Raw genomic sequence first — 71,309 nt, forward strand, 5'->3', positions numbered from 1 at the left:
CTCGGTGGCAAAAACTTGCGGGTGTCACTGAAGCAACATACACAGGCAACAGACAGTAGGCAGTATATGATTCAGACCATTACCATGTAATCTGAAGGTCCCTGGGTTAAATTCTACTGCAGAACCCTTGAACAAAGTACTTACCATGAATTTTTCCATTAAGAGGGCGACATGGTGCTGCAACCAATGCCACAGTTGCCTCACAGAGCCTGGACTGTGTTCTCAGGTGTGGGTTTGAATCCATTCAGAATTTGTATGTTCCCATGTTCACATGGGTTTCCTCTGTGTGCTCTAATTTCTGCACACTGCCAATAGGCATGTTTTTTCAGCTAACTGGACACTCTAAAGCACCTGTAGTGTGTGATTATGTGAGTGAATGAGTGTGATTGCCCTGTGATTGTCTGGTGTTCCATTCAGGGTGTACCTTGCCTCATATCCTATGTTTCTGGGAAAGACTCTGGAACACCCTGGCTCTACATTGAATGAGTGGACGAATGATAACGATAATAATCTGGACAGTGTGTGTGTTACCCCTGTCTCAGACAAGGGCCGCCTGAGTTGGAGTGAACTGCAAAGTGATAAGGAGACTAGACATGAATTAGTGTGTAAACGGTTCTGGCAGTGACTTTTCTTTAACTTTTTATAGTTTCAATATAAACAATGTAAATTTAACAAAATAGTAATAAATTCAATAATCAACCCCACAATTTCATTTAAAACAACCAACCTTACTCCTTTAACACTCATATATAGCATTTTCATGTGTTACGCCACACCTTTAGTTACACACACACACATTTTCAGAACCGCTCGTCCCTTACGGGGTCACGGGGAACCGGAGCCTACCCGGCAACACAGGGCGGAAGGCCGGAGGGGGAAGGGGACGCACCCAGGACGGGACCCCAGTCCGTCACAAGGCACCCCAAGCGGGACTCGAACCCCAGACCCACCGGAGAGTAGGACTGCGGTCCAACCCACTGCGCCACCGCACCCCCACCTTTAGTTACTTCATATGTAATTGGAGTTCACTTATATTCCCACGATCATCCACTTAATCCACATTTGCCTCATCTCTGCACATTTCTTATAATACATTTGATTTTGCCATCTTTCTTCAATGTGCAGTTGCGCAGATTAATATTTCCAGAATTTACTTTAATCAGCACATCTTTACCCACTAATGCATCTATACAAGCTTTAAAATAATGTGTAGTTTTTGGTACAACTCAGACATAACAGCACACTTCTTAGAATTTAGCACCTTTTACTTTCCATGCAGGGGGGTGCGGTGGCACAGTGGGTTGGACCGGGTCCTGCTCTCCAGTGGGTCTGGGGTTCGAGTCTCGCTTGGGGTGCCTTGCGATGGACTGGCATCCCATCCTGGGTGTTTCCCCTCCAGCCTTGCGCCCTGTGTTGCCGGGTTAGGCTCCGGTTCCCTGCAGCCCCGTAGGGGACAAGTGGTTCGGAAAGTGTGTGTGTGTACTTTCCATGCCTCTCATGAAGACAGACAATACTATTACCAGGTTACTGTGATTATTGTAAAGCAAATGTTAGCTAACTTTACCAATCAGTGTTAAATCTTAGTGTTTGTGTTTTGATGTCAGACTGATTTGCTACTGCCATTTTTAGTGTTTGTTACATGAGGAAAAACCACACACACACACGTCCTATATGGGGGTTGCAGGGAGCCGGAGCCTAACCCAGCAACACAGAGCACAAGGCTGGAGGGGGAGGGGACACACCCAGGACAGGATGCCAGTCCATCAGAAGGCACTCCAAGCAGGACTCAAACCCCAGACCCACCAGAGAGCAGGACCCACTCCAACTCACTGTGCTACCATGCTCCCCCATGAGGATAGCATTTCAACAATAAATCTTTGAATCAAATCCTAGTCTCCTCATTATTCTATATCTTCTCAACATCTTCCAGAACTGTATGCATCATTCCTTTTTATTACCAGAGTAATAAGAGGAACGAAGGCCACAAGAAAACTTTAAACCTTTATAAAATTACCTTAATTTACATATATAGTACTGTGCAAAAGTCTTAGGCACTTAGATGTTTCACAAAAGTATTTGTTTCAGATGGTTATTTAATGTCTTCTGCATTAATGTCAATGGGAAAGAGCATATTTTACATTTCCAAAAATTCCTTTTGCAAAAAAAGGAACAGTATTAGAGTAAGGATTTTGTATGTCGTTACAGTACACACACACACACACACACACACACACACACACACACACACACACACACACACCACTTGTCCCGAGCAGGGTCACAGCCAACCAGAGCCTAACCCACTAACACAGGGCTCTGGGTGAGGGGGCAAACCCACTGGGGGACACCCGTCCATCACAAGGCACCCCAAGCAGGCGTCAAACTTCAGACCCGCCCGAGAGCAGGACCTAGTCAAGCCCACTGCGACCCTGTTCGGGACAAGCAATTGATAATGGATGGTTACTAAGCTTTGTAGGAAGTTTATTAATTATGAGCATTATTTTTGGAAGCATTCTCACTTTACAGCTTCCCCCCCCCCCCAAGCAAGTGCCTAAAATTTCACAGTACTGTACATCCAATTTCACCTTTAGTTATACGTTGTACTTCAGAAAAATAGAAAACTCCAAAACAAGCCATACAGTGCATTTAAAAATATTTATTAACATACAGATGACTTTCAATTAAAGCAGTGTCTAAATGGGAACAGATTCTAGTGATCCACTCAATCGTTAATCAGGCTGAACAAGAACAAAAACCAGGCACAAAGTGATTTTTGATAAAATGCTTAAAGATAGCTCATTAGTGGCCTCAGTTATAAAATTACTGGTACAAATTTAAAGAATACTGGTGACTCATACAGATACCACATCCTACCCATGTAAAATTCTATATTTGCTGTTTTTAAAATCCCCAAAAAGGTTATACTGCAAAAGCAGGTTGTGTCTGTCATTTTTCCAATTATACAAATAGACTTAAATCATTAAAAAAAAAACTGAGCATTTAGGTGCTAGTCATGTTTTCATACTTAAAGTACTTTGCACTTTAAAACATTTTATCACTGTCATCTAATATCTTTGTAGTTTCAACAACTTCTATAGTCTCTTTTGGTGCAACAGGCAACAAATCTGTGGTCACAAACAGTTTCCTGACTCAAACAATTTCCTTTAAATCTTCAAAGTGATGGAGAACAATGGGGAATGAGACAAACAAGTACATTGTCACAGTCACTTCAGGAATGTGGTGGTTCAATTTGTGGTGTTTTGCTCACAGATCACCCAGAGCCCTTCCATACATAAAATCTGATCATATTCTTTAGAACTCTGATTACACAATTTAACTGGACACAGATAAAATATGTGTTAAGGAATAAACATTGTAAAACATTTTTAATTAATACTATTCATCAGTATATTAAGTGTAATGGCATGACAATAGCATTATACAAAACCACACACACACACACACACACACACACTCTCTCTCTCTCTACAACTGCCTGTCCCAGGACCATTTCACCCTGGACAGGATGCCAGTCCATTCTATACATGCTCAAAGTATTTATATATATATTAAAAAAAAAAAAAAAAAGTTGCATTAAGTTAAAACAGTAATCATCATGAAAGGATGAAGCCTGTCCCCACAACTGAGTTCCATAAAATTGCTCTCTATATGACAGTTGAGAGTTAACTATGAAATGGAAAAGCAGAAGAGTTAGAGTAAAACCTTTAGCTATTATACAGTATAATTGTGTATTTTCAACAGACTGTAGTAAAAATAAAAAGGTAACATTAGTAAATAGTATAAATGTTGCACTATTCAACACACCTAAGAACAACTGCAACCTACCTAAACTTAACTTGTTGGTACCAGGATTCTCCCTGTAAAACAAGAAAAATATCAAATATGCGCAATAATAGAATAAACTAAAAATGTATATTCTGGATTACATCTCAGTATTTACTAGAATACATAATTAACATGCTGAATGACTTTTCAGTGACTGCTTTCAAGGAAGTCATCTGTTCTACAGTCAGTGAGAAGCATAAGTACTGTGACATTGAAGTAAAATTTTTATTGATGAAAAGACGAATACAGGGGGGCATGGTGGTGTGGCGGGTTCTGCAGGTGGCCGCTGTGTGCTGGGTCTGGGGCTTGAGCCCTGTCTGGGGTACTAGCAACAGACTGGCATCCCGACTGCGGTGTGTCCCCCCCCGTGCCCTGTGCTGCCAGGTTAGACTCCAGCTTGCCACAGCCCCATGCAGAACAAAGTGGTTGTTGACGATGGATGGAAGATGTATAAGATGATGCAGTACAGAATTTCAGCTTTATGTTTTTCCATGTAGGTTAACTGATGTTAGAACAATGCCATTGTGTTTAGACTCCCCAATTCCAGCTAACCAAAAATATTAGAACTAACTTGTACAGCATCAGTATTTGGTTGCACACACCCTACATCACTAGACTCTTGACATCTTCCTTTGAGGTGCACTGCCAAGCCTTAGTGGCAGACTGAGGTGTTGGGACAGCTGGTAGCATAGTGGTTAGAGCTACTGCCTCTGGGTTCAAAAGTCACAGGCTTGATCCTTACCTCTGGTACCCTTGAGCAAGGTACTTTCCCTCTGTTGCTCCACTAGAATTACCCAGCTGTGTAAATGGCTAAATAACTGTAACCTTAACATTGTAAGTTGCTTTGGGGGAAAAAAAAAAAAAAGCATCAGATAAATGTATGAATTAAGTGTGTTGTGTATTTTGGGGGGAGGTTTCTGAATTCCCTTCACTCTCACCTCACTTCAGGAAGTGAAATTCATGTTAAGGGGGGGGGTTTAAATCAGAAAACTGTCTTGACCCATTTAAAACTTTGCATTTCTTTTTAATGAACTCCCAGAATAAAAGTGTAGTATGTTCTAGACTGTTGTCTTGCTACATTATGAACTTCTAAACCGAGTTTGGGGGAATTTTTTGTACAAGGGAAGACCTGTTTCTGTACACTTCAGAGTTCATTCTTTTGCTACCATCGCTGGCGGTGAGCCAGTTGCAGATGGAGCCATGCATGCTCAAGCTATGACACTGCCTCCTCTATGTTTCACAGACAAGCTGGTAAGCTTAGTATTACTTGCAGTCCCTCTCTTTCTCCAGACTTTCCTTTTCATCTTTTGTGATAACAGATAATCATCACCTCCACTGTCCATAAAACTGTTTCATAATTATTTTCACTCATCTTTGCATCCCAAATTCCAGTCTGACCCTTCTGTTCATGGTTCTGATGAAGGGATTGCATCTTGCAGTGTAGCTTCTGTATCACTCCTCTCAAAGCCTTCTGTGAATACTGCACACACCCTGCAGTCTGGGATTTCCTTCAATGCTCAAATGATTTTTCTGGCACCAATTACTGCAGTCTTCCTTGGACAACCTGGTCACCACAAATAGCTTTTCTGCCAGTAGTTTCAAGATATTCAATCCTTCTGATTTTGTGATGCTTAGCTGCTACAAAGGTTCTAACTGTCCTTTTCCTTAACGTCCTCTATAAAATTGCTTGTTTTTCCATCAGTCAATTCTCTAGTTTTCATCTTGGTTCAGTTTTTACCTCAAAACTAGAAACAAATAAAAATCACTAAAACCAAAACCACACAAACTCCAGTGGCTACAACCAGTCCTACACATTCACAGCTCTTTTAATATGTGGGCAATTAAGGGAACATGACATGTGAGCACTTAGAAACACCAGTCACCCACAGGTTGCAACACTTATGCTCAGCTGAAACTGGGGGCCTATACACAAGAGACATTGTTCCAACATGGTTTAACCTGAATGAAAAAAGCACTACCATGAAATAATGGCTAACAATCTGTACTTTAGCATTATATTCATATTCTGATTTAAAATAAAAATTTCTTGAATATGCAACAAAAAATAGCCAGTGTTACTTCACTCTCCAAATGCTTATGCTTCGTACTATATATTCATTCTTATGTTTATACAATAACCCTAACAGTTATTGGAATCCTAATGCAATATTTATTTAAAGACAGCACAACAAAATCTCACCTGTGGACTTCTTCTTGTAGTAAATCACTCCAGCAAGCGAGAGGATCAGTCCCAAAACCAGTCCAGATGCCCCAATGATCACCTTGTTTCTCTCCCCATCTGACATTGAGGGATCTGAAAATTAAATTGAGTAATTGTTACATTAGGACTAATTTGCATCATGTAATGAATTATCCCCCTAATTAAAATGACATGAAGGTTAATTTTAAACAAAACACATGGTTGTACATTCAATACAGTCTAATCTTGAATTGGTTTGACCATTCAATGATATGTAGTACTTTGAAAAAGCTCAGTTTTTGTGGGTTGCACACATATATTGCTTTAAAGACATAGGAACATCATTGAATTTGGTCTGGCAGCTAAATTTATATTTTAACCAGGATGTATTCACCATTACCTGCAAAAAAAAAATTCATAACATTTCAACATGAACTGCAGGCATGATTTTTACATGGAAAAATTGAGCCATTGATGACTATGTTTAGTGCATACATAACAGTTTCCCCTACCACACCCAAAGATCACCAATTCACAGTTAAAACTGGCAACAACTGACAATACTTCTTGTCACTTTGTAAAACCTGTATATTTCCATTGGATATACTCAAACTTTACTGCAAGTTTTATGGTTGTCAAAGTAAAGAGCTGTATTTAAGCAGCAATAATAAATTTCTGTACATATATTTAGTCCTCAGAGACAAATTAGTGATTGTGTTGCTAACATTCCATCCACTAATATCAACTGCCTGTTCAGTAACAGCTGAGATGATAGACAAACCTGGTAAGCACAGAGCTCAAGATGCAACAGAGCACGTCTGTCACAGAAACATACATATCACAAGTTCGTAGAGTTGCACAAGGGTTTAGAGTCGTATATTCAACTTATCAGCACAGCTCCAAAATCTGTTACAAAACCCATTAATGAAGGGAGAACTTACAAACTGCAGAATGACAATAGGTGACGAGAGAATAGGTACTGCAAGTATCTTTCTGTACAGCTGTATAGATAGATAGATGTATAGATATTTATTGTCAATGCATAGTATGGGTACACAGCAACAAAATGCAGTTTAGCATCTACCAGAAGTGCAAATGAACAAGCGCAGTTAAATATAAGAAATATATGTACAACAAGTAAATAAATAGAATATGGCAGAGTATGTACAGAAATTGTTGAGCAGGTAGCAGTAGTAACACACACACACACACACACACACACACACACACAGATTACAACAGTAGCAAGGATAATGCACCATGTATAGATATACATATCTATATTATACATATACATTTATCCATATTATATACACATATACATACACACAAAGATAACTAGAAAATGCTATGAATTATCCATTCACATAATTATATAGAAATAATGAGTTAAAAAATGGTGTCAGTGAGATGTGGGATATGTGAATTGCATTTTAAATTATGAGTCCATTATCATTGTAATCAATAATTGTCAGAGCTATAAAGATGACTCACAAAATGGCTTAATGCTGAATTCTGTGCTATTTTTCACTCGTATTAATGAACATCTTTACTAGTGGAACAGTTATGATGCCACACAAAAAACAAACTTACACAGGCTCTTCTATGCTTCACTATGTTTGGGTCATTGATTTTTCCACAGTTTGCGCTAAGCTGTCAGCAGTAGAGCAGGCACAGAAGTGTTAAAAACTGAAGAAATTGATTCATATAACAAAACCAAATTAAAGTCTTTTCCATTTGTTCAATTGTGTGGTGAGTATGGATAATGAAGAAACAAATGCATGTAGCCCCCCCACCCAAGAATCTTAAGCTCAATATCAGACAACTGATATTGCAGACATGTCACTACTATTTGCATAATAAAATCTTTATCATACAAAATAAACTATACTGAACAAAAGTTATTACCCCAATTGTAGATCTTGGGCTTTGGAAGGCTGCTGTGTTCTACCTGGCAGGCTATGGTCTCTCCAGATGTGGGTGTGAGCTCCAGGTAAGAGTGTATCTGATAGTACCAGTCTCCATCATAGAGCTCTTCAGTGGAAGTCACATCAGTCTTCACCTCCTTCCCATCTCTCAGCCAAGTCAGTTTGATTCCCCCCGGGTAGAAGTCATACGCACTGCACACCAACATGGTGGAGTGTCTCTGACTGCCAGATCTCACAGATTTAACTTTTACCAAAGGTTCAACTGAAACAAAACAGAAAAGAATTCACATTTATTTATTCTTCTGATGCTTTTCTCCAAAGCAACTTAAATCATTGTAAGTAGTTTAAGATTTTACCATTTTATACAGCTGGGCAATTTTTATTTGACCAGTTTAGGGTAAGTACCTTGATCAAAGATGCTAAACAAGGGATTCAAGCCACACCTATGGCAATTTAGCATCACCAACTCACATGAAATGCATATCTTTGGACTGTAGGAGGAAGCCCACACAAATACAGAACATGCAAATGCCACAGACTAAGCAGGGAGTGAACCCATGCTCTGTCGCACCACTCAGGTGCTGTGAGGCTGCAGTGCCACCTGCTGCATCACTGTGCCACACCCTGCTCTTTTATCTGTATTGAGTTTCCATTTCTACAGCTCAAACACCAAAACAGTATGTAGATCCATGACAAAATGATTTAGAAATCTTTAACTTTTTATGATCAAAACAGAAGTAAATATTTATAGAGCACATATAAATGATTAAGTGAGAAACATTTAGGAGAAGTTCATGTCTGCTTTTTACACAGTACAGAACTACTCACCTGTATGTGAAAGTATGTTCTGTATCTCATACTCAGCATTGGGCCTGCAGTAGGCATCCAGGTCGCCATAGGTTTGATCTGCTAATCCATCCTGATTCCATCTCTCTGCATCTTTCACTCCGGATTCCGTGTATCCAATAAACCTTTTCTCAGTGCTGTTGAATCTCGCATACTCTACTTTGTTAAATATGTACCTGCTAATATACTCAAGGTCTTTCAGGTCCCCGGAGGTGAAGCGACATTCAGCTTGGTTATGGTGAAAATAGCCATCTGTTTAACAAAAAAAGTAATTTATTTTAAAGTAATTTTGCAACACAATGTATAATTTCAACTACAAAATGGAATTGTTTTGTCTACATTTTGCTCTTTTGCCCCCACACTCACAATATTTATAATATTACGTGAATATATTAACAGATATATGAAGTAGTACTGAATGTTCGTTCAGTATTCGGGTGTCCCGAGTGATTTCTGGATTTCATTCACACTGCTGCTGCCAATGAAAGCGGGTAGTACTCAGAAAGTTACATTACAATTGCTTTCCATCCCTTTATTTTCGTCTGTAATTTCTTCCGCCAACGTTTCTGCACATCAGGTTTGTCTTCTTTTAAAAAACTGTTGCTTGTATTTTTACTTCGTATATTTCTTCTTATGCAGGAACTGAATGTAAACGACCCTGACTGGTCACTAACCTTTATTTGGAATCACACTGCTTACCCTCCGTGGGTTTCTCTACAGTTTATTTGGGTTTCCTTTAAGTGCAGTCGCATAATGAAGTGATTATTGGAACAAAGGGTAAAGAAAAGTAAAATAAAACTTGTTTTCCTTTAATTGTTAACAAATGGCAAATACAGAAAACATAACCACAGCCCACATTTGACACGTCAATAAAAACCTTAGATCTAAAATAAAAGTAATGGACTAATCCAATGGTTAAGATTTACATACCATTTCGACCTTCCGTTCAATTGCATATTATTTACTTAAAATATTCTTCCTATTCAAAGCGTTACATATGAAAACTGTACGAACGATGTGAAAGTTCCATTACGATTTTAGGAAATATAAAACCATAATACAGCCATATAAAAGGCCATCAAGTACAAAAGTTTGCTAATATAAACGGTTACAATATTCTTCTCCCAAATCAAAAGAACACTTGAGTTGCGATACTTTTGATACTAAAATAAAACATTAAAATCAGTACATTGATTTCCAATGATTACTTCTTGTTTTAAATCTTGAATTGGACACAAAATTAATGAATCAATCACTGACGAAACTAACTGCAGAAAAAACCTTTATGACCTTTCACAATAGCATTACTCCGCTATTTTGAGGACCGATAGCGATAATATTCCCATAAGTCTATAGTGAACCTTTAACTTGTATCAAATTTTCTGCTTCTCAAGTGGTGTGAAATAAAATATTTTTTAGAAAAATGTGTCTGATAGCTTTCTGAAATAATATTCTATAAAACCCTGGAAACTGGGTGAAAAAGAGTAATGAACTAAATTTAAAAAGAAAACGTACAATTAGCTATTAAAGCGCAAAAAGTTTTACAGTATATTAATCATTTTGACAACCAGAACAAGAAGATTCCCCATGAACGCAAAAAATAAAGTATTGCATTTACCCATTCATAAGAAAACTTCAACTTGGGTTCAGTGAGAAAGTAAAGTCGGTGATCTGAGTGTCTCAACCGTGTGCTCAGTACCGTACCCGAGTTAAATCATAACCTTGCTTTCTCAACGAACGAGATCTAGACTAATGTAACTACGCATCAGCATTACTCATCAGTAAAGTTGGTGTGTAGACACATGATGATTACTTGTTACGCTACCTTACTTGCGCAAACAGATACAGGCACCAATTCAAATTTACAAGGATTTAGTTTTGACTGCGCTTCCTGGCAGCTGGCTGAGCAGCGGGACACACAATTAACCAAATTATCATTATAACACACCAGCGAATCCCGCTAGAAACAGCATTTTTTAATCCTATTTCGGTTATTTGACCTAAAAACCTAAAACTTAAAAACTATCGAACTGGTGTATGACAAAATTATTTACAAAAATTCAAAGTACTGCACTTAAAATATTATATAACCTGTACGAATATTAGCCTATACATTTTGGATAACAAAAATCTGCATATTACATAAGTTACTCACCAAATCCAGGCAAACATGGCAATACAATCAGCGCAAAAGAATATAACAGTAACATGTTCCGCTTTTTAACTCGGCACCAGACTGCAATGACTGTCTTCTGGGAGTGAGAAGAAAATCGGGTTGCGCCCTATATGACGATCGAAATTGTAAAACGGACCAATCCTCGCTGAAAAAAACTTGACGTCATCTATTACTAGGTCAGTTTTATCACTAGAGGAATGTAGTGTTTCAAATGTTTAATTATGGCTACAAAAAGTAGTGCAGGATTGTGTTCTTGATGTTTTAAGTGATCAGATCTCGTAGATGTCGGGGAGCATATTCGTTAATAGTCTTGAAGGACAAAACCAGAATCTTGAACTTGAACTGGCAGTTACAGGAACAGAGTTGAGGAAGGGGGATACATAGAAATGCTTTGAATGTCAAACACAACACATCATCATGCAGCAGCATTCTGAGGATGACAGACCAGCTGGGAGGCAAAGGGTCTCTGTTTTTGGAGAGGCTGAGTTTTAGGTGGTGATCGCACATCCAGACAGAGGTGCTCCAAAGACAAGCAGTGAGACATGAGGGAGCATTTGTAGCTTCTGTTCTGGGAGAAAAGAGAGAAACAGCTGGGTATCATCAATACAGCAGTGGTAGCAGAATCTGTGGGAGGCAATGACAGAGCCTCAGGAAGAGGTATAGATACAGAAGAGTAGGAGGCCCAGCACCAAGCCCTGTGGAGCACCAGTTGAGAGAGACTGAGGGGATGACTAGGCACTATGGTAGAGTGCATGGTAAGATCTATCTGATAGGTAGGACTCAGCCCATTTCAGTGTCATTCCTTTGATGCCAAGCTCTCAAAGAGACAGGAGTAGAATTTGGTGGTTAGCAGTGTCAAATGCTACAGATGAGCTGAGAAGCATGAGGACTGAAGAGAGGGAGGCTGCTCTAGCTAACTGCAAAGCATCCAATACTGCAAGGAGGACATTTTTGTTCAAATGGCCACTTTGAATCTCGACTAATAATCACCCAGGAGATAATTCTGGGCTTGGGATAGAAATAGCTGGATAGGTTGCCTGTGCCAGAGTTTTAGACAGGAAAGGGAGAAGTGAAACTGAAATGGCTGGAATCAGTCAGTAGTCACACTGGGGAGGAGTGCATGAAGATGAGGAGCTGGAAATGCCTAGAATTCAGCTACTTTACTATGGTCTGCACAAGGCCCTCGCCAATGCCATATCTGTGGTAGCAAGGATCACCTGGCCCACACTTGCTGCCAGTAAAAGCTCTCATACACCAGTGGTCTGTCAGGAAACACTTACAGTGGAGGAGGACCTAAGAGTGTTGGTACAATGCGGTGCCAGAATGAGGTGAAGTAAGTCCCTCCAGACAAATGCTGACACCAGTACCCACCTTAAGTGCAAACCTCTCCAAAGGGCTTTGTTGGCAGAAAGTGGAATACGGGCATTGGTAGGTCTAGAGCTGGGCATCTGGATTTCAAATCCAGCTAAAATGGCATGACATCTGGACGCAAGGCCTCCTTGACTGGCAGTGCCTCAGGTGCACAGTGATAAAGATCCTCATTACTAAGCAAGACCCATAGACTCACAGACCAACCTTGTGAATAAGAGAGTAGACTTGTGAGCCTGGGGAGTACTGTATATTTAAAAATAAAAGCAGATATGAAATTTAGGACAGAGCAGGATATAATCTAGTGGGGCTACTGGAAGGCAAAGGAGAGATGTAAGGGTTCTCTAGGGTTTTAGCCTTAACACTTATATTTTATTCTTTCACAAGAACATTAAAAACAGACTCTTGTTTGTACACACTACTTGTCAATTCATGACTCATAACTTATAAAATTTATGCTACACCCCACTACACAGCTATAAAGCCTTGAAGTCATAACACCATCTTTACAGAATGAATTGTCTATTTATAGTTCTATTTACTGCTTTATTTCATGAGCCTGTTATTTATTTCCTGTTTACTAACTGTAAAATTTTATTATGCATGCATATATGCATTCATGGAGTTTTGTTTATTTTATTTGATAGCATTGTATGATTGCATGTTTTATTGAGCTGTGTGTATTAATTGTAGGGGGGCGCAGTAGCACAGTGGTGCAGTGGGTTGGACCGGGTCCTGCTCTCTGGTGGGTCTGGGAGTTTGAATCCCGCTTGGGGTGCCTTGCCACAGACTGGCATCCTTTCCTGGGTGTGTCCCCTCCCCCGCCAGCCTTATGCCCTGAGTTGCCGGGTTAGGCTCCGCTTCCCTGCAACCCCGTATGGGACAAGCGGTTCAGAAAATGTGTGTGTATTAATTGTACATTTTATGGTAATGTAATATTTTACACAAGGATCCCAATAAGGTTAACATATTTCCAAGTAGCATTATACATTGTGAATCAAGAATTTCAATATTTGTTAGTAAAATAATCTTTCTAAACTTGAAAGTCCATTCCAGAACATCAGGCAATACCCAACTGTCTTTACTGGAAAACTGAAAATATTTTTGCTCAATTTCCAGCTGATTCCCAGCGCACTTCAAGACATGTCAAAATGCCTCTCCTTAAGAGGTCAGCAAAAGAGACTGTCTTAAATTTCTCTGAAGTTTACATTCTCCTCTTCAGATAAAGAGTATTTTTCTTTGTCTGAGTTTTGTGCTGCATGTGCTCTGTAATAGAAAATGCATAAAACTTTTTTTCTGTGCTGTATTTGACGCATTTGCTAACTTCCTCCGTTACCTTAGGTTTGGATTGAAGACCATGTACAAATAAATACCTGCTGAGATAACATATTCTGATTTAACCCTGTTAGCTAGCAGTATAGCTCATTCAAGATTAAGGCTGACAAACTGCATATGAAACCATATATGAATGTTGTGCTTCACCACTAGAGCTACATCTCAAGCATGCAGAAGACACTAACACATTCTTTTACCAGTTAACTAAAAATCTGTGCAGGAGGTGGGTTCTCTAGCAGCTTGAATAGCAGTAAGTTTGTATTCATCACTGCTGACAGAGGAGCAGGTCAGTTAATCAGAAAATATGTATGTGAGGGCCCTTCAAAAATGGCATGAAATTGTTCTATTCCAGTCGTGAATGAAATCGGATCATCTTCAGGGGTGTGATTGAATAAATAAGCCGCAGTTAGTCCTTGCTACTGCTAGAAACAGTAAGAGGTTTTGACTTTGTTAAAAGGTCAAACTAGCTCAGATTTTGGTTAAAGTTTGTGGCGATCATTAACACACATACACACACAATGTACACAACTGTTTGTCCCAAGCAGGGTTGCAGTGAACTGGAGCTTAACTTGGCAACACAGGACACAGGGCTAGAGATGAAGGGGACACACCCCGGATGGGACGCCAATCCGTGGCAAGGCACTGCAAGCAGGATTTGTACCCCAGACCCACCACAGAGTAGGCCCCTGCCAAGCTTGCTGCGCTGCGTCACACCCCCCCCAAAGGCCATGCTAACCCCTGGTCTCCACCCATCTCTTCACCATTACACTGCTTTTCTAGAATCTCTCTATAAACTTACCTGGCCTTCCTACTGAACACCCCCAACCGTATCAATGATGCAGGTGTTCTTCAAGTCCCTGACCTAGAGTGTGTCCCAAACTTCAACACAGCTGCTTCTCTCCTAGTAATCATCCCTGCTGCTGCCAAGTAACCTGACCTTAACCTTGAGTTTGCCCTGCTGGCGAGTACCCTGAATGGCCTGACCTGGTGACTAGCCTTGCTTTTCAGACTGCTCCAGCTAATTGCTGTTCAGACCAGACACACCATGGCATGCCACAATGCTGAGTGCAGATTATGTGTGAACTTCAGAAAATCTGAGCAATCAAGAATATTATAGTACAAGTTAACTTCACAACCACAGAAAATTTTGAACAGTGGATGCATTTTCACCTTTATTTTTTTCTCATGTACATATACATTAAAATTAAACTTGTAATGCACTTTTCATCTGTCAATCAATTATAGTCAACTATGCAGATTTTTATTTTACATGCATATATTTTTACCTGACTGCTACCAAAAATGAATGAAACAAGGAAGAAGAAAGTTTTTAGTGGTAAGATGTGATGCATATTTAATACATGCAGAATATATCTATAGTTTTCATGACTTTTTGGTCTTTTCTTATGCTTCATCCTGAGGTTATTATGAGCTTCAAGGAAACTGTACTTCAAACAATGATTTTAACAATTAAACTTGTCAGTCATCTTGATTTAAATTGGTACAGCAGCGTAAATACTTTTTAAAAAGGGCTCATTCACCTGATGCTTTCTCCAATGCAACTTACAATTATTTACCCATTTATACAGACCGGTAACTTTACAGGAGCAATTAAGGGTAAGTACCTTCCTCAAGAGTATACACAGTACAGGAGTAAGATTTGAATCAGCAACTTTCAAAACCACAGGCATCAGCGTAACTGTGTGTGATCATAAACTGATTCCTGAACAAGGTACATCTACCAGTGTACACGTACACACGTACACACACACACACACACACACACACACATTCAGAACCGCTTGTCCCATACGGGGAACCGGAACCTACCTGGTAACACAGGGCGTAGGGCTGGAAGGGGAGGGGACACACCCAGGACAGGACGCCAGTCCATCACAAGGCACCCCAGGCAGGACTCGAACCCCAGACCCACTGGAGAGCAGGACTGTGGTCCAACCCACTGCGCCACCACACCCCCCTTCTACCAGCACATCTTAAAAATAAAAAAAAAAAAACTCAGCTTGACATCCCCTTGATTAGTCAAGACAAAACCTTGCATTTTTATGAAGTACTGTATATATTGCTGAAGTTAATGCAATTTCTCAGTTTGCCTTAATAAAACTGACACAAAATCATTATATTTTGCATATATTCAGGTTCCAATGCACAAATGTTCAAATATTCATTATACTAATATGAATCTTATGAAAAATTTCAGTTTTGTTTGGATTTCAGATGTCATAGGATGCCATGAATTACAATATCTTATGGAAATAAAAATTCTTAAACTCTACATATCTTCAAAATTAAAACAAATTTTGACACAGAAGTAATGTTAGGCACATCCCCATTCCTGGTCTTGGTGTTCAGTCTTCATGGAAAACTATACGAAAACAATTTAAAAAAAGTATTAAAACTGTTCAGAATTCAAACAGAGCAAGAAGATAAATATCTATCTATCTATCTATCTATCTATCTATCTATCTATCTATCTTTTACGGAGCAGGTAGCAGTAGGAATGTATATATACAAATATTTGTAGAGAATGTACAACAGTAGCAGGGATAATGCACCATGTATGTACAGATATACATATTATATATATGAATAAATAAATATAAATATATACATTTATCCATATTATATGCACATATATACACATATGTACATATACATACATATAACTAGAACATGCTATGAATTCAGCTATTTACAATTAGAATTAATACTATTATATAGAGATAACACTTGAAGTACAAGGTGGAGCAAAACCGCAAAATGATACAAGCAATTAAAAAACAGTAAAATGTCAGTGAGACATCAGTGACCTAACAGTGAAGTGTAGAGTTCAGTAGGGTGATGACTGTGGGGAAGAAACTGGCGCTGAACTGGCTGGTTCTGGTGCGAATAGCAAAGAAACATGCATGACCTGTCTTCCTTTGAATTGCATGTTGTCTCTACCACTGCCCCAGTCACTCTTGTTGTGTTTGTTCTGTACCGCCCTCCTGGTTCTCCAGGCTGCTTCCTGGATGACCTCAACATCTTGTTGAGCTCTCTCCCAGGGGACAATACTCCGTTGATTTTCCTGGGTGACTTCAAGCAACTGGCATTTTGCTGCTTCTGCAGTCCTTTGACCTCTCCCTGTCCCAGTCCCCTGCTACTCACAAAGCTGGCAATCACCTTGACCTTGTCTTCTCCTGTAACTGTGGCTGTCCTGTCCTATCTGTTACTCTGCAGCATCTCTCCAATCATTTTTTCATCTCTTTCCAGCCAGGCCTCACCGCTAATCCCTCTCCTTGTGCACCCATTGTCACCTTCTGCTGTAACTTAAACCCTCCTAATATCACACAGAGCTACCACCTGCTCACTTGATCCGATCCCACCCTCACTCCGACAGACCATCTCCCCACAACTCTCCACCTTTATCTCTAAGATCATCAACTCCTCACTCTCCTCTGGCTGCTTACCATCTGTCTTCAAAACTGTTCTAATTTCACCTCTGGTAAAGAAACCCTCTCTGGATCCTAACTCAGTCCAAAACTATATGCCAGCATCCCTTCTGTCCTTTTTGTCTAAAGCTTTAGAATGAACAGCCTGTGATCAACTATCTGCATTCCTCACCTGGAACCATCTCCTCAATGGATATCAGTCTGGATTCAAAGTTGATCACTCCACAGAGATGGCGCTGCTGGCAGCGTCCGATGCTCTCCAGTCGGCTAAAGCAGTCTTCCTCTCCTCGGTCCTCATCCTCCTCAACCCGTCTACAACACTGTCAATCACCAGATTCTACTCTTCTCTCAGTCAGCTTGGATCAAAGGAGCGGCACCAAGATGGTTTGTGTCCTACATATCTGACAGATCCTATCAAGTGGTCTGGGGGGGCTCCCGTTCTTCTCTCTGCCTCTCTCAACTGGTGTCCCGCAGGGCTTGGTATTGTGTCCTCTGCTCTTCTTGATCTACACCTCCTCCCTCGGCCTGGTTATAGCCTCCCATGGATTCAAATACCATTGCTATGCTGATGATACCCAGCTCTTCTCCTTTCCACCTGGAGCATCAGACATTTCTGCACACATCGTTGCCTGCCTGTCAGACATCTCTCTACATGGACTCTCCATAACAGAGATCCTACACCTCCCAGCTGGCCTGTGTTCCTGTCATGATCCCTTGATCAAACTGGACAACTCACTCATTTTGCATACCTCCTCAGCTAAGAGTCTAGGAGGGATGATTGACTCAAGTCTTTCTCTCAGCACATCGAAGCCACAACCCGGACCTGCAGATACACCCTGCATAACATCCGCAGGATCCCTCCTTACCTCACAACTGACTCTGCCCAACTACTTGTCCAGGCCATGGTGACATCCCGTTTGGACTACTGCAACTCTCCTCTGTCTGGCCTTCCCGCTACTGCCATAAAACCTCTATAGCTGATACAGAATGCTGCTGCATGAGTTGTGTTTGACTTGCAAAAGCATTCGCATGTATCTCCTGTACTCTTTTTCCTTCTCTGCACTGGCTTCCCATAACTGCCTGGATCAAATTTAAGATCCTGGTTATTGCCTAGAAATGCATCAACAGAACTGCTCCCAGCTACCTACAAGACTTGATCATTCGCTACACCCCACCCAGACTGCTACGCTCTTACACATCTGCCCATCTGGTGGTCCCACGCACAGAAGGTAAAGCACGGAGGTTCTCGATTCTGGCTCCACTGTGGTGGAACGACCTCCCCCTCTCACTCAGAACTGCTGAATCTTCGTCCACATTTTAAAAGGGTCCTAAAAGTCACCTCTTCCAGATTCACTTCGCCCATGATCTGTTAAGTTCATGTACAGTATAAACGTTCATGCTCTATAACTAAGATCATGCCTGGATCAATGCTTTACGCAGCTACTCCGGTAATGTAACGTAAATGTTTACATGTATTTCAAAAAAAAAAAAAAAAAAAAAAAAAAAAAAAAAAATTACTAGGAAGGTGATTAGGAATCAGATATACTGATAAAGTTTTATGCAGCTATTCACATGATGAACACTGGTGCATATGGTGAAAGAAACTAACTGTACTTAAGAATCATGCATCCGCATCTAAATCTCTCTTTCTCCTAACGTAATGCACAAATTGCATTTTCTATGAGATGTACGTTGCTTTGGAGAAAGGCATCTGCTAAATGAATAAATGTCTGCTTACACACACTCGCACTGTCTGAACCGCTTGTCCCATACAGGGTCGTGGGGAGCTGGAGCCTAACCCAGCAACACAGGGCGTAAGGCTAGAGGGGGAGGAGACACACCCAGGAGGGGACGCCAGTCCGTCACAAGGCACCCCAAGCAGGACTCGAACCCCAGACCCACCGGAGAGCAGGACACGGTTCAACCCACTGTGCCACCATGCCCCCCGTATGAATAAATGTAAATATATCAAAATTTACATTTACTCATTTCTCCAAAGTGAGGTACATCTCAGAGAACAATACAAACAGTGCATTACATCAATAGAAGGAGAGATTTAAATGCAGACATGTGATTCCAGAGAACAGTCAATTTCTCACATTTCACCATATGAAACAGCGTACATCACACAAGTAGCTACGTTAAGGATTTCGATCTCAGCTTGCACATTGGAGTACGATTAATGTTTGTCCACACATTAAATTACATAATTACTGCAACACAAAATAACTGCATTAAAATGTAATACTTTCAATAAAATTTCAGTTCCTGATATTTGTTTCTCCTATCTGTATATCATTTGAATTTTTGTTCACGGCTGCAGTGGTCTAGAACCTATTCTAGAGTCATGTAGTGTGAAGCAGAACACATCCTGAATGGTCCCTTGCAGCAAAATCCCCCCACACACAGTTTTTCACACTAAAGGAAATACAGAGTAACCAGTTCAGTCAGAAGCATGTCTTTAGACTGTGGAAAGGAACTCCCACTAATGCAGGGAGATCCAGATTTAAACTCATGTCCACACTCACAGTTCAAGAGCAGTAAGGCACCAGTGCTACTTAACTGTGCCACCATACCGATCATAATGCTACAAACCTTTTTAATTGCAGTTGTTCCCCTTTATGAGAAAGAAGGTTCCAACTCCGACTCCCAACAAACCAAGGGTCAGTCCTATTCCACAAAAGATGGTCTTCCTGATGTCCAACACTTCCTGAATTTCTGGTTCTGTAAGGACAAACAAAAAAAAAAGCATGGGGACACTTTAAAAATTTGTCTTTACTTTTTAGGATATAAAGGAAGCTACAGTGAAACACACAGTTACTGCCGTTTAAACCATGCCTAATAAAGAATTAGCTACTGCAGCTGACAAGCTGTGTAGATGTTGAAAAATGTTAAACATGGTGACTGCTACATATTTTCTTCTTACATCCACAAACGCTGTGTGCTATTTTGTCTGAAGCATATTTAACCTACAAAATGTTTTCCTGACACAAAAGAACAGGTAACCTGGTGTACGATTTAAATAAGGATAGAGTAAAGGATTTAAAGATGGCTGTTTTTCTAAACTCTTGTGAATGAGGCTGTAATGTCTCAAGACCCATCTCTTTCAGGCCCATTTCCATCCTGATCTCCAAATGAGTCCAGCACCACACACATTTTCTGAACCACTTGTCCCATACAGGGTCACGGGGGAACCAGAGCCTACCCAGTAACACAGGGCATAAGGCTGGAGGGGGAGGGGACACACCCAGGATGGGACGCCAATCCATCGCAAGGCACCCCAAGTGGGACTTGAACCCCAGACCCACCCAAGAGCAAGACGCAGTCCAACCCACTGCGCCACCATCTGTTGTAATTATGTGTATCCTACATTTACTATCAATGCTACATTTATAGGCAGGTAACGTAGTCTGTATCAGAAAAAAAATGTATCAAACAAGCAAGCAATGTTTTGATAATTGTCTGTTCTGAAGTTCTTTTGCTTGTTGATGAATAAACTTGTTTACTCTGAGCTGTACATCGCTTCGAAGGAAAGTGTCTGCTAAATGCATAAATGTAAATTAAGTTAGCGTTCCAATAACAATGAGCCTGTCTTAGAAAAAAATGAACTAATCCTCAATTCATTTAAATATTTGACTGTGAATATATGCATATATGCGCGCGCACACACACACACACACACACACACACACACACACACACACACACACACACACACTGTCTGCACCGCTTGTCCCATTCGGGGTCGCGGGGAGCCAGAGCCTAACCCGGCAACTCGGGGCGTAAGGCTGGAGGGGAGGGGACACACCCAGGACGGGACGCCAGTCCGTTGCAAGGCACCCCAAGCAGGACTTAAACCCCAGACCCAACCGAGAGCAAGACCCGGTCCAACCCACTGCACCACTGCGCCACCGCACCCGCTTCACTGTGAATATATGCAATAATAATATTCCATTTGCAAAGGTTTAACATTTTGGTACTTATGTACAAAACTTGACATATTAAAGTGTTAATTACAACTAAGAAAGCGCTGCAAGGGAATTTAGAAGTATATACAGGTACATCATGGTAAGTACTCTAAAACCTTAACATAAACTGATTTAGAGAAAAGTCATTATACTTCATCCTAGCTTCTGCCTGCATAACTGTGCTTTATTATTGAAAACAGCAGGAATGCGGTGATCGGGAGACTATCCTGGAAGCATTGGGGAGAAGGAAGAGGGGGGACACTGGACAGGACACCATTCCATCACAGGGTATCCAGCCACTCACACACACACACACACACACACACACACACACACACACACACACAGGCAATTTAGAGTCACCAGTCCACCTGAACAGCATGTCTTTAAGATGAAACTGGGGCATCTGGAGGAAAGTCATGAAAAAATGGGGAAAACATTCAAACTCCACACACACTGAGCAGGGATGAGACCTATGTTTTTTCCACACAACCCAGGTGCTGTAAGGCAGCAGCCCTACTCAATGTGCTACCCTTACGAATAGTTACAAAATGAATTACTATTACAGTATTGAATGGCAATTATTTACTTTAATTCAGAAATCCAGTATTACCTAACCAAAACAGTCCACTGCATATTCATATTTATTCTAAATGCAGGTAGTGAGCAGTGTTGCTGCCTTGCAACACCTGAGCTGTTTGACTGTAGGTTCTAATACAAGTCAGTCTATGTAATACTTACATGTTGTCCATGTGTTTGCAGTGGTTGGTACTACTGGACCAGCAGATTGCTGAGTCAAATGCCACCTCCACCTCTTTTGTTCCTTGAGTACCATACTTCTAAATTGTACCAGTAAAAATTACACAGCTCTATAAATCTGTAAATAATTGTAAGTAACCTAACATTGCAAGTTGCTTTGGAAAAATGCATCTGCTAAATGAATAAATGTAAATGTCCTGCATTCCTCCCACATCCAGAAGACAAATGCAGTTCATGCAGTTCAGGTGGATTGGTGATTCTAAATTGCCTATAGTGACTGCCCTGTGTTGCAGTGGCCTGGCTTCCCATCCTCGGGGTGTCCCCTCCCCCTCCAGCCTTACACCCTGTGTTAGGCTCCTGTTCGCTGTGACCCCACTCGGGACAAGCGGTTGTAGACATTTTGTGTATGTGTGTGTGTGTGCTCTGTGATGGACTGGTGTCCCAACCTGTCCATGTCCGCCCTCAGGCTTCAGACCCCCATACCATGAAACTGACAAGTGCTTATTGAAAATAGAAAGATGGAACAAAATGATGACAACAAATGGATTTTTTTCTGAAAGAAATAACTACGGTAAAAAGTTTTGAAGTGTGTTTATTCAGATGTTTTACTCAACTACAAAATACCTGACTTTACAAAATACCCATTGCAACCCTCACCAGTACAAGAAGAAGGAAGCTGACTGACAAAGATAATCTTACCCCAGAGCCTGGTTTCAGGTTCAGGAAGCCCCTTGTGCTCCACGGTGCAGGAGTAAACATCCCCCTCCTGTGGGGTGATGGGTACAGTAGAGTACTGTCTGAAGGTGAAATCCTTGTTGGGGTAGTAGCGACTCAGAGTGACCCCCTCTGTCACCTCCACATCATTCTTAGTCCACTTCACTTTCACAGGTGGTGGGAAGAAGTTGTTCACAAAGCAGATGAGTATATTTCTTTCTCCCAGTAAAACATCATTTCTGGGATAGATTGTGGCTTGTGGAGGATCTGTAATTGTTAAACAGAAATAGAGTTTAAACTCACAGAGAGTCTGAATGATGAATGTATAAGAAGTGTATATCCTAGTCATTGTTTTACCCATGTTCACGTCAGTTGAAAACAGACATCTTCTGGGTTTCAAATCTAAATAAACATTTATAATGAACAGTTTGAACTTGAAGGCTGCTATTAAAAGTATCATTCTGTTTTTTGTTAGTGGGTCAACACACTGACTGAATAGATAAAGAGGAAATCAAAAATGCAATGGAAGCACAAACACCTAAAAAAAAAAAGAGTCTCCGACATAAGTCAAAACTAACTCTGGAATCATTAATAACTCAGTATCTATCCTTCACTATCTGGAACCTATCCCAAAAGCACAGGGCACAAGACTGAGGACAGAACACCCTGGACTGGACAACAGTCCATTGCATCCAGTAGCCATACACACAGAGGCACACAAACAGTCACACACTACAGACAAATTTAGTCACCAGTTCACCTGAAACACGTGTCTTTGGATTGTGAGGGGAAACCGGAGCACCTATGTCTGTGTGGGTTTCTTCCCACAGTCCGAAGACATGCAGTTCAGGTGGTTTGGGTCTCTAAATTTCCCCTAGCATATCAATGGGTGATTGAGTGTGAGCATGTGTGGCTACCCTAAAGTGAACCGGCATCCCAGTGATTCTGGGAAACGCTCTGGACAGCTGTGACTTTTACCAGGACAAGACATTAATGAAATTGACTATGTGAGTATAACTGGAATTTAATTATTCTATGATGGCAAATTATTATACCTAATTCTGGTTTTCCCTGTAAGATGATGTTAGGGCAGAGCCTGTGAAGACTGGCCTCTTCATATAAAAATAGTTATATTGTGTAGAAATAAAGCCTAATTTTGTACATAAGGGATTTTATTATTCAAGCACTAGCTACAGACACTATCTATATCAGGTATCAATGCAGAGCCCTCCAAAATTACTTAAAAAGTATATTAACATATTAAATTTTAGTTATATTTCCCATGAAAAAACAAATAGAAAGCATAATTAGGGAATGTTCCCTTTCACCTCAGCATATTTGCATATTTCACCATCAAGCACAAACATAATTTGTGTGTTCCCAAATATCAAGTACTAAAATCTGAACAAGATTTCACAAAGCAAAATGCAAAGGCAGTGCTGCAAAATGAAAATTCAGCATTAGCAGGAAAAGACAAAACAGACTGGAACTTTCTACAAAAACTTGCAATAAGTCTCAAAAGTTGTGGAAAAAGGTTAAAAAAAAAAAATACCAAACTAAACACTTATTTAAAAAATGGAAATCAGAAGTGAATAGCAACCCTGGAGAATTAATTGACCACATGCAACATAGCATCAGTAGTGAGAACAGGAGGCTGCAGTTAAAACCTGGCAGAGCTTTCCGGAGTTATAGCGAGCATCTTAATATTAATTTAACTTTTTCTCATACTCATTTGTGTTAATTGTTCAAATCCTAATAATTAAAAACAAAATCTTAATTAACAGTACACACACACACTTTCAGAACCGCTCGTCCCATACGGGGTCACAGGGAACCGGAGCCTACCCGGTAACACAGGGCGTAAGGCCGGAGGGAGAAGGGGACACACCCAGGACGGGACGCCAGTCCGTCGCAAGGCACCCCAAGCGGGATTCGAACCCCAGACCCACCGGAAGGCAGGACTGTGGTCCAACCCACTGCGCCACAGCACCCCCCACTAATTAAGAGTATTTTAATTTGAATATTTTTTTAAAATGGGGGGCGCAGTGGCACAGTGGGTTGGACCACAGTCCTGCTCTTCAGTGGGTCTGGGGTTCGAGTCCCTCTTGGGGTGCCTTGCGACGGACTGGCGTCCCGTCCTGGGTGTGTCCCCTCCCCCTCCGGCCTTACGCCCCGTGTTGCCGGGTGGGCTCCGGTTCCCCGCGACCCCATATGGGACAAGTGGTTCTGAAGATGTGTGTGTGTGTGTGTATTTTTTTAAAGATTATTTCTAGAGATAAAAATCCGATCTAATAATTTGTTTTATCTGATTTTCAGTCTCTTGTACATCAGCCTGGGGAAAAACGTCAATTATTTTCCGTTTCAGTTCCAACACTTTGCTTAGGCCTCATAATAATACTATCCTTTGTCCTTAAATCTTAATTTTAACGCAATTATTGTTATAAAAGTACAGCTTTGAAGGTCAAGTTCAGGTGCGTTGTGTGAAAGAAACAAAGGAAATCTTACCGATCTCTTCAGGTAGCTTTTCAACCTCAATACTCACATTCAGGTTGTTCTTACAAACCTCATAGTTTGCCAGTGCACCCGTAACAATGTTTTCACCTGACCACTGCTGAAGAAAGTCAGGCATTGTGCCCACCCAGTCTTTCTTTTTAAAATCGATGTACATCAGCTCATCTCCATCCAGTTCTTCTTCAGCCTCAGGGTAAATGTCACCGGTCTGACAGGCAACAACACTTATATCTATATGGGCTGAGAGAACATGATGATCGGGAAAAATACATTTCGTTATCTCACTCAAGACTCAGAGAAACATCATCATTCACGTTTCTTCTGTTCTACTACTGTCTTCACAGAAAATTATAACAGCAACATATATGATATACCACTGCATTTGCTTTTATTTCGTAAAGTTACGACACAGTTTGAGTTGAAATACTGAATAAACTTATATAAAATTGTAGTGCGAAAACCATAGGCTAGCTCACGACACGTGTCGTTGGCGGCTATACCAGTGTTGGAGACACTTTTAAACTTCTTACCCTGAACGCGCGAACAGACGCAAAGAGCCCCGAAGAGCAGAGCGACAAACACAAAGAAGCTCATCGCGAACTGGGGACCACAGACCGACCCTTCAGCTTCTGACAGAGTCTCTCCCGACTCACACGTACTGAGCAGCAGCGGTGCCGGCGCTTTAGGAAACGCGCTGAGTGAAGCGACTCCAATAAACGGACCAATGAGGGAGAAGCTGCGATTCCTCCGCTGCAGTTACTGGGTAACACGGCTTCTCCACTCACTGCGTCTCCCTCCGCCCGCATTCACTCGGGCTATCGGGCTACTTTTCCCTCTCTTCTCGGCGTATCGCTGTACAGTATATCTCATATAGCCGGTATATTAAAAGTACGATGTTTGCTCGATAGAAACTGCCTGAAACAATAAGAAAAATAAACATTTGAAATGTTCATAATGCTTCCACCCGAAATTTCAGTTTTGATACACAAAAGATTAGTATCATAAAAAAAATAATAACAGCTGATCAATAAATGAGTTGATTATGCACAAACATAACGTAAGTGACAGGAGTTTCATTGCGGCTTTAAAGAACAACAATGTGAAAACGCGCCCCCTGCGGCTGAATATTGGGCATGGCACGCTTGCATTTTTTCCAAATACTGTAACAATTTTTCTCTAAAAATAGATTGAAATTAACAAAATGATTTGGTTTCCACAAATTTAATTTCAGTTTTAACATCACAGAACACTTTTTTGAAAGCTCAGAATGCTGTTCGGCAGTGGTCAGCAATAAGTCCAGATTTACATCCCATTGAAAAATTTAACAGAGTGGTGTAAACAGCAGTTGGGAAGAGAAAATTTTCTGATATGGAAGATCTGGAACAGTTTGCACAAGAACAGTGGGCCAAAATGTGTGTAGAAAGGGCCTGACTACAGATATTTTGTCCACAGACTTTGGTACCAAATATTGAATCTGGGGTGTCAATAATTTTGCCAAGGCCATTTCTATTTATCATTTAAAAGGATATATTAAGTTCTGAATCATAAACAAAGGTTTTGTAATATTAACAGTGAAATAAATGTGGAGACCAAATACTTGAGTCAATTTCCACTTATTTTTAATGAAACTACATGGGACATCTGGTAGTGTAGTGGTAAGCTCTAATGCATTTGGATCAAAAAGTTGCAGGTTTGAGTCCCACCTCTGCCTGCAGTATCCTTAAGTAAGGTACTTACCCTAAGTTGTCCCATTGGAATTACCCAGCTGTAAAAATGAGTAAATAATTGTAACCTTAACATTGTAAGTTGCTTTGGAGAAAAGTGTCAGCTACATGAATGAATGTAATTGACTTCTTGCTCTGTTGTGATTACGGTGGCACAGAAAGTAGTGCTGCTGTCTCTCACTGTGTTGCTGGGTTAGGCTCCAGCTCACCATGACCCTGCTCAGGACAAGTGGTTTCAGACAAGATGTATGTGTGTATGTAATGTTGGCAAGATTTTTTTTTCATGTGAGTAAATTATGGATACATATGCTTTTTCCAGAAAAAATATTTTAAAACTTTTCATATATTTGTGTGGCACAGTGGTACAGCAAGTAGTGCTGCTGTTTCACAGCACCTGGGTGGTGCGAGAGGACGTGGGTTTGATTCCCTACTCAGTCTGTGTGGAGTTTGCATGTTCTCCCCATGTCTGTGTGGGTTTCTTCCAGGTGCTCTAGTTTCCTCCCAAAGACATGCTGTTTCACGGATGTATGGCTGAGTGACCCATTGTAAGTAGTGTATCTAGCAGTGTAAGTCACCTTGGTGAATAAGGTGTGTGGGCTCATAACACTAGAGTTCATTGGAAGTTTCTTCGGAGAAAAGTGTCTGCTAAATAAATGTATTTGGTGATTAATTTTTCAGTATTCAGCATTAGTGAGTAGCGCTGCTGCCTCACACCGAGTGAGCTGTTTTGGTGTAGGTTCGTAGCCGGCTCAGTCTGTGTGGAGTTGGCATGTTCTCCCCGTATCTACACGGGTTTCCTCCAGGTTCTTTCCTCGCACATCCCGAAGACATGCAGCTCAAGCAATCGTGTGTGTGTGTGTGTGTGTGTGTGTGTGTGTGTGTGTGTGTGTGTGTGTGTGTGTGTGTGTGTGGAGTTACTCTTCAGTGGATTCGTGTTCCCTCCAGGGTGTATCCCATCTGTGGGACAGGCTCTGAACTCCCTCTGACCAAGACCAGTAGTTAAGGAAAAAGGAAGGATAGAGTATTAAGTATTATTAAACTATTTTATTTGTTTAAATAAAGTATAAAATCCTCAGATAAGAACACATTTAAACAAATGCAAATGTCATACTGTTTACATCCATAAACACTTCTGCTCCACCCTGTACTTCCAGTGTTATCTCTATATATAAAAATACTCTAAAAACACACTATAATTTTAATACTAAATTTAATTTTAATACTAAAAACTAATTTTAATACTAAAAACACACTATAACAGGTCGTTAACTAACAAGAAAGTTCTCCACCAGCTTCCAGGAGGTGTCCTTTCAATATCTGGGAAGTTCTGCCCTTCCTGGTCCAGCGAATCAGGTCCCTCATTCCTGGACTGACACTGATTATAGCTCCAATTCCATGTCAGAGAAGTCCATCCATCCATCCATCTTCCTCCGCTTTTATCCGGGGCCGGGTCGCGGGGGCAGCAGTCCGAGCAGAGTACTCCAGACCTCCCTCTCCCCGCACACCTCCTCCAGTTCCTCTGGGGGAACCCCAAGGCGTTCCCAGGCCAGCCGGGAGACATAGTCTCTCCAACGTGTCCTGGGTCTGCCCCGAGGCCTCCTCCCAGTGGGACAAGCCCGGAGCACCTCCCCAGGGAGGCGTCCAGGAGGCATCCGGAACAGATGCCCGAGCCACCTCAACTGGCTCCTCTCGATGCGGAGGAGCAGCGGCTCTACTCCGAGCTCCTCCCGGGTGACTGAGCTCCTCACCCTATCCCTAAGGGTGCGCCCAGCCACTCTGCGGAGGAAACTCATTTCTGCCGCTTGTATCCGCAATCTCATTCTTTCGGTCATGATCCAGAGTTCATGACCATAGGTGAGGGTAGGAACGTAGATCGACCGGTAAATTGAGAGCTTCGCCTTACGACTCAGCTCCCTCTTCACCACAACAGACCGGTACAATGACCGCATTACTGCAGACGCCGCACCGATCCGTCTGTCGACCTGCCGCTCCATTTTTCCCTCACTCGTGAACAAGACCCCAAGATACTTAAACTCCTCCACTTGAGGGAGCAACTCCCCCCTAACCCGGAGGGAGCAATCCACCTTTTTCCGACTGAGAACCATGGCCTCGGATTTGGAGGTGCTGATTCTCATCCCCGCCGCTTCGCACTCGGCTGCAAACCTCCCCAGTGCACGCTGCAAGTCTTGACTTGATGAAGCCAACAGGACCACATCGTCCGCAAAAAGCAGAGACGAGATCTCGCGGCCACCAAAACAGACACCCTCCGTTCCCTGACTGCGCCTAGAAATTCTGTCCATAAAAATAATGAACAGAATCGGTGACAAAGGGCAGCCCTGGCGGAGTCCAACATGCACCGGGAACAGGTCTGACTTACTGCCGGCAATGCGAACCAAGCTCCTGCTCCGGTCATACAGGGAACGAACAGCCCGTAGCAACGAGCCCCGAACCCCATAATCCCGAAGCACCCCCCACAGGATGCCACGAGGGACACGGTCGAATGCCTTCTCCAGGTCCACAAAACACATATGGACTGGTTGGGCAAACTCCCACGAACCCTCCAACACCCTAGTGAGGGTATAGAGCTGGTCCAGTGTTCCACGGCCAGGGCGAAAACCGCATTGCTCCTCCTGAATCCGAGGTTCGACTATCGGTCGGATTCTCCTTTCCAGTACCCTGGCATAGACTTTCCCAGGGAGGCTAAGGAGTGTGATCCCCCTATAGTTGGAACACAATCTCCGGTCCCCCTTCTTAAAAAGAGGGACCACCACCCCGGTCTGCCAGTCCAGAGGCACCGTTCCCGAACTCCACGCGATGCTGCAGAGGCGTGTCAGCCAAGACAGCCCCACAACATCCAGAGACTTGAGAAACTCGGGGCGGATCTCATCCACCCCCGGAGCCTTGCCACCGAGGAGTTTTTTGACTACCTCAGCAACTTCAGCCAGGGTAATGGACGAGTCCCCCTCCGAGTCCCCAGCCTCAGCTTCCTCTACGGAAGGCGTGTCGGAGGGATTGAGGAGATCCTCAAAGTACTCCTTCCACCGCCCGAGAACATCCTCAGCTGAGGTCAGCAGCGCACCACTTCCACTGTAAACAGTGTTCGTGGAACACCGCTTCCCCCCTCTGAGTCGCCGGACGGTTTGCCAGAATCTCTTTGAGGCCGACCGAAAGTCTTCCTCCATGGCCTCACCGAACTCCTCCCAAGCCCGAGTTTTTGCCGCGGCGACTGCCAGAGCCGCGCTCCGTTTGGCCCGTCGGTACCCGTCAGCTGCTTCAGGAGTCCCATGAGCCAGCCAGGCCCGATAGAACTCCTTCTTCAGCTTGACGGCATCCCTTACTTCCGGTGTCCACCACCGTGTTCGGGGATTGCTGCCGCGACAGGCACCGGAGACCTTATGGCCGCAGCTCCGAACAGCCGCACCGACAATGGAGGAGCGGAACATAGTCCATTCAGACTCAATGTCCCCCACCTCCCTCGGGACCTGGTTGAAGCTCTGTCGGAGGTGGGAGTTGAAGACCTCTCTGACAGGGGCCTCTGCCAAACGTTCCCAACAGACCCTCACTATGCGTTTGGGCCTGCCAGGTCTGTCCAGCTTTTTCCCCCGCCATCGAATCCAACTCACCACCAGGTGGTGATCAGTTGACAGCTCAGCCCCTCTCTTCACCCGAGTGTCCAAGACATATGGCCGAAGGTCAGAAGAAACGACTACAAAGTCGATCATCGACCTCCGACCTAGGGTGTCCTGGTGCCAAGTGCACTGGTGGACACCCTTATGCATGAACATGGTGTTCGTTATGGATAAACCGCGACTAGCACAGAAATCCAATAACAACTCACCGCTCGGGTTCAGATCAGGGAGGCCGTTCCTCCCAATCACGCCCCTCCAGGTATCACTGTCGCTGCCCACGTGGGCGTTAAAGTCCCCCAGTAGAACGACAGAGTCCCCAGTGGGAGCGCTTTCCAGCACGCCCCCCAGGGACTCTAAAAAGGCCGGGTACTCTACACTGCCGCTAGGCGCATAAGCACAAACGACAGTGAGAGACCGTTCCCTGACCCGAAGGCGTAGGGAGATGACCCTCTCATTCACCGGGGTAGACTCCAACACATGGCGGCTGAACTGGGGGGCTATTAATAAGCCCACACCAGCCCGCCGCCTCTCACCTTGGGCAACGCCAGAATAGTGGAGAGTCCACCCTCGATCGAGTAGAGTGGTTCCAGAACCCAAGCTGTGAGTGGAAGTGAGCCCGACTATATCTAGACGGTATCTCTCAACTTCCCGCACCAGCTCAGGCTCCTTCCCTGCCAGTGAGGTGACATTCCAAGTCCCAAAAACCAGAGTTGGCGCCCGAGGTTTGGGTCGGCCGGGCACTCGGCCCCGACCACCGCCCAAATCACAACGCACCGGCCCCTTATGGTTTCTCCGGCAGGTGGTGAGCCCACCGAAGAGCGGCTCCACGTTGTGGCTTCGGGCTGAGCCCGGCCAGGCCCCGTGGGCATAGACCTGGCCACCAGGCGCTCGCTTGCGAGCCCCCCCCCCAGGCCTGGCTCCAGGGTGGGGCCCCGGTGACCCCATACCGGGCGGGGTAAACGGACGCCTTGATTTTTTTGTCATAAGGGGTTTTTGAACCGCGCTTTGTCTCGTCTGTCATCCAGGACCTGTCTGCCATGGGAGACCCTACCAGGGGCATGTAGCCCCAGACAACATAGCTCCTGGACTCATTCAGGCACTCAAACCCCTCCACCACGATAAGGTGGCGGTTCACGGAGGAGATGTCAGAGAAGTGGAAAACCAAATGGAAAAACAAATCGGACACCCACTGTAGACTTAACACCTCCCTCCTTAAGAACAAACACGTTTGTTACAATCTCCAAACAACCCATTTTATATGCGTGAAAGAGCCTCGGCTAACCCATTCCCTTAGCCTACTCTTTTTGCTTCCAGGGATATTTTCAGTAATTTTGTTATTCGAATTTTGATTATTTGTTACAACACTTATGAGTAATGACTAATATTTTTTACATTTTAAATAATCCTTTCATCAGGTTGCGTACCCTAACGTCATCAGGAAAAGGAATTTGAGTTGTGATTTAACAAGAAAATAGTTGATGAGAGGGGGGCGTGGTGGCGCAGTGGGTTGGACCACAGTCCTGCTCTCCGGTGGGTCCGGGGTTCGTGTCCCGCTTGGGGTGCCTTGCGATGGACTGGCGTCCTGTCCTGGGTGTGTCCCCTCCCCCTCCGGCCTTACGCCCTGTGTTACCGGGTTAGGCTCCGGTTCCCCGTGACCCCGTATGGGACAAGCGGTTCTGAAAATGTGTGTGTGTGTGTGTGTGTGTAGTTGATGAGAAATCAAATTTTTGTGAGAGGTTTTTTTGTATAGTTTCATATACCCCAATCCATTAATCTTAGTGCTTTTACATATTTGGCAAGGAAACATATTTAACGTTGTGGTCAACACCAGAAGTTCCCTCTGTAAATATGTGGATGACTGAATACTTTAAATTTCTGACACTTGAAAAGTTAGCATTTGATTTGAAGGGAAATTGTAATGAATTCTGGAATATCAGGACACCCTTCTGGAAGTTATTAGAAAGTGCTGGTAATCATACCTGTGATAAATTGTTATCTTTTGCACCTGAGCCCTTGCTCTATGTATGTATGTGGACATATTTGCATTTTCTTTGTGTACTATTTCTATACATATGCTGTTGTGACCCTGTGCTGCACATGGAACACACCTAGGACAGGACACCAGTCCGTCACAAGGCACCCCAAGCGGGACTCGAACCCCAGACCCACTGGAAAGCAGGACCCGGTCCAACCCACTGCGCCACCACACCCCCCTATCACATAGAATCAAAAAAGTCTTTAATTGACAGCAGGATGTTAGATACACCTTTTGGCCCTTATATGATAATATTCTAAGTATATAAAACTTGTACCTTCAGTGGCCAGCTCTTTCAGTCTGCTCCATGCAGATTGACCCTGTGTTGTATCGTTTTGGCAGACAGATAAGCAATAGGTCACGATAGCCACAGCATAAGGCCTCTCCAGAGAAAATTAGATACTATATTTGCACATACTCAAATATCTTACACAACACTGAAGAGCAATTCTGAGCGGCTGCGCTTAACTTCTTGAATGAAAAATTTGTAACATTTCTGAATTTTTTGTGATGTTACAAAGCTAATATAATATATGTATTACATATAGTCTATGTATACTGGGGCTGATTCCCATTTCTAACAGGTGAACAATAAACCATCTAATTATTTCTATGATCTTTCTTGAGAAGAAATAGTGCTGTGAAAATATTGTGTACCTGATTGTTTACCTGAATGTAACACCTCATTCTGTTTATCCCTTTATAAAAGCTAGGCGCAATTATTTTTTTTACCCTGACTCTTATTTTCAGGTTCTCTTTATATACTATTAGAACTGACAGAGAGATGTAAACAAATTTAATACCAAAAAGCTGCAAAGTTATAGTAAATTGGAAAACTATCAAATACTTTTTCATGACACTGGAGCATTGCGGCCAATTAAAGAATGAAAAAAACAAGTACAATGCAATTAGCTTTGTACATCCATGCTGTATTTTTAACTCTGTATGAAGACTTTTGCCAGTTCATGATATTCATTTTTTAAATTTTTTCCATCTTCTCCTACCGCCTTATTCTTTGTTTCTCCAGTCAGATGGTGGAGAGAGCGTTTCAGAGCGATGGTGACGAAGGCTGTGAGAGACACGTCCCCCTCAGTGCCACCTACCCCTCCCTGCAACACAACATTTTATAGTGAGACTCAGTACAATTAGTCGAGAAATCACACACAAACCCATTATATAGCAGTTGCTGTATAATATCAGACCTCATATCCTTGTCTTCTGGACTATAATTGGGTTTTCTTTTTCTCAGATAAAAGAAAATAACTCCAGCACAGGAAAAGGTAGGTAAACAATTTATCTTTGAAAACTGACTGGTTTCAGTTAAGTCTTTAATTCATAAAGCAGATTTAAAACAAACACACACACACACACACACAGAGAAGAGTAAGATTTGTCCAATCCTGTAGTGTTACAGTACTGATGCAGCTTCAACTGCTGCAAGGAACAATGAAGCCTGTGCAGAAGCAGCAGTGATGAAGAGCTGATCTTGTTGTCACACAGCTTTACCTGCATCTCTCTGTGAATGACAGGGTGGGGGTCATTGAAGCTGCCATCTTTCTCACTCTGCTTTGAGAGCAGGTACTCTACCGACTGACTGATCTCTTCCACAGAAACAACATTTGCTCCCTGCCTCCCTTTCTCCCCCCTTCCCTCCAGCTGTCGATCGGCTACCAGACTCAACACTTTGACAACCTGGGCAGTCAACCTGCAGGGATACACAAAGGGACATGGGGAGGGAAAAGAGAGAAAGAGGAGATATTTTTTCAGCCGGAGGTCTATATTTTAATTAAACTGTCAATAAGCAGCGTAAACATTTCAAAAGGAAAAAAACAGAGGACAGACCAGATGCTTGAGGGCCTGTCCAGCCAAGCTCCATAAGAGGCATCGTTCTTCTTGAAAGTCAAAATTCTAGAATAACCTGAAAAAACAAGGATGGGAGCCATTATTATATTAGGTGGGTGCCGGCGATCGAATAAAGTTGTGGAGTAAAGCTAAGTTGCCGGAGCCACCTACGATGTTCTCCCTACTCCGCAGAATCTTAATCGCTGGGTAGGTACAGAGCCGACTTGCAGCTTGTGCGGTGGTGTAGCCTCTTTGAGACACATTCCATCTGCATGTAAGGTTAATTTATCTCAGGGAAGATATACTTGGAGGCATAATGCAGTGTTAAGATCCTTGGCATGCTTGTTGGAGAACAAGCGGGTTGAAGTTAATTCACTCCCGCAGTATGGAAGAAATAAGCTTATTTCTTTTGTGCGGGAGGGGGAGAGTGTTATAAGTCACGCGCGTGGTCGTGGTGATACGAGTTTTAAATGGGGTGAAGTGCGTGACTGGAAGTTGGTAGCGGACGTGGGAAAACAGCTGCAGATGCCGCAGTGCATTGCGATCACGGCGTTGAGACCCGATATTGTGCTGTACTCCGAGGGCGCACGGATAGTGTACTTCATTGAATTAACGATACCCTTTGAAGACTCATTGGAAGATGCCTTTGAGAGGAAGAAATTGAAGTACACTGAGTTGGCTGGTGAGGTGAGGGAGCGAGGCTGGCAGTGCGTTATTAGACCAGTGGAGATCGGTACTAGAGGGTTTGTTGCAAAATCAACCACGTCGCTACTGTTAGAGTTTGGTTTTAGGGGTCAGTCGTTAAGAGCAGCCATTAGGCTTGTCAGAGGTAGCAGAAAGATCCAGTCAGTGGTTGTGGATGAGAAGGCACTGGGGTGTTTGGGGGAAGCACACTTGAGTGGGGAGTACACACCTAGGTGAACATCAATGGTTTGAGTTTTGTTGTCACCTCCATATGCTGATGTGGTGTATTGGTCCAAGGTGTATTGGTGTAAGGATGCACTGTATTGCATCCATCCATCCATCCATCTTCCTCCGCTTATCCGGGGCCGGGTCGCGGGGGCAGCAGTCCGAGCAGAGTCCTCCAGACTTCCCTCTCCCCGCACACCTCCTCCAGTTCCTCTGGGGGAACCCCAAGGCGTTCCCAGGCCAGCCGGGAGACATAGTCTCTCCAACGTGTCCTGGGTCTGCCCCGAGGCCTCCTCCCAGTGGGACAAGCCCGGAACACCTCCCCAGGGAGGCGTCCAGGAGGCATCCGGAACAGATGCCCGAGCCACCTCAACTGGTTCCTCTCGATGCGGAGGAGCAGCGGCTCTACTCCGAGCTCCTCCCGGGTGACTGAGCTCCTCACCCTATCCCTAAGGGTGCGCCCAGCCACTCTGCGGAGGAAACTCATTTCTGCCGCTTGTATCCGCGATCTCATTCTTTCGGTCATGATCCAGAGTTCATGACCATAGGTGAGGGTAGGAACGTAGATCGACCGGTAAATTGAGAGCTTCGCCTTACGACTCAGCTCCCTCTTCACCACAACAGACCGGTACAATGACCACATTACTGCGGACGCCGCACTGATCCGTCTGTCAACCTGCCGCTCCATTTTTCCCTCACTCGTGAACAAGACCCCGAGATACTTAAACTCCTCCGCTTGAGGGAGCAACTCCCCCCTAACCCGGAGGGGGCAATCCACCTTTTTCCGACTGAGAACCATGGCCTCGGATTTGGAGGTGCCGATTCTCATCCCCGCCGCTTCGCACTCGGCTGCAAACCTCCCCAGTGCACGCTGCAAGTCTTGACTTGATGAAGCCAACAGGACCACATCGTCCGCAAAAAGCAGAGACGAGATCTTGCGGCCACCAAAACAGACACCCTCCGTTCCCTGACTGTGCCTAGAAATTCTGTCCATAAAGATAATGAACAGAATCGGTGACAAAGGGCAGCCCTGGCGGAGTCCAACATGCACCGGGAACAGGTCTGACCTACTGCCGGCAATGCGAACCAAGCTCCTGCTCCGGTCATACAGGGAACGAACAGCCCGTAGCAACGAGCCCCGAACCCCATAATCCCGAAGTACCCCCCACAGGATGCCACGAGGGACACGGTCGAATGCCTTCTCCAGGTCCACAAAACACATGTGGACTGGTTGGGCAAACTCCCACGAACCCTCCAACACCCTAGTGAGGGTATAGAGCTGGTCCAGTGTTCCACGGCCAGGGCGAAAACCGCATTGCTCCTCCTGAATCCGAGGTTCGACTATCGGTCGGATTCTCCTTTCCAGTACCCCGGCATAGACTTTCCCAGGGAGGCTAAGGAGTGTGATCCCCCTATAGTTGGAACACAATCTCCGGTCCCCCTTCTTAAAAAGAGGGACCACCACCCCGGTCTGCCAGTCCAGAGGCACCGTTCCCGAACTCCACGCGATGCTGCAGAGGCGTGTCAGCCAAGACAGCCCCACAACATCCAGAGACTTGAGAAACTCGGGGCGGATCTCATCCACCCCCGGAGCCTTGCCACCGAGGAGTTTTTTGACTACCTCAGCAACTTCAGCCAGGGTAATGGACGAGTCCCCCTCCAAGTCCCCAGCCTCAGCTTCCTCTACGGAAGGCGTGTCGGAGGGATTGAGGAGATCCTCAAAGTACTCCTTCCACCGCCCGAGAACATCCTCAGCTGAGGTCAGCAGCGCGCCACTTCCACTGTAAACAGTGTTCGTGGAACACCGCTTCCCCCCTCTGAGTCGCCAGACGGTTTGCCAGAATCTCTTTGAGGCTGACCGAAAGTCTTCCTCCATGGCCTCACCGAACTCCTCCCAAGCCCGAGTTTTTGCCGCGGCGACTGCCAGAGCCGCGCTCCGTTTGGCCCGTCGGTACCTGTCAGCTGCTTCAGGAGTCCCATGAGCCAGCCAGGCCCGATAGAACTCCTTCTTCAGCTTGACGGCATCCCTTACTTCCGGTGTCCACCACCGTGTTCGGGGATTGCCGCCGCGACAGGCGCCGGAGACTTTATGGCCGCAGCCCCGAACCGCCGCCCCGACAATGGAGGTGTGGAACATAGTCCATTCGGACTCAGTGTCCCCAGTCTCCCTCGGGACCTGGTTGAAGCTCTGTCGGAGGTGGGAGTTGAAGACCTCTCTGACAGGGGCCTCCGCCAAACGTTCCCAACAGACCCTCACTATGCGTTTGGGCCTGCCAGGTCTGTCCAGCTTTTTCCCCCGCCATCGAATCCAACTCACCACCAGGTGGTGATCAGTTGACAGCTCAGCCCCTCTCTTCACCCGAGTGTCCAAGACATATGGCCGAAGATCAGAAGAAACGACTACAAAGTCGATCATCGACCTCCGACCTAGGGTGTCCTGGTGCCAAGTGCACTGATGGACACCCTTATGCATGAACATGGTGTTTGTTATGGATAAACCGTGACTAGCACAGAAATCCAATAACAACTCACCGCTCGGGTTCAGATCAGGGAGGCCGTTCCTCCCAATCACGCCCCTCCAGGTGTCACTGTCGCTGCCCACGTGGGCGTTAAAGTCCCCCAGTAGAACGACAGAGTCCCCAGTGGGAGCGCTTTCCAGCACGCCCCCCAAGAACTCTAAAAAGGCCGGGTACTCTACACTGCCGCTAGGCGCATAAGCACAAACGACAGTGAGAGACCGTTCCCTGACCCGAAGGCGTAGGGAGACGACCCTCTCATTCACCGGGGTAGACTCCAACACATGGCGGCTGAACTGGGGGGCTATTAATAAGCCCACACCCGCCCGCCGCCTCTCACCCTGGGTAACGTCAGAATAGTGGAGAGTCCACCCTCGATCGAGAAGAGTGGTTCCAGAACCCAAGCTGTGAGTGGAAGTGAGCCCGACTATATCTAGACGGTATCTCTCAACTTCCCGCACCAGCTCAGGCTCCTTCCCCGCCAGTGAGGTGACATTCCAAGTCCCAAAAACCAGAGTTGGCGCCCGAGGTTTGGGTCGGCCGGGCACTCGGCCCCGACCACCGCCCAAATCACAATGCACCGGCCCCTTACGGTTTCTCCGGCAGGTGGTGAGCCCACGTCTTGGCTTCGGGCTAAACCCGGCCAGGCCCCGTGGGCACAGACCTGGCCACCAGGCGCTCGCATGCGAGCCCCCCCCCCCCAGGCCTGGCTCCAGGGTGGGGCACCGGTGACCCCATACCAGGCGGGGTGAACGAGATCCTTGATTTAATAGTCACAGGGGGATTTTGAACCGCGCTTTGTCTTGTCTGTCACCCAGGACCTGTTTGCCTTGGGAGACCCTACCAGGGGCATATAGCCGAAGGCAACATAGCTCCTGAGATCATTCAGGCACTCAAACCCCTCCACCTCGGTAAGGTGGCGGCTCGCGGAGGGGCTGAGTTATTTTTTGACAACATATTTATTCATAAAAATGTTATCAGACAGATTAATGGTGTACTAATGTGAAGATCAAGGGAAAGGTGAGTAGTGTCGAATACAAACAAATTCTGGAAGAAAACCTGTTTCAGTCTGGAGCTGGTGAGAAAATTAACTACTACACAATGACAATAAGGACAAGCAACAAAAGAACAACCCACACAGTGAAGCAAATGTTCATGAGTGGCCCAGTGAAAATCTAGACCTGAATAAAACAGAAGGTCTGGAACCAATGTAGAAAATAGTTAATGAAAACCTGTCTATGAATAGGTGTGTCCAAACTTTTGAAGGGTACTATGTATAATACTCAAAGCTGAAAGGAGGTGTCAGTTGAGACTCACTTTAACAGTCACTGGCCGATCATTAGGAATGTTATTAAAAACAAGGTGTGCTGCCCCTTCTCCATTAGTTTGTACACTCTGGGGTTTCTCTGAAGAACCAGTCACATGAACATCCACAGGGACATTCGCTGCTGGAGAGCCATCTGGGAGGTGAACCACAGCCTGGAAAAAATAAATGTAGAAAATCAAATCAGTAGTCAAAGCTTTTCAAAGTATTTCACTGGTGCTGTGTCAATGGTTTCATTAGAATGGTTATTGTTCCTCACCGAGATGTGGAAGGGCACCCCAGGAATGAAGTAGGATCGCGTGTGAGACAAGTCCACAGAGAATCTCTGAGAAACACACACACACACACACACACACATTTTCTGAACCGCTTGTCCCATACGGGGTCGTGGGGAACCAGAGCCTACCCGGTAACACAGGGCGTAAGGCCAGAGGGGGAGGGAACACACCCAGGACGGGACGCCAGTCCATCTCAAGGCACCCCAAGCGGGACTCGAACCCCCGACCCACCGGAAAGCAGGACCGTGGTCCAACCCACTGCGCCACCGCACCCCCCCTCTCTGAGAAACAATGGGAATGAAAACTTCTGCTTCCTGCAGTTCTCCACCTGATGGAGAATAAGACAAGATGCAAACAAATCTAAAGATAAAACATTCTGATAAGGCTGGTCTAGGGGGTTGTGGTGGTGCATGGGGTTAGACTGGGTCCTGCTCTCTGGTGGGTCTGGGGTTCAAGTCCAGCTTGTAGTGCCTTGTGAGGGACTGGTGCTCTGTCTTGGGTGTGTCCCCTCCCCCTTCAGTCTTACTCCATGTGTTGCTGGGTTAGGCTCCGGCTCCCCCAACCCCATATGGGACAAGCTACTTCAAGTGGTGTGTGTGTGAAAAGACTGGTATCAATTACTTTGATAAATGAAAGATTTGGTCAGAAAAACTAAACGTGGGTATGTAGAGACAATATGTCGGTACTTAACTGTACTTAACTTTTGTCTGTCAGCTCCTTGTGATGGGTAGCCTTTACATATTTTATCATTGGCAATGTTCTTCTATGTTAGCATTTTCTTACAAATATTACAATTTACTTTGTTTTTCGGCTTGTCTAAAGTACTGCCAAACTATTAATATGCGCTGTGTGGAGGGCAACATTTGAAAACAACAGCCAAATCTGAATCAAACTTCTTCTTTTACTTCTCTCTTTTCATGTTGTCTAAGTGGTGGGGCAGAGCAGTACTACTTTTGTGGGACAAACACAAATGTGAGATTAATTTCACTGTGAGGGATCGACTCCCAAGCATAGAGTCGACTCTCAATTCCTTGCCGCTTGGAATCGGAGAATCAACTCTTTTTCGGATTGACTCCCAGCCCACAAACCAGCACAAAATTCCTGTCCGCTTGACCCTCGGACACCCAGTAAGCCCTCCTTACTGGCGATGTCGATGACAGTCACAGCAACGTAGAGCTGCGTTCTGTCCAGAGCCAACTGTGTCAAGTTAGCACTGCGCTCCTTCAGGAGGTTTTCTATTTGGAGTCTGAAAAGAGTGACCTCTGCCTCCCCGTTGTTCACCTGTCAAGGAACAAGAAAGTCCAGTTATTCAGCGCTGTATCAGAGGCGGTTCTCACAATGGAACCACCTGCGTTCCTCCCCAGCTGCCTCCCCCCTCACCGATCCAGACTTCTCCAACCCCCTGATGATGATGGTCTCCGGCTTCCGGGTGTCTGCATCTCCTGTGGCCTCTTGTCTCACTCCAAACTGGCAGTGATATGCGCCCTTTATTGTCTCACCATATGAGTAGCTTCAGGAAAGTGAATTTTGACAGAAGGACTTTCAGGAGGCATAATACATGAGATTTATAAAGATAAAATAATTGTTAAAATATTGTTCATGTTGCTATAATTGTTAATATTTCACAGACTATACAGTGCCACTTTTTTGGATTTTAACACTGGTTAGAAGGTCAAGCTGATCCATGTGCTCTTACGAGGCGTGGATGGTGAAATGAAATTTTTCCGTGGTCACCAGGAAGTAGTTCTGCTCAGGCTTGATGGACACATCGAAGCTTGGCATGACTGACACAGCAAAGCAAATAACCAGCAGAAGAAATTATATACAAAACTTAACTGCACACTGAGTTAACTTAAATATATCTAAGTATTCATTGTAAAGCTCTAAAGGATGTATGTACTGTGTGCTTTAATGGAGTGAAAATTTTTATTCTGGGGGAAAAACCAGTATAAAAGGCGTAGGAAGATGAGCACAACACATGTCTTCCTCACCAAATTTCTTTACTTGAAACTCTCGGGTGGCGGCGTTCTTCTCATCCCCTTGATAGTGAGCCACAATCCTCCACACACCTGGTCTAAAGTGTATTATAATCAGTACATCCAAGATATGTCTTATAATGCATTACATCACAATTCTACGGCTTTATAAGTCGTATTGTATCTTCTGTGATTAAATTGCACACTTTATTACTATGTGGAAGTATTAAGAATACACATATGTTTATGATGTTTTTGTACATCACTTATTGATTTTAGAAATTATTATAATAATTGTAAAAATGTTGGTTATTCTAGGCTGGTACCAATCTGCTAGTTAAGAATAAAAATGTAATGCAAATGTAGTGTGTTATTCAATTACCATTAAAACATTGGTTATTTTAGGAGAACAATATAAATAACTCAGCTGTTTATAAAACAGTCAATATCTTAAAAGCTTCATCCTAGGGCTAAATGTTCAGCATGTCAGGAAATGCCAAAGGACCCTTCTGTGTCCTGTGTGACTTGGTCCTTAGATAACCCACTCAGAGACATCAGGAATGTTCAGTTTCCTGGAGTAGATCCCATCTGCTTCTCTTACAGTCCACGATGTCACCCTGTTCCCACCAGCATTCTGTCAGTCCAACAGCAGAAGGCTTTCTTAGTGGATGGAAACTACAAAATATGGTCTAATATATCAATGCTGAAACTATGTCAGACAGTGCGTTGATAGTCACTGAGATCACTGCTGTCTGTCAGGATCAGCAACATTATTCATCACAGTTGAACCACTGACTCCGTACAAAAAACTGTACAGCAAAGTCACTGAAAGTAAAACACTTCACATAAGGAAATAGGACAGGCATTTTAAAAGCAGTAAATTTATCTTTTCTGCTGATAATAAAATATACTTACAAAAACAGAGATGGATATGGGTTCGGCATGGGGCCTCATGGAGTGATCCAGGGTAAAAATCCTGTATTTCACTGATTCGGTAAAACACAGAAGACTCTATTACTAACGTATTACTAAATGTACAAAAATACAAAGGTATTATGTCACGCAGTGATGGTACTTAATGCTACCAATATATAATATTTTAATCTGCATCACTTTTGTGCAGAAAAGGAAATAGTGAAAACACTATTCATTTTTTAGCTGAAACACTAAAATTCCAGCAAAACCTTTAGGGAAAATTGTCAAATATGAATTCTTGACAATTATGTCATTTTAATAGCCCATTTACTACTTACACTACTTTTAGCAGTAGTTTTTCTACTATTATTTTTTTATATTTATTGTAGCATTATTTCATAACAATACCACACTTACTTTGAAGTTAATGATAATAAACTGGCTGGTGTTACTCAGCACATTATTCATTTAGTAAACTGGCCTACACAATGTGTTCTATATATTGTGAGCTGGTGGACGGTATACCTGTAGGATGGGGCAGGGCTCGAACTGATAGACCGTCCTGTAACTGTTCACCCCTGCCTCACCTCAAAGGAATAATGATGACCAGTTGCCTTCACGTGGGAGGCAAGCAGCCAGGACATTTAAAGCAGCTGCCATGAGTCGGGGGGGGGCGCAGTGTGTTGGATCAGGTCCTCCTTGGGGTGCCCTGTGATGGACTGTCTCCTGTCCTGGGTGTGTCCCCTCCTCCTCCAGTCTTACGTCCTGTGTTCCCAGGCCGGGCTCCGGCTCCAGCTCCCCACAACCCCGTATGGGGCAAGCAGTTCAGACAATGTGTGTGTGTGTGTGTGTGTGTGTGTGTGTGTGTGTGTGTGTGTGTGTGTGTGTGTGTGTGTGTGTGTGTGTCATGCCATGAGAGTCTAGAAGAGTGTTTGAGGGAGTTGGTTGGGGAAGAGAAGGGCTTCAAAAAAGATGGGCCCAGGTTGGTGATATGCGGGCTATTTTTGTGCTCCCATTGCTGGATTGTATTGTGTTTCTTTAGTTCTTACTGGTATGTGGAGTTAAAGGGGCCGTTTCTCCCATTCTGGTTTTTGCCTTTACTTGAGAACAAAAATTGCTGGAGAAAACTTGTCCTCTGTCTTGCCCACGTGGCCCCCTGTGTCCCACAATGGCCACAGTATACTCACTGACTTTATATCTACTTCTAAGCAAGACAAAAACCCTATAAGGATGTTGTTTTGTAAATTTTAACCTGAGGGCAGCTCAGTGGCACAGCTGATAGCAGTGGTGCCTCACAGTGGCTGGGATGTTTAGTCAAAGTCTTTAGACTGTGTTTGGAAACCAGAGCATCCAAAGGAAAACCCTGTGAAAATGTTCAGTGCTGTAGCGCCACAAACAGGATTCCTGCTATTACAGAGATTTCATGTCTAGCTGTACTACTAAATTTTTCTGCAAAACCTTTATACCTATTTTTGTATAAATCCCTCTGTAAAGAAAATGTTTTTAAAATAAGGATGACTTTCTTTGGCAGGTTGTAATGCTAGTTAATTAATTAGAGCTGTGAGCAGGCAGGTTGTGGGAGCTCACCTGTCTGTGTCGGGGTATAGACAGGCTGATCTGTCTGGATGAAGATGTAGCCCCTGTGTTGAGAAACCAGCACTCTGACCATCTCCCTCTGCCCAGGTCTGATCTCACACACTAGTGCCAAGTAGAGCGGTGTTGGGTTCAACGTAGGAAGGCTTGACATTTTCTCTCTGTCCACCTGCAAAGAAAAAAATCTCATAATTAGTGACAAATAGTTAATTTTTGTCTATAATATATTGTTTCTAAAACACTGACTCAGTTGTAACTGAGACTGTAGATGATGGACTGAGCCAACATTTTGTTGTAGAATGAACAGTTAATTCTTTCTATTCTCTTTGTTTAGGAAAGAGGAATTTGCATCAGGTAAAAGCTGATTCATGGCAATCACTTGAATGGTTTCCATGGTAAGAAAGGGATAGTAAGTGGTTTACCATGATGTTCTCTGGACTGTGGGAGGAGCCCACATGAACAGGGTGAGAACAAACTGCTCTCAAACTGAGCTGGATTCAAGTCCAGATGCGAAATCATAACCTCGTCCCTTTGAGGCAGTATCATTACATGGTGCACCATCATAGCACTTTGACATATTTTATAATCATATAAAGTGAATCAAAGAGAGATAAAAGATGTAAGGAGTACATAAAATTTCACCAACATAACTTAGATGTGAGCGGTGAGTTGTCCATAAATCTGACTTTTGGTTTTTAATCACTTGTTCTAATTTCATATGTTAAATGAGCCTGAAATATAGGAAATTATATAAACATTTTTCAGTTTAACAAAAAAGTTCTTCTCACTCAGACTGTCTCAGAATCCTGTATTAATATTTATTCAGGGAGTTATTAGATCCTAATACCTCGAGTTCTACAACTCCAATTTGTTTCTCTTGGGTCATCTGAAAAGTAGCCCTATTGGACATCAGCAGCCCACTGGTCTCATGTTCCAAGTAGAGAAGTACAGGCTGGTTGAGCAGGCTGGAGGGTAACTGAACAGATACACGCTCCTTCACTCCCACATGAAACACACTGGGAGCTGTCACCAGGAACCTGATGGAGGAAGACGAGGGAGCAAGTGAATAGCTCAAGTATTTCAGTTTTGGTGCATTTCAAAATTCAGTAGCAACTCAGTTAAACTGGCACATGTTGAAATGAGTCTTAGTCCATTTCTAATTAAAGTGCATTCATCCATTTTTATTTAAGTATAAAAATTAGTTATCTAAATAAATATTGATCTCATCAGTTATTGGTGTAAGAAAGTATTCTACTGAATATGATTATGATCTGGTTTTTGGTATTGTATCTTAAACTTAAGTTTATTTTGCATGGATTGCAAGTAATCCCCTGGTTTGACACAAATCTGAGCTGTCAAAATACTACGTGAAACCACTTCATCCACACAAACAACAAAAGGATATTTATTGATTAAACTGAGTTTTAAACCACATAACATGGGTTAAAAGTGGGTAACATTGCTACTGAGCCATCTTTTAAACAAAAAATTTTCTTTCCTACTGTCTAAAATAATATGACTAAAGCTGCAGATATGCTAAGCATGTCCCATGTAACTGAAACAAAGTTTCTCACATTCAAGGCTATTTAAATAAAACTCACATGTCCTGTGTAGAGACAGTTATTAGAAAGAAGCTGAAGAACAACAACAGAAACAATGGAGACTCCATGGCTGTGATCAGAAGTCTCTGTCAGTCCTGGTAGAGCAGCATTAATGAGTTTTGGCACTGACTCTGTCTTTATATACAGTACCCACCCCCCACCCCCTCTCCCACCTTAATATTTAACCCCCGTTAACCCCTGTCCTATCATGTCTTCTCACTGTGTTGATTTATTGATAACACCTTCAACTCTTCAGAGGTCTCTGGTGCCATAATGAGTTGTGTTTCTTGCCTTGTGGTAATGAAAATGGTCTTGCACAGGATATAAAATTAGTACATTTACACAAGCACAGGGAAGATTATTTGAAGATAAATAAAGCCTGCAATAATGTGAAAAATTGGGTTTTTTGACAGTTGTCTGACTGACAAGGTTTTTGTAAAAAGCTCAGTAATGAGTGGTAATGAAACATCTCCACAAACGTGAGTGAGAATTATGAATCAGTTGTGTTTTCAGCAAATAACTCAACTCTTGCTCAATAGAGTAGCAGAGCTTTCTGTCCCACTCATTGGTCAGTCTAGGTGTCCTCACATTTACCTTCTCCTCAGTCATGTGACTTCACAGAATTCGAAGAAGCTTGTGCCAACAGTGCCAAAAGTTACAATGTTTCTCCCTATTGTAATATTTGTTTTCGAAATACTTTTGTTAATGACGTCAGTTATCGATATGTTTTCTTACCATGTTTTGAAAAGGTCCAGTACATTCAGACATTTGGTCAGATAAATACTGAAAGTAAAGAGTTCGAGCCATTAATCAAAGTAGCAGACGAAAGATGTATATTTTCAAAATACAAAGCTGCTGTCATCCAAAAAAACCATGCTGTGGGACAAACTAACATGCATGAGCAGGTATACACAGTTCATTGGATTTATCCAAAGCAAATATTCCAGAAAGAAGGATTCATTTACATTTATTCACTTAGCAGATGCTTTTCTCCAAAGCGACTTCCAGTGAATTCTATGTACTGTTACTAGCCCACACACCTTATTCACCAGGGTGACTTACACTGTTAGATACACTACTTACACTGGGTCACTCATCCATACATCAGTGGAACACACTCTCTCAGTCACTCACACACTACAGGGGAACCTGAGCAGCATGTCTTTGCACTGTGGGAGGAAACCAGAGCACCTGGAGGAAACCCACACAAACTGAGAGGGGATCAAACCCATGTTCTTTCACACCACCCAGGCACTGTGAGACAGCAGTGCTACTTGCTGTGCCACCATGCTGCCCAAAACACCTTTCCCCAGCAGTCTTGTTGGTTTCATAGTTATATAGTAGACAATGGTTTACTTTGGGTATCACTACCAGATACAGTCCCAATTCCAAAAAAGTTGGGACAGTATGAAAAATGCTAACAAAAATAAGGAGTGATTTTTGATATTTACTTTGACTTATATTCAAACAAAACAGTATAAAGATGATATTTCATGTTTTCCCTAATTAACTGCATTGTGTTTTTGAATTTTGAAGATGTACGTTTATTCTGAAATTGATGCCTCAAACACACACACACACACATTTTCAGAACCGCTCGTCCCTTACGGGGTCACGGGGAACCGGAGCCCACCCGGCAACACAGGGCGTAAGGCCAGAGGGGGAAGGGGACACACCCAGGACGGGACGCCAGTCCGTCGCAAGGCACCCCAAGCGGGACTTGAACCCCAGACCCACCGGAGAGCAGGACTGTGGTCCAACCCACTGCGCCACCGCACCCCATGCCTCAAACACTCAACATTAAATTATAATAAATGGCAAAAAAGTACATAAAACACAGCAGTGGAAGCGAATACATTAGTGCTTCGTTGCTGTATTAATCCATCACCACTCTTTCAGACTATTGGAAATAGCACATTTGTTTCATTATATCATTTATTACCCACCTGTGTTCCTCCCTTGACTTGCCTCGAAAATCACGCGAGTGGTCGTTGTGGGTCAGGTTTGACTCGGCATCTTGCATGCATGCACATAATCTATTGTGTGTGTTACTGCCACACTGTGTGTTGGAGCCTCTGCAGAATATTTGCTGCGATGCCATGCTGCCTGTATGGCTTTGTTCTGATCACACGACCAGGTTTACTTGCCAAGAAATGTTTAGTGAGCTTTAGAACTGCTAGCTAAAGTTAGTGAGCTGGAGAAGCGCACCCTAACCCTGAAGGGTATAAGAGGAAGGAAACTTTTCCAGACTTAATATTGTTGGAAAATTTGACAACTTAATAACTGACTGTACGAACTGGCTGTAGTGACATAATGGTTGGACTTACAAACAATTAAAGCTAAGATCAATCTTCTTCTCCCAGTTGTGTAGAGGTAAAATGCCTCAATTTAAAAATATTTTTTAAATGAAAAGAAATAAATCCTTTGAGACAATTAATATGAGGTGTAAAAGATAAATCCCTCTTAAAAATAAAATTCCTATCAGATATGCAAAACTGTATTAACACAAAATTTATATTAATATGTGTCTTTACACAGGATGCTGGTTTGGATTTGTGGATGTTGTATAGAAAAGTGAAAAAAAATGGGCAGCAGGTGGCATAGTGGTTACAGCCCTGGAGCTGCATTCTGAAACCTGTGGATCAGGAGAGGTGAACCACTGGTTCAACGTGGTGCTACCTGGATGCAGGCTGGGATTCAGAGAAGGGTCGCCGATCAGTCCTGGTTGGGATACCTTGGTGTGGGTATCTGATGTCGAAAAACCTAAAACACCCAGTGATCTCAGGTTATGCCATTGATGCATCCACGTGCGTTATAAAATGAGTGTAATAAATATTTTTTAAAAATCCCTAATTTGAGAAACAATGTACTTCAGAAAATATGGACAAATAAATGTTATTGGTGAATTGTTCATGCATCTGTGAGCTATTGCTTGGGCCTCTAGATGGCAGTAGAGAGCTTTAATACATTTTCAACTCTGTTTTCCTTCTTAACTTTTAAAACAAAAAGCTATTTTAATTAGATTCCGCATGTCCTATGATATAACTGGAAAAAAAAGGGGAATGATTATAATTGTATTATACAGGGACAGCGAGGGACGCGGTGGTGCAGTGGGTTGGACCAGGTCCTGCTCTCCGGTGGGTCTGGGGTTCAAGTCCCGCTTGGGGTGCCTTGCGACGGACTGGCGTCCCGTCCTGGGTGTGTCCCCTCCCTCTCTCCAGCCTTACGCCCTGTGTTGCCGGGCAGGCTCCGGTCCCCCGCGACCCCGTATGTGACAAGCGGTTCCGAAAATGTGTGTGTGTGTATACTGGGACATGACCGTTTGTAGTTTTATGTAGTGAACCCTTGTATCCTAAACATCTTATGATTCTGTTCAGCTTTTGTTGTTGTGCCTGTTTAATGCTTTACAATTAATACAATTAATAATAGTATTTTTCGCTTACATTTAAACATGTTTGCATATTAATTCACGTAATTTTGTACTTATTTCACTTGGTAAAATATTCTTCTATTTATTTTTGTTTGGTTACTTATGTGTGTATGTATGTTTATATTATATATGTGGTATGTGTATATATATGTATGTCGTTCATTTTATTCTGCTGCAGCCTAAACCAATTTCCCTCTGTGATGAAAAAAGTGTCATTCATTCATAGTGAAGGCCACTGGAAAAGTATTTTGTTCTCTCTGGAAAAAAAAAAAAAAAAAAAAAACTGTAGATGGAGCCAAAGAGCAAACTAGAACTTGCCTGAAACTTTTTTTAGACATTGAAAAAGAAAATCAAATCACCTGACGACAAATGACGTGTTTAATTTGTTTTTTTTTTATTGGCTAAAATGTGTCATCATTATTGCTGTGACATGATTGGGGACTTTTTAGTTCGGTCAGATTTGTTTCCAGGAGGTTGGAAGTTCATAGAATAATTTTTTCCCGATACGAATGACTAATGCTAGAACTGACCTGTGCTGATATAAGTCTGTTAAAAACCGACAAATTTAAATTTATTAGCATTATCTTTTGAATTCCTTTCTGTTTTTAAGGAAAAATCTTAAGTTAAAGGCACAACGACGTCATGTAGAGTTTAATCTTTTATAACAGTTGAGTTTTTTAGATTAGTTAGAATGACTGCATATAAAAGGTTTAATATTTAAAGCACTTTAAAACTTGCTGTGATGTATGGACTATAGATTCAGTCAGTAGAAAATACAAAGAAATATACTGCAAATCTGTGTTTTTAAACTGACAAAATCAGATCCTTCCTCAGCATCCCTGTATCCAGCCAGGAGTCGAGGCCCCGGTGCTGACTTGTCCTCACTACTGTAACTACTGTACTGTGACTACAGCCAGTAAAGACGTCATGCAGGAACAGGACTAATAGGGGGCTTGGGTGTAAGAAAACACACTGATACTGACTTTACCCTCAAGACAAAAACAAGACATGAATGTGAACAGGTGCACACTAAGAATGTCTAAAAGCAAAGCAGACGATCCCTACGTATAAGGAGTGTTCAGAGTGAACGGTGACAAAGTGTGAACAGTCCCTTGGTGGAGGAGGGACAGTCTCTGCTCCCAGGGATCATGACATGAACAGAACACTGCTCTATATCTGCTGGTCTGTGGCCCTAGAGACACACAAACCTGTCTTTGGCTTCGTACCTTAAAGTGCCAAATGAGACCAGGTTAAAGACCTCATCGACCTTCAGCTCATGTCTGTCTTAAATACTTGGCCTCCCCATTTCAGTTTTTTCTTAATGGATTACTGTGCTTTGATTCATTCATGTCAAACTTCTTAAATTAAATGCAAAAAATAAATATCTTCAAAAACTTCACCATTGGTGGCAGTGATTCGCAAAGCTCTCTTTGGGCACTGCCAGCTGTTCTATAGGTGGCACTAGAGACTTTTAATGAACTCACTGGACATTTTCAAGTCTTCTTTTTGAAATGGGGAAGTACTTCAATGTGATCACTTTTATTGCTTGTTTTTCTTTGCCTTGCATAATCACATGGGTCCTGAGTATATACTGGAAAAATTGCACGTGTTTATGGTAATACAGGTATAAAACTACAAGTAACTTATTTTCATTTAGTTTGAGAAACAATAAGAATGTTTTTGAGAAAAATACCTAATCCTTCCACTCTAGAGTCAAAAAACTTCAGAAAGTTTATTCTTAATTTTCTTAAATAATAAAACAGTTTCCAACTAATCAGCTAACAATTGTAGATATCTATATACTGTATATGCTATGTCTATTTGTATTTACTGTGCTGAAATGGCCTGTGATTCTCTGTCTTCACATACAAGGTGTCTGCTCCTAGATCTTGCATCCCATGGACCACTACCGTCCTAATCTGTATCAGCAGTTACTGACAGTCAGTGAGTGAATATGAGTGTGAGTGTGTGTGTGTGTGTGTGTGCTGCAATGGGCTAAGTGTGGTTTGTAAAATGTATTAATAAAACCTCTTACCATACAAAAGGTAAAATATGTTTAGAAGAAGACAATAAAATACAATACAAGATTTGAAATGTTTCGTGCTGTGGCAGCACATCTCGGGGTGTGAATACTGTAGTTACAGTTTGTAAACTTCTCAGTATCATGTAATATATGAAATTATATTCTACCTAAATACTGTGAAACCTTCTACTTGGCAACAGTGTTATCATCAACTTCCCCAATTTCTCATTGGTCAGAATAGCAGCGAAGAAAGATGAAGTTTTCCTGATCCAAATCAGCTGAAACACTGAAGTTACTGTAAAGCTTATACAGTATCTGATTTCACATCCTATAACTCAAATCCACTATGTAGTGAAGTGTTTACATTTAAGCAAAGCTACTTAACCCCACTAATGACTGTAGAAGTCAAGTAGCCTTTCTGCTTCTTTCACTTTCTCTACCCCATCTCTCTTCTTAGATTGGCATTTCTTACTAACCACAGGGTTTCAAAAGGTTCCAGGGGATTTTTGGTGATCTAGTTGTTCCTGATCTTGGCTATGGAAGAATGTCTTTTGGTAATGTTCATTGTTTCATGTATTCATTATCACAATGATGTTTCTCTGAGGTTTTAAAAGTTTGTGAATAGTTCCATTTACATATGTAAGTGTTACTAACACCAAATCCTTGACTGTTTTTAATGGCAGTGATGTATCTCTGTGGATCTCTGAGTTGGACAACAGTTCCATGTGAATGAATAACATCACCTCTTCTAACACCAGATCCTGGCCTGTACTCAGTCAAGTCAAGAAGTCAAGAAAGGCTTTATTGTCACTTGAACCATATATAGCTCATACAGTGTACAGTGGAACAAAACAACAATCCTCCAAGAGCATGGTGCTACTTAAAACAAGACAGAGCTACTTACACAGGACTACATAAAGCGCATGTGTAAAACCTGTGCAAATGGTTCAAAACAGCACAGTAATTACTAAAACAGGACAATAGGCACAGTAACTATTAGTGTGTGATGATAGTGATATCCTCTGATATACATACTATGACTGATAGAGATGTTTCTCTGTGATTCAGAGATACTGATGTAGTTTGCTTTCCAATACTTTTGGCTTTTACTTTTTAAACTTTTGGTTTCTTCTGTTTAAAGTAATCTGGTCTGTAGTTTCCTTTGGCTCAGTTGTACTGAATGTCTGCTGTGCTGTCATTTTTGTTTCGAGGCTGTATGTATTTCATTTAGCATAGTATGAACTTTGACTTCATTTTGATAAATGATTTCATCCGGTTCTGGATGGGTTTATTTGTTTTTTTTTTTAACATCTACATTCATTTTTACACCAGGTTTAACATGTGCTTTATCCTCTTGCTTACCATCATGTTTGGAGTGTAATTTTGTGGCTTCTTCCTGTCTTCAGCCATCACTCTGTTTTAGGAGAATGGCGGCATTACATCGGACAGGCAAAGTGACAAGTTAAAGTTAACCTTTAGGAGCCTAGAGGAGTTTAGGGTAGCGCTGGCAAGGGAAGTTCTGCTATACAGGGGCTCAAGAGATCCTAGGACTGCTTGAGCAGACACTGAGGTGAGGAAAGGAAGAAGTTCAGTGTGTTGTTCACAGTGGGGCAAGCAGAGTCCTGGCTACAGCAGTGTGCTGGTGGAGGCAGTGGAAGCTGAAAAGGTTGGTCTGGGCAATGTTCCATCATGATGATATAACGAGGTCCAGGGAAAAGAGCAGTACAAGCTGGTGCACACAGCAATGGAGAAAGGTCAAATAATTAGAAATGCAACAGCCCCTTGGAGTGTGGTCTAGGTGGAGCAAGTACTCGAAAGGAAGGTCTCGTGTAGAACTATGAAGAGCAGAGCCCCATCATGGAAAGTTCTTGATCCAAGCAATTTACCATTTGCTACCTAGGTGATTCAACCTATACAGCTTGGTAAAACACAGCTGAGGAACATGTGTTTATCATTGAAACTAATGAGGTGATTAGGTCTTTGATTTATGAAGGGTTTTTCAGGAACGCATTACCTCCATGAGGTGGGGAAGATTATACCTATACCACCTTTCAGTAGATTAAACCAGCTTTGTTAATTTAGGACATCAAAACCAGATAGCAGCAGAACTCCCTAGAAAACTAGTTATTGTATTGTTGTTTTTTCTGCTTTATTACAGCCAGCTAACTGCTGCAATGAGTGGCAGGTAGTGGTGGTGTATGGGTTCATATCACACCCAGTGATGCCAATTCTCCAACTCCTCCACAGAGTGATGCCTGGGTCACTGTCAGACAGATCTTAGAGCTCTAAGATTAGACCCCCTGTAAACCAGCAACACATTCGGACACCAATGACGTTTCAAGTTCTCAACAGCATGCCTGTTAACATAGTGCTCATATTTGGCAATTCCAGTTAGGAATGTTACAGTCCTAAAGCATTGACTCCTAGCTGTGACTGCAAAATACCCTCCAAGAAGTTCCAAAATTTGTGGTTCATTTGAACTTATTGGAGTTAGGGGGCAAGGTAACTCAGCAAGTTGTACTGATACAACCGAGTCTGTGTGGAGTTCCTCTGTTTGCTCTTTGTCTATGTAGGTTTCCTCAGGTGCTCCAGTTTCCTCGCACCGTCTAAAGAAATACAGTTAAGGTGTATCAGACACCCTATGCTGCCCCTGGCATGTAACTGTGTGTGATTGTGTGGCTACCCCATGATGGACTGGTGTCCTTTTCAAAGTTGGCCCCCCTCAGCCCCAAGTGATTCAAGGACAGACCCCAGATTGTTGTGACCCTAACCAGGACAAGTGGTTAACAAAGCCGAGTGAAGGAATGAGTGAATGAAACCTTCATCTCTATTGTCCATGCTGATGCCAACAATCAAAAGTATCTCAGACTATAAATTCTTCTTTCAATCATTTATTTACACTTGCATTTACATTGATATTTACATTTATTAATTTAGAAGACACTTTTCTCCAAAGTACCATAAATCTCTGGCAATATAAAGAGTGCATTACATCAAGGGAAGGAGAGATTTGGGTAAGGACATGATTCTCTAGTATAGCTATACAACAGAAAAGTCAGAAATGTAATTGTCTGCTGTGGTAAAAATTGAGTACACCCATTGGCTTCAATAGCTGGTGTTGCACCCTTTGATAGAAATCACTTCTTGTAGGTGTCTTGAAGTTGTCTACAACTTAGCCATTCCATAACCCTACATTTCTTCTTTGTAGCCATTTTGTGAGGATTTGTTTGAGTCATTTGGGTCACTAGTTTGTTCTAAGTGTCACTTTCAGTACAGTTTTAGCTTTTGGACATGGTTGGCAAGCTGGCCAGGCCCTGAGGTAGAAAAGCAGCCTCAAGCCACAATGTTTCCACAACCATGTTTTACAGTTGGCATGTGGTATTTTTGAGTCAAATGCAGTTTTTGGTTTCTCCAGACATTTCTACCTTTGTCCCATCACCCAGAGCAAATTAATTTGCTTTATAATTTATAATTTTGCTTTTTAATTTAATTTTGCTTTAGTATCATCCATTTCTGTTTCAACAGGCCCATACAGTGGTGTGAAAATTGAAGTGCATCACATGAGAGGTTTGTCATATTTTCATTTTTGGAAAAAAGAGTATTTGTCATTTCATCAGTGCTGATAGTTTTCATTGCACTGAAATGGCATTTCTGTACAAATTCGAGTAAAATGTGATTATTTTCAATGTTATTTTTTAAAATTAGATCACCTTTATTTATCAATATTGAAATGATGATCAAATATCTGTCTGGCCTGCAAGTTCTTTTGTTTTCCTTTGCTCTGCCCAATACATTAGCAAACTGCATTATGTTTAGTTTTCTTTTATTCTGCATGTGTCTTGGGTCTCTTCAGCCTTTCTGTAGGAGACAGTATAGAGCTTTACTTCATTTTCTGCACTTTTGGGCATTTAACTTTTAACATGTAAAATGTCACTTCATTAAATAAAAATGGGACTAATTTTTGTTTACTTTATGTGTGTCCTATGTTATTATTTGGACTATTAGGAATGGTTGTAGGTGTATTATGAACTGAGAAATGTTAAAAATCTGTGGTTGTACACAATGGACCCTTGTACCCTAAACATCCCACATGATAGACACTTGTGTTGTGCCTTCTTAATATTTTACAATTAATGGTGAAAGCTAGTGACAAAGTATTTGCTCTTTCTGGAGATAAAACCCGGTAGATGGTATCAAAGAGCCAACAAGACCTGGACTTCCTAGGTATTACTTAAGACAGAAAATGAAGCCCCATGACAACAGATGACGACAGTGATTTCTTGTTTTCTTATTGGCTGTTTTCTTACTGCTGGTAAACTGGGGACTTTCTGTACAGGTTCCCTCAGGCTGGTTTTGCTGTGGGTCTGAAGTTCACAGAATACATTTCTGCAAAAACAAATGACTTTTGTATAAAAGGTTGTACATCCATGTAAGCACTTTAATAACAATCTTGTGATATTTATGTGCCAAACTTGTGACTATGGAATAGAAAAACTTCTCTGGGATTTTAATTTTGTCTAGATCTAGTAGATGTAAGTAGGAAATAATATAAATATAAGCTTTGATTCTAGATTGCCTTGTGAAACACAGTGAAAGTTGTGTTGTTTTCTATTAACTGTCTCTATTTGTATGTATTTATAAGAGAAAAATATATACCACTACTGGTAGTCCAGGTCCTGGTGCTGTCTAGGTTACACTGCTTTAACTGTCCTTTTCTGCTGGCCTTACTGCTTCATCTACATGACCTCTTGAGCTCTATATCTAATGCAGACCATCTATATTTTTCTCACTCGCTCACTTTTGTCAACTGCTTGTTCTGGTTTTGGTTTCCTTCTACCTGGCAACTGTGTAATCATCAGTTTGCCTAATTTCCTATTGGTCTGTATACGTACTTGTATAATAAAGGGAGACTCCCTGGTGAAAATCAACTAAACACAGCCTGTTGTTCATCTAATGGTTTGTTTGATAGCACACAACTCTAATGCAGCATACAGTGAAGTTCTTACACTGACAGCTAACTTGGAAAATTAAGATAAAACTTAATCTCACTCCCAGTAACCATTATTTTTTTTTAAGGTTTGTCTCTGCATCTTTCACTTTCTCTTCCCCATCTCTGTGTTGTTCCTGCCTGTGTCTTGCTCACCACTTGGGTTGAAAAGGTTCCAGGGGATTTTTTTTTTACTGCTTGGTTGTTCCTGATCTTGTTTTGGAAACAATGTCCTTTGTCACTGCTTTGGTCTGGTGCAGCAGTTAGTTGTTAGAGCTGTTGCTTTGGACTTCCAGGACCCATGTTCAAATTCCACCTTGTTTTTAGAAACCTTGAGCAAGGTACTTACCCTGAACTGCAAGAGTAAAAGTTTGTTACCTGCATAAATAGGCAAGCAATTGGCTTTACAAATAAAATAATGGGTTTACATGTATGATTTTGAAAGGGTCTTGTTTCTTGAGGCCTACTTGCTTTCCACACAATTTTGCAGCACGTTTAATACTCGTGCTGTAGTATCCTGTTTCACATCAAGATTGAAGTGCAGTTTTGTGACCTCTTCTAGTCTTTTACCTTCAGGTTATTTTAGGAGAATGTCAAACACTCTTCAACCATACTTCAACCACTGTTATACCCTTGAACAATTTTGGTGCATTTTCTTTGGTGTGAGATTTGGCTGCTCTTCATTTCCTCCCGGAGTCCATTTTGTGGTAGATTTTTCAGTAGCTGCCTTCTGCTAATCTGACTATATTGCTCTGTCATTTTGGAGTGTTTGAGCTAAAATCTAACTGCCCTTTAGAGATAGAATATTCAGTACTTGGTTTCAGATTGCAGTATACTTTAGTTTTTTGTCATTGTCAGTTTCCCCAGACACCTTTTCACTTCATATCTGTCTCTGTCTTGTGATTCTTCTCTTCTGTCTTAGTATAACCCTGTCCATATGAGTTTTCTGTTGTGTCTTTCTGTTGTTTGTGTCTCCCTATGACAACTTTGTTGCCATGGATTTCATATTCACCTTAATAATGGCACTGCCTGGGATTACTGGAAGGGGGTTTAGGTGTTTGTAGACTGGTGTTAATGGTGTTAATAGACCGACAGTAGGTCAAAGAGCTGTATGTCATGTAATGTAATTATAATAATATACACACACACACACACACACACACATTTATAATAACTTTAAAACATATCAAAGTGTTTTTTAAGGTGGACTTATTTGACACCTTGCCCAAGGTGACTTACAGTGGTAGGTGTGCTTACTAAATTATATCAAATGATTGACCCATCTAAACAGCTGGTTGTTTTTACTACATTAATTTAAGTATCTTTGTCAGGTCTATTACAGTAGCAGATACAATCAAACCAGGAAGCTTCAGATTGTTTTAACTTTCAAAGTTTTTTTTTTATTAAGCTTTTATCATTTTTTTTGAGGTATTACTGTACTGCTTTACAATAGTGATCCTACCAGTTCATATTTATTCGTCAGTAAAATAAAGTGAGATTTCTTGGTTCAAATAAATTGAAAGATTGTGTCTGTTGTTCACTTAAGACCTGGTTTCATAGCACAGAGCTCCAGTCCTCCGTGAGGTGCAGTTCCTACACTGTCAGCGTCTTAGTGTTCAATCAAGCCATTCAGTCCCCCGGATATTATCACAGTGAAAAAGCCTCTGTCTACTTTTTTCAGTTTTGCTTCTCCCTTCTTGCCTCCATACTTCTCATTCACCACAGAGTTTCAGAAGGTCCCAGGGATTTCTGATGGTCTTTTTGTTCCTGGAGGGCGAGGCGGGCTGGGCCGGGTCCTGCTCTCTGGTGGGTCTGGAGCTCAAATCCCATGTGGGGTACCTTGTGACGGACTGGCATCCCGTCTTGGGTGTGTCCCCTCCCCCTCTGGCCTTGCATCCTGTGTTGCTGGGTTAGGCTCTGGCTCATCGCGACTCCGCTTAGGAGAAGCGGTTTCAGTCAGTGTGTGTGTGTGTGTGTGTGTGTGTGTGTGTGTGTGTGTGTGTGTGTGTTGCTCCTGATATTGGTTATGGAAGCAATATCTTTGGTAATATGCCGAGCACAAACAAGTTCAACCTCTGCCAAGTTTGCTGTGGGAGAAACAAAGAAACTAACAAATTCATGTTTCTCACGAATGGAAAAATTTAATATTATGTGTCGCGAAAAACTTATTTTCCTGAATTAATTCTATGGATACTGTTTAAACAGCAAAGTATTTGGAAGTACTACAACAGCATGTACGAACCAAACAAACAGCGTTTAGAGTCAAAGACAGTAGCTTTAAGCATTACTCCATCCACTACCTCTTTGTTGTTATGAACAACAAAACCATAGTCATACATTTTCTGTTACAAATAATACCCCAGACCCATCAGAGAGGAGGACCCCGCACCCCTCAGCAGAAAATACAAAGAAATATAAATCTGTGTTTTTAAACTGACAAAATCAGGTCCTTACTCAAGTCATTGCATATAAGGGGTATGCAACCATATACTAATTTTACTCAACTTTAACTCATTTTATGTTAATTTTTCCAAATATTTATGCTTGGGGGGAGGCGGCAAACACAAAAAACAACATGGTTCCAAAATATTAAATTTCATATTTTAGCCACTGTGGGGGGCGCGGTGGCGCAGTGGGTTGGACCAGGTCCTGCTCTCCAGTGGGTCTGGCGTTCGAGTCCTGCTTGGGGTGCCTTGTGACGGACTGGCGTCCCGTCCTGGGTGTGTCCCCTCCCCCTCTGGCCTTACGCCCTGTGTTGCCGGGTAGGCTCCGGTTCCCAGCGACCCCGTATGGGGCGAGCGGTTCTGAAAGTGTGTGTGTATTTTAGCTACTGGCTGGGTCCCACTCTGTGGCAGGTGTAGGAGTGCCTGTTTGGGGTGCCTTGCAAGTCCTGTTTGGGGTGCCTTGCAATGTACTGGCATCCCGTCCTGGGTGTGTCCCCTCCCCCTCTAGCCTTGCACCCTGTGTTACCGGGTTAGGCTACGGCTCGCCACGACCCCACTTGGGACAAGCTGTTCAGAAAGTGTGTATGTGTGTGTATTTCAGCCTCATCTTCATCTTTTGATGTAAAATACTATTTTCTTAAGTATGCAACAAAAATAGCAACTGTTACTTCACTATCCTAATCTACACTATACTAATACTTTTGCTTCTTGCTGTATATTCATTCTTGTCATATGTTTGTAAGCATACAAGTTTTACATCAAGCAATACTAACATAATATTTTAAAACCAGCAAAATCTCACCTGATGACTTCTTTTTGTAGTAAATCACTCCAGCAAGTCTGAGAATCAGTCCCAAAACCAGTCCAGAAGTCCCAATGATTACCTTGTTTCTGTCGGTTCTGAGAGTGTGTTTCACTGATGTATGGATGAGTGACCCAGTGTAAGTAGTGTATCTAGCAGTGTAAGTCACCATGGTGAATAAGGTGTGTGGGCTGATAACACTACATAGAGTTCATTGGAAGTCGCTTTGGAGAAAATTATCTGCTAAATACATGAATGTAATGTAAATGTCCCCATCAGATGTTGAGGGATCTGAAAATTTACATTTACATTTATTCATTTAGCAGATGCTTTTGTCCAAAGTGACGTACATCTCAGCAAAAGTACAATTTATGCACTACATTAAGAGAAAGAGATATAACTGCAGACATATGATGCTCAAGTAAACCTAGTTTGTTACCTACCACTTGCTGCACCGAGGTTCATTGTTGAAAAGTTTGAATCAAGAGTAATTCTGTTACTTTTATTAGGACTAATTTACTTCATGTAATGCCCCTAATTAAACTGACCTAAAGGTTAAATTTTAACAAAAGTTAGAAGAGGATTTATTCAAAACAGGCTCATCTTAAACATGGGCTTGACAATTAAGTGATGTACAGCACTTCAAAAAGCTCAAATTTTGTGGGTTGAATATAAGCTAATGACATTTTAAAAATAATTGAATTTGGTCTGGCAGAAATACGTATTTATATATGTATTTATAAATGCGTTCAGAGTGTCTGAACTGAATGTAATATTTTGAAAGTTTTATTTTCAGGTTTTAGATTTCACAAGAAACTGTCCCATTTCACTATGATCTTTGGGAATTCAGCATAAAAATAAATAGTGTGACAGCATTTTTTCGAACAAATAAACTGACAGTTGTACAGACCTGATCGTGGCCATAATTTCTGATGTATATGTAAATGATTACAAAAATTATAAGAACAAAACGCGGTGCTCATTTTGTCCAACGGTGATTGTTTAATGTTAGTGAATCTAGCATGTTGGCTACCAGCTGCTTGTTGATAAACACTGTTATTAACTTTTCAAAATTGTGTACAATTCAGACTTTAGCATAGTTCTTATTCTTGGTGTTCAATAATATTGAATGGAATGGGGCAAAACAAAAGACTACTGTCACAATACAGCAGATACAGTACCCGACAGAAGTTAAGTATACCTAAGCAATTTCACACAACTTGTATAAGTGGGGAACTGACAGAAGAGTAAAAATCTTTATCTACATCTCCAGAATCACCACAGAAGAAATGAAAAGACACAGTGATTTCCTACTGAAATTTAAAGGGTGCAGTTATTGGGGAAAAAACTGTTTGCTAACTTTTGACTTGTAGAGATTTTATAAAACAAATCCACATGCTCACAGAACTATAACCCTCACTACATGTATGTATCCGCCACTGTCTGCAAACAATTTGGTAGATTTCAACAGGAACTGCAGCTATGATTATTAAATGGAAAAGTGCTGCCATTCTTGATCATCTTAATCATTATGTTTATTATACACGTGAGTTTCCCATACTACACCCACAGCAATTCATTCACTATTAAAATTAGCACTAACTGACACACACACACATTTTTGGAACTGCTTGTCCCATACGGGGTCACGGGGAGCCGGAGCCTAACCCGGCAACACAGGGCGTAAGGCCGGAGGGGGAGGGGACACACCCAGGACGGGACGCCAGTCCGTCGCAAGGCACCCCAAGCGGGACTCGAACCCCAGACCCACTGGAGAGAAGGACTGTGGTCCAACCCACTGCGCCACCGCACCCCCAAAAGCTATATTTAAACAGCAATAATAAATTTCTGTGCATATATGTTTGTCAGGCTCTCTTTTTACACAAATTAGTGATTGTGTTACTACTCTTCCATCCATTTCCATCCAACTGTCTATCCATTTACATCTGAGATGATATGGAGACAACCCTGGGAAACACAGAGCCCATGTTGTAACACAGGGCATGCTCATCGTGGAAACACACATATCACAAGTTCAATGTCACACAAGAAAAATTTTGAGTCATATGTAACAGCACGGCTCTGGAATATCTTACAAAACCCGTTAACACGGGGAGAACTGTCACTCCCCAATTCCAAAATGTGACAAGAGCACAGGTACTGCAGGCATCTTTCCATACAGCTTTCCAGGTTTATGCATGTATTGTATCTGAAATTCTGAGTCTTTGATTATTTATAGCTGTTGCCACAAACTGTCTGACAGCTATAAATATACAATACCTCCTCATACAAAATGGTTCTAAAAATGGATGAATGTTTTAATTCATCATGCTTTTTCGTTATTAATTAAAGGATAGTCATTAACATTTTCACTAGTGGGACAGTCATGGAACATGCACAGAACCTACACATGTTCTAGTATGATTCACTATGCTTTGATAATTGATTTTTCCATAGTTTGCACTGTGTATGCTGTCTTCAAAGCAACAAAGCAAATGTTATATTTACATTGTACATCATACATCTCATAGAAAATACAATTTGTGCATTATATTAGGAGAAAGAAACATAGCTGCAGATGTGTGATTCTTAAGTACAGTGAGTTTGCTTCCACCATATACACCAATGTTCAGCACATGAGTAACTGCATAAAACTTTGAGTGTTGACGAGTTCTGATCACCTTCCTCTTATTTTTTTTTTTTTTTGGGATACAAATAACCATTTACGTACATTACTGAAGAAGCTGCGTAAAGGCTTGTCTGGGCATGATTTTAAAGTTATGGTGAATGAACATTTACACCTTACATGAGTTTAAGAGATCATAGATGAAGTGAGTCTGGAAGAGGTGAGTTTTCAAACCCTTTTTAAATGTGAACAGAGATTCAGTGGTTCTGAGTGAGAGGGGGAGGTCGTTCCACCACAATGGAGCCAGGGCGGGACCACCAAGTGGGCAGATGTGGAAGAGCATAGCAATGTGGTTGAGGTATAGCGGTTGATGAAGTCTTGTAAATAGCTGGGAGCAGTTCTATTGATGCATTTGTAGGCCATAAGACTGTCTTAAATCTGATCTGGGCGACTAAAGAAAGCCAGTGCAGAGAAACAAGTACAGGAGATACATGTGAATGCTTTGGCAAGTCCAACATAACCCATGCAGCAGCGTTCTGTATCAGCTGTAGAGGTTTGATGGCAGAGGAAGGAAGGCCAGACAGGAGAGAGTTGCAGTAGTCCAGACAGGATGTCACCATGGCTTGGACAAGTAGTTGGGCAAAGTCTGTTGTGAGGTAAGGACGGATCCTGCGGATGATATGCAGGATCTATCTGCAGGTCTGGGTTGTAGCTTCTGTGTGCTAAGAGAAAGATAGACTTGAGTCAATCATCATTCCCAGACTCTTGGCTGAGGAGCTACACAATATGAGGGAGTTGTTCAGTTTGATCAAGAGATCAAAGAGGCAGGCCAGCTGGGAGGTATAGCATCTCCCTTTTGATTTGGTTTGTTTTGTTTTACGAATGTTAGAAACTGAATAAATAAATTCATATGACAAAACACAAAGTCTTGTCCATTTGTTCAAATGTGTGGTGAGTATCAATGCTCAAGTAACAAATGAATGTACCCCACCCCCTCCCCCCCAAGACTCCTAAGCTCAATATTAGACAATTGTAAAGGTAGGAGACTCAGTTGTAAAAGGACTGACACTTCTATGTGGTCAGATCTTCAACAAACAATATAACTGCTTTGTTCAATATAATTTATTACCCCATTTGAAGATCCTGGGCTCTGATAGTACCAGTCTCCATCATAGAGCTCTTCAGTGGAAGTCACATCAGTCTTCACCTCCTTCCCATCTCTCAGCCAAGTCAGTTTGATTCCCTTCGGGTAGAAGTTATATGCACTGCACACCAGCATAGTGGAGTGTCTCTGACTGCCTGATTTCACAGATAGAACCTTTACTGAAGGTTGAATTGAAATAGAAAAGAAAATAATTTGCATTTATTCATTTATCTGTTGTCTTTCTCCAAAGCAACTTACTATCTTAAGCTGCCTATAATAATTTACTAATTTATTAAACTGGACAATTTAGTATAAATATGCTGCTCAAAGGTATTACATGAGGTGAGATTCAAACCTAGGTCTTTCAAGTCAAAAAGTGGGGGCTCCCACCAGTATACTATTTACTTTTCCATAAAGAGAGCCCACTATGAGACTTTGATGTATCCTACTTCAGATTCCGAGGTATTGGTTTCCTTATCTCTACTGCAACATTATAAATTTCCATTTCTATATCTCACACAAATATAGTATGCACATACAGTATATCCATATCCAAATAATGCAAATATGGATACAGTGCATATAAATAATTCTAACTGGGAACATTTAATATAAGTTCATGTGTGTTTTATTTTTATACGGTGTGGAACTACTCACCTGTATGCCCAAGTAAGGCCTGTACCCACAGCTCAGCAACGTATTTGCAGTACCCATCCAGGTTGGTGTGCTGTTGGTCTTTCGAGCCATCTTTTTTTGAATTTCTCTGCAACTTATGCTTTGTGTTCCGTGTACCCAAAAAACTTGTTTGCAGTGCTGTTGTATCTTAGAAACTAATTTGTTAAAACTGTACTTGTCAGTAAACTCAAGGTCTTTCAGATCTTGAGAGGTGAAACAGCATTCCCTTTGGCCATGATGGAAATAGCCATCTGTTTAAAAAAATATACATACATATACAGTTTAACTAGCTTTTAATTATACAGACATTTGATGTAATAGTTTATAAATACTTAAACTAGTTATATAGGAGTGTTTAAAGAAGTCTGAGACTTTACTGACTTTTTCTAGCAAAGTTAAGCATTATCTGTAAACTAAAATAAACAGTAACCATAACCATATAGAGTACGTTCAGACCGAGCTATGTGTAAGCTGTACGGGAAAATCACTTAGGGTATGGCATTTCTGTGAAGTTGGCATTTTTTTACAAAAAAATATGTGTTGTGTATGCAGAACTCCGGAAAGTTGGAGTGAATTTGTACATGTTTTGAGTTCTGTTGTTCATTAAAAATAAACCTTAACGTTAACTGTACATTATAGATTTTTTCACTCGTTATGTCGACCGGGGTGAACCAATACCGTTCATTGAACTGCACCAGTTTTTCGATCGTGTTCGACCACAAGATGGACCGGTGAGTGAAGTGGGAGAGGTAAAAGGCCATAGTATTATACAGACTGGAAGCCATAATATCCATATTTTGCACAAAGGAATGAGCCTGATTCCGAGTGTCTGTGGCATTGTAGGGGGGCTGGTGATGTCATGTGCCTTGAAAACAACCTTTAATATCTCCAGAACCAAAGGATATAGAACCGCGGTTTAAACGGCACAAATCATCACAAATGAAGCACAAACTAAACAGCTCAAATTCGAGTGTCTCCAGCATTGTAGGGGGGTTGAGTGACATCACTTCCGGGAAAAAAATAAATTCTAATATGGGTATCTCAAAAAGAGCAAAGGCACAAATTCTAATTTTTACGGCACAAAACAGCACAAACGTAGCACAAACGAATCATGATATTTTCTTCATTTGTACTGTTTGTAGCAGGGCCAGCTTTACGGAGCTTTTTAAGATGAATTCAATATGAATGAAATTTTAGTGAATAGCACACCACCCACTAAAAAGCAACTATATAATAACAAATCTTTAATTTATGAATTTATCATGTAGAGAAAAAAGAAGTTACATTATAATAAAAAGAAAATAATTTGTTCTTATTTTTATGACAAATGTACCATGAAAAAGTGAAACTAGAAAAAAATTTTATGTGTTACACTTTTTTTTGTTATTAATCATGTTTTTGGGTGATTTTGGAAAAACTAAGGATATAATATATGCTGCAACCAAAGTGAATTTCCGGCTGGGATCAAAAAGGTATCATTCATTCTTTGTGAAGGTCACTGGAAAAGTATTTTGTTCTGTCTGGAGAAAAAAAAACGTGTAGATGGCGCAAAATAGCAAACAAGAACTTGACTTGGACTTCTTAATACAAATTGAAAAAGGAAATCTATTTACCTAGCAACCAATGACGTTTTTAGCTTCTTTTTTCTTATTGGCTAAAATGTGTCCTCATTATTGCTTGGAAATTGGGGACTTGTTTTGTACAGGCTCGGTCAGACTTGTTTTGCAGGAGAATTTTTCCAGATAAGAATGACTGATGGTACAACTGAGTTGTGTTGATATTAGTCTAAATGTAATAGTTAAAAATTGACTTATTTAAATGTATTTGTCATACCTTTTGAATTCCTTTCTGTTTTGAAAAAAAAAACTTAGCCACTACTTCATCATGCAGAAGAATCTATCTCTTATGAGCTGTAATGTTGGCTTGTTTAGAATTACTGCACGTTTAATGTTTAAAGCACTTCAGTGACAAAACTTGCTGTGATCTATGGAATGTATGTATGGACTATAGATTCAGTCAGTAGAAAATACAAAGAAATATACTGTAAATCTGTGTTTTTAAACGGACAAAATCAGATCCTTCCTCAGCATCCCTGTATCCAGCCAGGAGTCGAGGCCCCGGTGCTGACTTGTCCTCACTACTGTAACTACTGTACTGTGACTACAGCCAGTAAAGACGTCATGCAGGAACAGGACTAATAGGGGGCTTGGGTGTAAGAAAACACACTGATACTGACTTTACCCTCAAGACAAAAACAAGACATGAATGTGAACAGGTGCACACTAAATGTCTAAAAGCAAAGAAGACGATCCCTACGTATAAGGAGTGTTCAGAGTGAACGGTGACAAAGTGTGAACAGTCCCTTGGTGGAGGAGGGACAGTCTCTGCTCCCAGGGATCATGACATGAACAGAACACTGCTCTATATCTGCTGGTCTGTGGCCCTAGAGACACACAAACCTGTCTTTGGCTTCATACCTTAAAGTGCCAAATGAGACCAGGTTAAAGACCCCATCGACCTTCAGCTCATGTCTGTCTTAAATATTTGGCCTCCCCATTTCAGTTTTTTCTTAATGGATTACTGTGCTTTGATTCATTCATGTCAAACCTCTTAAATTACAACAAAAAAAAAAGTATGTAAAAAGTCAATATCTTCAAAAACTTCACCACTGGTGGCAATGATTCGCAAAGCTCTCCTTGGGCACCGCCAGCTGTTCTATAGGTGGCAAGAGAGACTTTTAATGAACTCGCTGGACTACTGTAACTACTGTACTGTGACTACAGCTAGTAAAGTTGTCAGGCAGGAGCAGGGTGTTCTATAGGTGGTCCTAGACACTTTTAATAAACTCTGGACATTTTCAAGTCTGCTTTTTAAAACTGAGAAGTTCTTTGATGTGATCTATTTCATTGCTTGTTTTTCTTTACCTTCCAGAATCATGTGTGTCCTGAGTATATACTGGAAAAATTGTAGTTTTGCACTTATATTACCATAAACATGTACAGGTTACTTATTTTCATTTAGTTTGAGAAACAATAAGAATGTTTTTGAGAAAAATACCTAATCCTTCCACTCTAGAGTCAAAAAACTTCAGAAAGTTTATTCTTAATTTTCTTAAATAAAAAAACTTTCCAACTAATCAGCTAACAATTGTAGATATCTATATACTGTATATGCTATGTCTATTTGTATTTACTGTGCTGAAATGGCCTGTGATTCTCTGTCTTCACATACAAGGTGTCTGCTCCTAGATCTTGCATCCTATGGACCACCACCATCCTAATCTGTATCAGCAGTTACAGTCAGTGAGTGGATATGAGTGTGAGTGTGTGTGTGTGTGTGTGTGCTGCAATGGGCTAAGTGTGGTTTGTAAAATGTACTAATAAAACTTCTTACAAAACAAAAAGTAAAATATGTTTAGAAGAAGACAATAAAATACAAGATTTGAAATGTTTCGTGCTGTGGCAGCACATCTCAGGGTGTGAATGCTGTAGTTACAGTTTGTAAACTTCTCAGTATCATTTAATATATGAAATTATATTCCACCTAAATACTGTGAGACCTTCTACTTGACAACAGTGTTATCATCAACTTCCCCAATTTCTCATTGGTCAGAATAGCAGCGAAGAAAGATGAAGTTTTCCTGATCCAAATCAGCTGAAACATTAAAGTTACTGTAAAGCTTATATCTGATTTCACATCCTATAATTCCAATCCACTATGTCATGAAATGCTGACAGTATGAACTTCTTACATTTAAGCCAAGCTATTCATTCCCACTAATCGCTGTAAAGTCAAGAAGCCTGTCTGCTTCTTTCACTTTCTCTTCCCCATCTCTCTTCTTAGATGGGAATTTCTTACTATCCACAGGGTTTCAAAAGGTTCCAGGGGATTTTTGGTGCTCTGGTTGTTCCTGATCTTGGCTGTAGAACAATGTCTTTTGCTAATGTTCATTGTTTCATGTATTTATTATCACAATGATATCTAAAAACAAAGCTAAAACAAAAGCAACTGGATTTACATGAGTTTTCTTGAAAATCTTTCACCACTCATCCAAGTGACTTCTTCAGTTCTAAAAGACTGGTGGGAGTTCTTGGTTTTAAACTTGGAACATCTATGGGTGGAGCCCATTTGAGACTCACATGACTGGGAAGAATGCCCCTGGAATATTGGAAAAATTCAGGAGGATTTTCAATAAACACCATATCCCTGTGCACTTCAAGCCCAGCAACACTCTGAGGTAGAAACTTGTTCACCCCAAGGACAAAACACCTAGGCAAAAGCAGTGCAATGTAGTTTATGCAGTTCAGTGCACTGAGGAATGCACAGACCTGCATATTGGCGAAACAAAACAACCCCTTCATAAACGCATGGGTCAACACAGGAGAGCTAGTTCTTCAGGTCAGGACTCAGCAGTCCACCTACACCTGAAGGGCAAGGGACATTCTTTTGAGGATAACAACATACACATTTTAGCCAGAGAAGACAGATGGTTTGAAAGAGGAGTGAAGGAAGCCATCTATGTAAAATTGGAAAACCCCTCACTGAACAGGGGAGGTGGACTGAGACACAATTTATCAACCATATATAATACAGTTTTAGCATCTATCCCCAAAAAGTTTCCCACCCATTTACACCTTGGGTCTGGTGGTTCTGGCCGTTAATGGGTTGTTAAGTACTGCTAATTGTAGAAAAACAGGGTACCACCAAGGTTAATTTCAATAACATCCTCCAATTGGCAGGTGTTTATTGGGTTGTTAACAGACCCCAATCATGTGAATCTCAAATGGGCTCCACCCATAGATGTTCCAAGTTTAAAACCAAAAACTCCCCGCCAGCCTTTTAGAACTGGAAAAGCTACTTGGCTGAGTGGTGAAATGTTTTCAAGAAAACTCATGTAAATCCAGTTGCTTTTGTTTTAGCTTTGTTTTTTTTAGATATGCCATGACCTGGATGATTGAGAATCTTCACAGACATATCACAATGATGTTTCAAAAGTTTGTGAATAGTTCCATTTAAATGTGTAAGTTCAGTGTTACTAACACCAAATCCTTGACTGTTCTTAATGGCAGTTATGTGTCTCTGGGGATCTCTAGGTTGGACAACAGTTCCCTGTGAATGAATAACAGCAGTTCTTCTAACACCAGATCCTGGCCTGTACTCAGTCAAGTCAAGAAAGGCTTTATTGTCACTTGAACCATATATAGCTCGTACAGTGAAACAAAACAATGATCCTCCAGGACATTGGTGCTACTTAAAACAACACAGACCTACTTACACAGGACTACATAAAGTACATGTGTGCAAAACCTGTGCAAACAGTGCAGGACAGTACAGTAATTACTAAAAGAGGACAACTACATTATTATTATATTACTATTTAAACTTTTGGTTTCATTTTTGTATTTAAAGTAATCTGGTCTGTAGTTTCCTTTGGCTCAGTTGTACTGAATGTCTGCTGTGCTGTCATTTTTGTTTCGAGGCTGTATTTATTTCATTTAGCATAGTATGAACTTTGACTTCATTTTGATAAATGACTTTGTCTGGTTCTGGATGGGTTTATTTGTTTTTTTAATGTTTGCATTCATTTTTACACCAGGTTTAACATGTGCTTTATCCTCTTGCTTACCATCGTGTTTGGAGTATAATTTTGTGGCTTCTTCCTGTCCTCTGCCATCACTCTGTTTTAGGAGAATGGCGGCATTACATCGGACAGGCAAAGTGACAAGTTAAAGTTAACCTTTAGGAGCCTAGAGCAGTTTAGGGTAGTGCTGGCAAGGGAAGTTCTGCTATACAGGGGCTCAAGAGATCCTAGGACTGCTGGAGCAGACACTGAGGTGAGGAAAGGAAGAAGTTCAGTGTGTTGTTCACAGTGGGGCAAGCAGAGTCCTGGCTACAGCAGTGTGCTGGTGGAGGCAGTGGAAGCTGGAAAGGTTGGTCTGGGCAGTGTTCCATCATGATGATATAACGAGGTCCAGGGAAAAGAGCGGTACAAGCTGGTGCACACAGCAATGGAGAAAGGTCAAATAATTAGAAATGCAACAACTCCTTGGAGTGTGGTCTAGGTGGAGCAAGTACTTGAAAGGAAGGTCTCGTGTAGAACTATGAAGAACAGAGCCCCATTATGGAAAGTTCTTGATCCAAGCAGTTTACCATTTGCTACCTAGGTGAATCAACCTATACAGTTGGGGAAAACACAGTTTAGGAACATGTCTTTTATCATTGAGACTAATGAGGTGATTAGGTCTTTGATTTATGAAGGGTTTTTCAGGAACACATTACCTCCATGAGGTGGTGAAGATTATACCTATACCACCTTTCAGTAGATTAAACCAGCTTTGTTAATTTAGGACATCAAAACCAAATAGCGGTAAGAACTCCCTGGAAAACTAATTATTGTATTGTTGTTTTTTCTGCTTTATTACAGCCAGCTAACTGCTACAATGAGTGGCAGGTAGTGGTGGTATAGGTCTAGTGGAAGAAGAGTTACAAGCTGATACACGAGGAGATGCACACAGCAATGAAGGAAGAGCAGTTGGCAAGAAATGCAGCAGAAGGAGTGTGGTCTAGGCGGAGCAAGTACTTGAAAGGAAGATCTCATATGTAGAACTATGGAGAGCAGGGCACCATCATAGCAAGTTCTTGATGTAGGCAGTTTACTATTTGCTACATAGCTGATTCAACCGATACAGCTGGGGAAAAGCTGACACAGTTGGGGCTCAGGAACAAATCTTTTGTCATTGAAACTAATGAGGGGATTACGTCTTTGATTTATGAAGTGTTTTTCAGGAACGCATTACCTCCATAAGGTTGTGAAGTCTATACCTATAACTCCTTGCAATAGATTAAACCGGTTTTTCTGATAAAAATATAACATTAACCAAATAAATACATTGTCTGAACCACTTGTCCCATATGGGGTACTGGAGCCTAACCTGGCTACACAGGGCGTAGGGCTGGAGGGGGAGGGGACACACCCAGGATGAGACACCAGTCCATCGCAAGACACCCCAAGCTGGATTCGAACCCCAGACCCACAGGAGAGCAGGACCCGATCCAACATACTGCACCGCCATGCCCCACTCCCCACCAAATAAATAGAAATGTTGTAAAACATGACCATCTGTTTATGAGCTTTGTAGTGTAGTGGTTAGCATTCCTCCCTTTGGACCCACAGGTTATGGGTCTGAGTCTCACCTCTGGCTGTAGTACCCTTGAGCAGTGTACTTACCCTAAATTGCTCCAGTAAAAATGATACAGCTGTATAAATGGGTAAGTAACTGTAGGTAGATTAACACTGTAAATTGCTTTGGAGAGAATCATCAGGTAAATCTAGTCACATTCTATAAACTTGCTTTACTCAGCAGTCTCACTGATTTGATATTTACCTAGAAAGCTGTTAATTTTGGACATCAAGACCAGATAGCAGCAAGCATTTCCTGGAAAACTAGTTATTGTATTGCTGTATTGCTACTTTATTACAGCTAGTTAACTGCTGCAGTGAGTGGCAGGTAGTGGTGGTGCATGGGTTCACATCACACCCAGTGATGCTAGTTCTCCAACTCCTCCACAGGGTGATGCCTGGGTCACTGTCAGACAGATCTTAGAGCTCTAAGATTAGACCCCCTGTAAACCAGCAACACATTCGGACACCAATGAAGTTTGAAGTTCTCAACAGCATGCCTATTAACATAGTGCTCATATTTGGCAATTTCAATTAGGAATGTTACAGTCCTAAA

At 42.0% G+C, this 71,309-nt stretch overlaps 5 protein-coding genes across 6 annotated transcripts; all 5 read right to left on the reverse strand.

Annotated features, from left to right (window-relative positions):
• Window positions 1-2,641: 2,641 nt before the first annotated feature.
• Window positions 2,642-11,089, reverse strand: LOC108934046 (H-2 class II histocompatibility antigen, E-S beta chain-like). Of its 2 annotated transcripts, XM_018751534.2 has the most exons (6): window positions 10,976-11,089; window positions 8,803-9,072; window positions 7,955-8,236; window positions 6,047-6,160; window positions 3,847-3,878; window positions 2,642-3,687 (listed from the first exon to the last, which is right to left on the reverse strand). In XM_018751534.2, exons 1-5 carry the CDS (start codon window positions 11,028-11,030, stop codon window positions 3,853-3,855), a joined length of 747 nt encoding a protein of 248 aa, XP_018607050.1. In that variant the 5' UTR covers window positions 11,031-11,089; the 3' UTR covers window positions 2,642-3,687; window positions 3,847-3,852. The 2 variants fall into 2 exon arrangements, with proteins under 2 accessions (XP_018607050.1, XP_018607049.1); XM_018751533.2 differs by having other exon boundaries at window positions 2,642-3,878.
• Window positions 11,090-15,657: 4,568 nt separating this feature from the next.
• On the reverse strand, window positions 15,658-25,767 carry LOC108934045 (H-2 class II histocompatibility antigen, A-U alpha chain-like). Its single transcript, XM_018751532.2, has 5 exons — window positions 25,631-25,767; window positions 25,095-25,340; window positions 22,575-22,856; window positions 19,744-19,872; window positions 15,658-16,082 (listed from the first exon to the last, which is right to left on the reverse strand). Exons 1-4 carry the CDS (start codon window positions 25,692-25,694, stop codon window positions 19,748-19,750), a joined length of 717 nt encoding a protein of 238 aa, XP_018607048.2. The 5' UTR covers window positions 25,695-25,767; the 3' UTR covers window positions 15,658-16,082; window positions 19,744-19,747.
• Window positions 25,768-33,255: 7,488 nt separating this feature from the next.
• Window positions 33,256-42,535, reverse strand: LOC114912570 (complement C4-B-like). The gene is made up of 11 exons (XM_029260074.1): window positions 42,249-42,535; window positions 41,879-41,967; window positions 41,349-41,431; window positions 41,054-41,141; window positions 40,738-40,867; window positions 40,500-40,638; window positions 39,617-39,685; window positions 34,331-34,406; window positions 33,995-34,193; window positions 33,493-33,597; window positions 33,256-33,261 (listed from the first exon to the last, which is right to left on the reverse strand). Exons 1-11 carry the CDS (start codon window positions 42,285-42,287, stop codon window positions 33,256-33,258), a joined length of 1,023 nt encoding a protein of 340 aa, XP_029115907.1. The 5' UTR covers window positions 42,288-42,535.
• Window positions 42,536-43,093: 558 nt separating this feature from the next.
• LOC114909108 (complement C4-like) lies at window positions 43,094-45,535 on the reverse strand. The gene is made up of 3 exons (XM_029245924.1): window positions 45,443-45,535; window positions 44,689-44,878; window positions 43,094-44,010 (listed from the first exon to the last, which is right to left on the reverse strand). Exons 1-3 carry the CDS (start codon window positions 45,508-45,510, stop codon window positions 43,801-43,803), a joined length of 468 nt encoding a protein of 155 aa, XP_029101757.1. The 5' UTR covers window positions 45,511-45,535; the 3' UTR covers window positions 43,094-43,800.
• A 13,549-nt stretch (window positions 45,536-59,084) lies between these two features.
• On the reverse strand, window positions 59,085-64,334 carry LOC108934042 (HLA class II histocompatibility antigen, DRB1-12 beta chain-like). Its single transcript, XM_029260075.1, is given in 6 exon segments — window positions 59,085-59,226; window positions 62,518-62,531; window positions 62,884-63,081; window positions 63,675-63,723; window positions 63,725-63,776; window positions 64,223-64,334. Coding segments are annotated over 6 exon segments (567 nt in total).
• Window positions 64,335-71,309: the final 6,975 nt, after the last annotated feature.

The sequence above is a fragment of the Scleropages formosus genome, chromosome 18, assembly GCF_900964775.1.
Source record: "Scleropages formosus chromosome 18, fSclFor1.1, whole genome shotgun sequence".
Classification (NCBI taxonomy): domain Eukaryota; kingdom Metazoa; phylum Chordata; class Actinopteri; order Osteoglossiformes; family Osteoglossidae; genus Scleropages; species Scleropages formosus.

What these genes read in the sequence shown, in the direction of transcription:
- LOC108934046 (XM_018751534.2), bottom strand. Translation starts at nt 11,030, where the DNA reads ATGTTACTGTTATATTCTTTTGCGCTGATTGTATTGCCATGTTTGCCT. An exon ending in GCCATGTTTGCCTGGATTTG is followed by an intron (nt 9,073 to 10,975) that starts GTGAGTAACTTA and finishes TTTGTTAAACAG; the next exon opens with ATGGCTATTTTCACCATAAC. An exon ending in GCCCAAGATCTACAATTGGG is followed by an intron (nt 6,161 to 7,954) that starts GTAATAACTTTT and finishes TTTAATTTTCAG; the next exon opens with ATCCCTCAATGTCAGATGGG.
- LOC108934045 (XM_018751532.2), bottom strand. Translation starts at nt 25,694, where the DNA reads ATGAGCTTCTTTGTGTTTGTCGCTCTGCTCTTCGGGGCTCTTTGCGTC. An exon ending in CGTCTGTTCGCGCGTTCAGG is followed by an intron (nt 25,341 to 25,630) that starts GTAAGAAGTTTA and finishes ATGTTCTCTCAG; the next exon opens with CCCATATAGATATAAGTGTT. An exon ending in AAAGCTACCTGAAGAGATCG is followed by an intron (nt 22,857 to 25,094) that starts GTAAGATTTCCT and finishes TAACAATTACAG; the next exon opens with ATCCTCCACAAGCCACAATC.
- LOC114912570 (XM_029260074.1), bottom strand. Translation starts at nt 42,287, where the DNA reads ATGAGGCCCCATGCCGAACCCATATCCATCTCTGTTTTT. An exon ending in CATTTCACCATCCACGCCTC is followed by an intron (nt 40,868 to 41,053) that starts GTAAGAGCACAT and finishes ACTTTCCTGAAG; the next exon opens with CTACTCATATGGTGAGACAA. An exon ending in AGGGGGGGTGCGGTGGCGCA is followed by an intron (nt 34,407 to 39,616) that starts GTGGGTTGGACC and finishes TTGTTTTTTCAG; the next exon opens with GTTATTCTAGAATTTTGACT.
- LOC114909108 (XM_029245924.1), bottom strand. Translation starts at nt 45,510, where the DNA reads ATGGAGTCTCCATTGTTTCTGTTGTTGTTCTTCAGCTTCTTTCTAATA. An exon ending in ACTGTCTCTACACAGGACAT is followed by an intron (nt 44,879 to 45,442) that starts GTGAGTTTTATT and finishes TTCCTCCATCAG; the next exon opens with GTTCCTGGTGACAGCTCCCA. An exon ending in TTGGAGTTGTAGAACTCGAG is followed by an intron (nt 44,011 to 44,688) that starts GTATTAGGATCT and finishes TTTTCTTTGCAG; the next exon opens with GTGGACAGAGAGAAAATGTC.